A 72089-nucleotide genomic window follows, 5' to 3' on the forward strand; every position below is an offset into this window, starting at 1 on the left:
GAGGAGAACTCCCTGGGTGGTGAACCGGAGAAAACCTTGAGATCATATGGCTTGATCCTTGTTACCACATGTAAGGTATTATTTTGAGGAAGAGTTTTCCTCCATATTTTCAAAATCATACTTCTAGAATACGCATGAATATATTATTTGTACGAAAATCCAACCTATTGCACATGGGTTTGGGGGGCATTTTCTGCTTAGGATATTCATGAGCAGGTAGCGGTTAAGTTATAGGCGAGAACATGGGTACAAAAATTGGATCCATCTGTGGATACCCATCTTACATGTGGGTCCTACATGGTTTTATTGAAGTCTTCCATGAAGCCAAAATAATAGAAAATTTTGGTTAAACCTTAAAATAAAATTACTACCATCTGTTTTCCATTTCTGGATCCGCTAACTATGTAGCTTTATGCGAGTGTGGGGCAGTGAACGATGACCACAAGCACAAGACTATATACAACACAATGTCAAGATGCTCCTTTTTTGAGGGTTACATGCACACCCAACTGTCATGCGATTAGATGGAGAGAAATGCTATTACATGAGGACCTCCGCGGAGGTCAAAAGAAAACGATAAAAAGAAAAAAAGAAAAACCCACTCCTCATCCATGATCAAATCGCTCAGTCTCCATGGTCATCTATGAAGGCAAAAGCCCTCATCTATATCTCAGTGCGCACCAAGTGTACAACGTTCAACAAAGGCAAGACCACGTTGGTGAAGACTCTCCGGTTTCTCTTCTTCACACTCCCCAAATGATGTAGGTGATGAGTCCGCTCACGACCCACCTCTTCTTTTTTGGGATAGTGGTGATGTAATCAAGCCACCAACCATCAAACTACCTTCCCGCCACTAGCGTAACTATTCACAACTCAGGGGGCCACCCCCTAACTCTTGGAGAATTGTTGAAAGATTTTGTTTTTACAAGGCTTAGAAGAATTTTTTAGAGCATTTTGCCCCCCTAGACACTGATGTTTTGTGTTTTGCTCCCCATAAGTTCTTGGCGACCTCCACCACTGCTTCCCGCCATCGTGGTGGTTGTTGGCACGGGGATGTTGCTAGCTGCGAGAATGGAGTCTCATATGCCATTAGTGAAGGTGCAGTCATGGCATAGGTGTTGCACCGTCTCTGGGTGAATGTGGCATAGCTTGCAAACAGGGTCCTGAGGCCACTAACATAATTAAAGCTAATACATCCGCCGTGCGGATCTTTCTATGTGCCACAGGTCAAGCAAAGAACTTGCACTTTGGCTAAGCATGTGCCCCATCAAATCTTCTATGTGTCAAAAGGCGCATGCGAGCCCATGAATTGGCACCTATAGGCCGATATTGTTGAGTAAATTCCGGAGGCTTTCCACTTCCAAGAGATGGTGCGTAGGCAAGGTATGAGTTGCACCTCCCAAATAAGCTCTCGAAGCTCGACAAAACACTCAAGATCAGGCGTCGTTGCAATGTTCTGAAGTGTGTGGATCCAGTTTGCGTTTTGGAATTCTTTTTTCACCGTCCTAATTTTGCATGTGGTGATGTAGAAGAGGTTGGGGAATCGAAGCTTGAGAGGCCCAATCTGCAGCTAAGAGTCATGCCAAAACAACGCTTTATCGCCATCAATCTCCCAAGTTGATCATCTCCGATGCCCTAAAAAGGTCCATGTCCACATCATTGCATGGAAGGTGAGCCCCTAGGCATGGCCTCGTAGTGTCAGTCCATGTCAACCAAGGCCATCGCAGTCACAAATTAGCGCTGCCAAACCTCTCCAAATCCGACACCCCAAGACCGACAAGGGTCAGTGGGTGATTGGTCGTTCTAGGATCCGCATAACCCTTCAAGATGCTTCTGTGTAATTTCTTACGGAGATAGTGTTTACTGTCATCGGTAACATAAGAGATATCATCTTCTACAAGATAAGATGACACACGGAGCTTCAACCTCACTCTATTATCAACTGTGAGACGGGCGGCAACAGATCTTGGTTGTGTACGGATCTTTGTCTTCAGAATTTTCAAAGGTTCTCTTGATTGTCTTAATCTTGGCTATAGTGAATGCCAGTTAGGCCATAGTTAGATCGTAATCCTAGAGCTTCAATCGTAGTATGATTGGCGTTGAAGTACACCAAAAGTGGCCACCATGACACGAGTTAGGGTTTCCCTAGGTGATGCTTTGGAATTCAGTGCTACCGGATGTGAGGCCAGTTCTTCCATGAATCACACTTGTTGTTATTCTACATGGTGCTAGTTTATTGTGTTTGGTGGTACCATGTTCTTCTATGGTATTGCATGTATCTTGAGCATGAGTGTTTCTCAATTGTTTTCAATGTGACTAGGAGGTCTATTTCCGGTGTAACCAAGCATGGGTTATGATAATCCACTTATGTCATGTTGTTGGAATTTCTATGGCACTATGTCTCGGTTCAGAATCCCCGGGAGAGGTTCTAGATTAGCTTTATGGAGCATATATTAAATCCCCATATGATTGTGTTCCTTTCATGGCTAATAACATTGAATGAAGAATCTTTTTGTTGTGCCGCTTATGGCTTCGGAGATTTGACCATTGAATATATCTTCTCTATGGGAGGATCCAGATCCCCTTGAGGCTCGGGTTTACTTTTAGCTATTGCATATACACTCTTACACTTCATGTGAAATAGTGAAAATATCCTCTTGTTCATGAGTCCAATGTTACAGTTGAAATTTTGCTGGGTTGCATTTAGGAGGCACTAAGCAAAACTTATTGAAGTTTGTATGTTTCTGAACCCCAAGAAAATCTCCGGACATCAAGAGTGAGCATGTCTAGCATACCTTCATCAATGCGCGATCTCAGTTGAGTAGCATGGGCTTCAATTATCATGGGAAGATGGAAGTGGTTTTATGGTTCTTGGTTTTCCACAAAGTCCTTCACCGAGACGTCTTCGTCGCACGCAAAGGAGAACATGGTAGTTGCAGTGTCATGCATTAGAGCATTGGTCTAGTTATCTTTCCACAACAAAACTGTGTCTCTCTCTTTGATCTCACATTCATTGACCCTTCTGATGATGTTTCATAAGCCCCATCGCATCTCGCCACTAGAAGGATCCGCACGGTGGGCGAGCATGGGGCACCTTGTATTGTAGTACTTTGACCAAAATATATGAGCCCAAGGAATATCACTTTTCCTACAGAGTTTGTCCAAGTATTAGAGGATGGTCACTTGATTGTCATGACTCCGCATAGATCATTTGTGTGCCACCGCCATTACCCCTGCTGATGAATTGAAGGTGTTTTAGTCGAACAAGATGGATTCAGAAGGTTGCCCCTGTGATTTTCTTTTTCCCGATAAAGGACGATTTCATTACTTAAAAGGTTTAAGTATTACACCCGGCCTCTGCATAGCTAAGATACACACAGCCGCAACACAAAACAAACCAATCCAAGTATTAACGATACAATGGAAAAAAACACAGAGCGCAACTTGAAACACTACGGAATCGAAGGAGCAATCCTGAGAATATGCCGCCACCCAAGTAGGGTAATAACATTCTTCGTGTACACACCTCCGTAAAAAGGTTGCGATCCGCCATACGCTGCAGCGACGACCATAACCTCCAAAAGATTGGTATTTTTATTATTAAAAACCTTGTCATTTCTACATAACCAAATGAACCTGCTTGCTCGAGAAATGCCAAGGTGTCTAGGATTACATATAGATGCACTCCCTTTATTCAATTACAAAGACTATACAAATCCAAGACTGTGTGGAAGTTCATTATTACGCACTCAAGTTAGACGTATTGCATCTTAATGATTGGTGTGGCCACAACACTCATGCCTTATGCAATGATCAAGGAGCGAAAATCTTTGGCGCATGCCTCATGTAATTTTCGCTTTCAGACAATTTCCATCACACAAAAGATGAAAATTGAATAAATTGAACACAAGTACAATCACTACGGGAGACAGGGATTTCGCCGACGGCCAAATGTCAGGGCCGTCGGCACAGAGGCCCCCAGCGACCGGCGACGGAGCTAGCCATCGACATAGTTGGTCATACACCGACGGCCACCTTCGGCACAATACCGGCCATCGGCACAGGAGCCTGATAAGTAGACCGCGCCGTTCCTCCGTTACGACGCCTTCAAGTTGTGTTGATGGCTACCCACAGCACATTTGCGGCCGTCGGCACATCATGCTGACTGTTGGGCCCCACTTCCCCCTCCGGTACGGCGTTTGTAGTTATGCCGACGGATACCCACGACATAAATATGGCCGTCGGCACAACATATAGACTTTTTTTTATTTTTACACTTTTTTATTACAAAGATAATTGTTACCCATCTAATTGTTAATCCCAATCATTTTAATTTTTTTATTTCTTCCTCACTACTTTTTGGCAAACCCTTTTGTGGGAAAGCTATAAGGGCTGTATAGATTCCCCGGGACCCCGGTCTAGGGTTTCCCCAGAAATCGAGCATCGGAGGGTGGGAATGGCCCCGAAATTTGTGTGTGTCCACATGGCATGCACACAAGTGATTTCATATGGTTATAGATCCAAGGCTAACCGTCCAGGTGTATCCGGCTTCACGGACATGGGTGTTGAGACACTTAGGCAGATTCTAGACGTGTAGGAGGAGAACTTCCTGGATGGTGAACCGGAGAGAACCTTGAGATCATATGGGCTGATTCTTGTTACCACATGTAAGGTATTATTTTGAGGAAGAGTTTTCTTCCATATTTTCAAAATCATACTTTTAGAATACGCATGAATATATTATTTGTACGAAAATCCAACCTATTGCACATGGGTTTGGAGGGCATTTTCTGCTTAGGATATTCATGAGCACGTAGCGGTTAAGTTATAGGCGGGAACATGGGTACAAAAATTGGATCCATCTGTGGATACCCATCTTACATGTGGGTCCTACATGGTTTTATTGAAGTCTTCCATGAAGCCAAAATAATAGAAAATTTTGGTTAAACCTTAAAATAAAATTACTACCATCTGTTTTCCATTTCTGGATCCGCTAACTATATAGCTTTATGCGAGTGTGGGGCAGTGAACGATGACCACAAGCACAAGACTATATACAACACAATGTCAAGATGCTCCTTTTTTGAGGGTTACATGCACACCCAACTGTCATGCAATTAGATGGAGAGCAATGCTATTTACATGAGGACCTCCGCGGAGGTCAAAAGAAAACGATAAAAGGAAAAAAGAAAAACCCACTCCTCATCCATGCTCAAACCGCTCAGTCTCCATGGTCATCTATGAAGGCAAAAGCCCTCATCTATATCTCAGTGCGCACCAAGTGTACAACATTCAACAAAGGCAAGACCACGTTGGTGAAGACTCTCCGGTTTCTATCCTTCACACTCCCCAAATGATGTAGGTGATGAGTCCGCTCACGACCCACCTCTTCTTTTTGGGATAGTGGTGCTGTAATCAAGCCACCAACCATCAAAATACCTTCCTGCCACTAGCGTAACTATTCACAACTCAGGGGGCCACCCCCTAACTCTTGGAGAATTGTTGAAAGATTTTGTTTTTACAAGGCTTAGAAGAATTTTTTAGAGCAGTTTGCCCCCCTAGACACTGATGTTTTGTGTTTTGCCCCCCATAAGTTCTTGGCGACCTCCACCACTGCTTCCCGCCATCGTAGTGGTTGTTGGCACGGGGATGTTGCTAGCTGCGAGAATGGAGTCTCGCATGCCATTAGTGAAGGTGCAGTCATGGCATAGGTGTTGCACCGTCTCTGGGTGAATGTGGCATAGCTTGCAAACAGGGTCCTGAGGCCACTGACATAATTAAAGCTAATACATCCGCCGTGTGGATCTTTCTATGTGCCACAAGTCAAGCAAAGAACTTGCACTTTGGCTAAGCATGTGCCCCATCAAATCTTCTATGTGTCAAAAGGCGCATGCGAGCCCATGAATTGGCACCTTGCTGGCGTGTAGTTGACGTGGGAGTCAGAGATCTTTGTGATGTAACTTTTCTTCAGATCCCCGGCAACGGCGCCAGAAAAAGTGCTTGATACGCGTACAGCACGCGTCCGTTGGGAACCCCAAGAGGAAGGTGTGATGCGTACAGCGGCAAGTTTTCCCTCAGTATGAAACCAAGGTTTATCGAACCAGTAGGAGCCAAGAAGCACATTGAAGGTTGATGGCGGCGAGATGTAGTGCGGCGCAACACCAGGGATTCCGGCGCCAACGTGAAACCTGCACAACACAAACCAAGTACTCTGCCCCAACGAAACAGCGAGGTTGTCAATCTCACCGGCTTGCTGTAATAAAGGATTAGACGTATAGTGTGGATGATGATTGTTTGCAGAAAATAGTAGAACAGTATTGCAGTAGATTGTATTTCAGTATAGAGAATTGGACCGGGGTCCACAGTTCACTAGAGGTGTCTCTCCCATAAGATAAACAGCATGTTGGGTGAACAAATTACAGTTGGGCAATTGACAAATAAAGAGGACATGACCATGCACATACATATTATGATGAGTATAGTGAGATTTAATTGGGCATTACGACAAAGTACATAGACCGCTATCCAGCATGCATCTATGCCTAAAAAGTCCACCTTCAGGTTATCATCCGAACCCCTTCCAGTATTAAGTTGCTAACAACAGACAATTGCATTAAGTATTGCGCGTAATATAATCAGTAACTACATCCTCGAACATAGCACCAATGTTTTATCCCTAGTGGCAACAGCACATCCATAATCTTAGAGATTTCTGTCACTTCCCTAGATTCACGGAGACATGAACCCACTATCGAGCATAAATACTCCCTCTTGGAGTTACAAGCATCTACTTGGCCAGAGCATCTACTAGTAACGGAGAGCATGCAAGATCGTAAACAACACATAGATATAAATTGATAATCAACATAACAAGTATTCTCTATTCATCGGATCCCAACAAACGCAACATATAGAATTACAGATAGATGATCTTGATCATGTTCGGCAGCTCACAAGACCCGACAATTAAGCACAATGGGGAGAAGACAACCATCTAGCTACTGCTATGGACCCATAGTCCAGGGGTAGACTACTCACACATCACTCCGGAGGCGACCATGGCGGCGTAGAGTCCTCCGGGTGATGATTCCCCTCTCCGGCAGGGTGCCGGAGGCGATCTCCTGAATCCCCCGAGATGGGATTGGCGGCGGCGGCATCTCTGGAAGGTTTTCCGTATCGTGGCTCTCGGTACTGGGGGTTTCGCGACGAAGGCTATTTGTAGGCGGAAGGGCAGGTCAAGGGGCGTCACGAGGGGCCCACACCCTAGGTCGGCGCGGCCAGGGCTTGGGCCGCGCCGCCCTATGGTGTCGCCACCTCGTGGCCCCACTTCGTCTCCTCTTCGGTCTTCTGGAAGCTTCGTGGCAAAATAGGACCCTGGGCGTTGATTTCGTCCAATTCCGAGAATATTTCCTTACTAGGATTTCTGAAACCAAAAACAGCAGAAAACAGCAACTGGCACTTCGGCATCTTGTTAATAGGTTAGTTCCAAAAAATGCACGAATATGACATAAAGTGTGCATAAAACATGTAGGTAGCATCAATAATGTGGCATGGAACATAAGAAATTATCGATACGTCGGAGACGTATCAGCATCCCCAAGCTTAGTTCCTGCTCGTCCCGAGCAGGTAAACGATAAACAAAAATAATTTCTGGAGTGACATGCCATCATAACCTTGATCATACTATTTGTAAAGCATATGTAGTGAATGCAGCGATCAAAACAATGTAAATGACATGAGTAAACAAATGAATCATATAGCAAAGACTTTTCATGAATAGTACTTCAAGACAAGCATCAATAAGTCTTGCATAAGAGTTAACTCATAAAGCAATAATTCATAGTAGAAGCATTGAAGCAACACAAAGGAAGATGAAGTTTCAGCGGTTGCTTTCAACTTGTAACATGTATATCTCATGGATATTGTCAACATAGAGTAATATAACAAGTGCAATATGCAAGTATGTAGGAATCAATGCACAGTTCACACAAGTGTTTGCTTCTTGAGGTGGAGAGAGATAGGTGAACTGACTCAACAATAAAAGTAAAAGAATGGTCCTTCAAAGAGGAAAAGCATCGATTGCTATATTTGTGCTAGAGCTTTGATTTTGAAAACATATAGAGAGCATAAAAGTAAAATTTTGAGAGGTGTTTGTTGTTGTCAACGAATGGTAGTGGGCACTCTAACCCCCTTGCCAGACAAACCTTCAAAGAGCGGCTCCCATTTTATTTTATTTTTGTGTGGCACTCCTTCCAACCTTTCTTTCACAAACCATGGCTAACCGAATCCTTCGGGTGCCTGCCAACAATCTCATACCATGAAGGAGTGCCTTTTTATTTTAGTTTTATTATGATGACACTCCTCCCCACCTTTGCTTTCTCAAGCCATGGCTAACCGAATCCTTCGGGTGCCGTCCAACAATCACATACCATGGAGGAGTGTCTATTTTTGTTAATTAATTTGGGACTGGGAATCTCATTGCCAGCTCTTTTTGCAAAATTATTGGATAAGCGGATGAAGCCACTAGTCCATTGGTGAAAGTTGCCCAACAAGATTGAAAGATAAACACCACATACTTCCTCATGAGCTATAAAACATTGACACAAATCAGAGGTAATAAATTTTGAATTGTTTAAAGGTAGCACTCAAGCAATTTACTTTGTAATGGCGGAGAAATACCATGTATTAGGTAGGTATGGTGGACACAAATGGCATAGTGGTTGGCTCAAGTATTTGGATGCATGAGAAGTATTCCCTCTCGATACAAGGCTTAGGCTAGCAAGGTTATTTGAAACAAACACAAGGATGAAGCGGTGCAGCAAAACTCACATAAAAGACACATTGTAAACATTATAAGACTCTACACCGTCTTCCTTGTTGTTCAAACTCAATACTAGAAATTATCTAGACCTTAGAGAGACCAAATATGCAAACCAAATTTTAGCATGCTCTATGTATTTCTTCATTAATGGGTGCAAAGTATATGATGCAAGAGCTTAAACATGAGCACAACAATTGCCAAGTATCACATTATCCAAGATATTTTAGCAATTACTACATGTATCATTTTCCAATTCCAACCATATAACAATTTAACGAAGAAGAAACTTCGCCATGAATATTATGAGTAAAGCCTAAGGACATACTTGTCCATATGCTACAGCGGAGCGTGTCTCTCTCCCACAAAGTGAATGCTAGGATCCATTTTATTCAAACAAAACAAAAACAAAAACAAACCGACGCTCCAAGCAAAGCACATAAGCTGTGATGGAATAAAAATATAGTTTCAGGGGAGGAACCTGATAATGTTGTCGATGAAGAAGGGGATGCCTTGGGCATCCCCAAGCTTAGACGCTTGAGTCTTCTTGATATATGCAGGGGTGAACCACCTGGGCATCCCCAAGCTTAGAGCTTTCACTCTCCTTGATCATGTTGTATCATCTCCCTCTCTTGATCCTTGAAAACTTCCTCCACACCAAACTTAGAACAACTCATTAGAGGGTTAGTGCACAATCAAAATATACATGTTCAGAGGTGACATAATCTTTCTTAACACTTCTGGACATTGCACAAAGCTACTGAAAGTCAATGGAATCAAAATATCCATCGAACATAACAAAACTGGCAATGCGAAATAAAAGGCAGAATCTGTCAAAATAGAACAGTTCGTATTGACGAATTTTATCGAGGCACCAGACTTCCTCAAATTGAATGAAAGTTGCGTACATATCTGAGGATCACTCACGTAAATTGGCATAATTTTCTGAGTTACCTACAGAGAATTTTTCCCAGATTCGTGACAGCAAAGAAATCTGTTTCTGTGCAGTAATCCAAATCTAGTATGAACTTTACTATCAACGACTTTACTTGGCACAACAAAACACTAAACTAAGATAAGGAGAGGTTGCTACAGTAGTAAACAACTTCCAAGACACAAAATAAAAACAAAGTACTGTAGTAAAAACCATGGGTTGTCTCCCATAAGCGCTTTTCTTTAACGCCTTTCAGCTAGGCGCAGAAAGTGTGTATCAAGTATTATCAAGAGACGAAGTGTCAACATCATAATTTGTTCTAATAATAGAATCAAAAGGTAACTTCATTCTCTTTCTAGGGAAGTGTTCCATACCTTTCTTGAGAGGAAATTGATATTTAATATTACCTTCCTTCATATCAATGATAGCACCAACAGTTCGAAGAAAAGGTCTTCCCAATATAATGGGACAAGATGCATTGCATTCAATATCCAAGACAACAAAATCAACGGGGACAAGGTTATTGTTAACGGTAATGCGAACATTATCAACTTTCCCCAAAGGTTTCTTTGTAGAATGATCAGCAAGATTAACATCCAAATAACAATTTTTCAGCGGTGGCAAGTCAAGCATATTATAGATTTTCTTAGGCATAACGGAAATACTTGCACCAAGATCACATAAAGCATTACAATCAAAATCTTTAACCTTCATCTTAATGATGGGCTCCCAATCATCCTCTAGCTTTCTAGGAATAGAGGCTTCGCGCTCTAATTTCTCTTCTCTAGCTTTTATGAGAGCATTTGTAATATGTTGCGTGAAAGCCAAATTTATAGCACTAGCATTAGGACTCTTAGCAAGTTTTTGTAAGAACTTTATAACTTCAGAGATGTGGCAATCATCAAAATTCAAACCATTATAATCTAAAGCAATGGGATCATCATCCCCAATGTTGGAAAAAATTTCAGCAGTTTTATCACGAGTGTTTCAATAGCTTTTAGCAGTTTCTCGCGCTTTGCATTAAAAGTGGAAACATTGCTAACACCAATTCTTTTGTTATTAATAGTAGGAGGTGCAGAAACATGTGTAGCATTAGCATTAATAGTGGTGGTAATAGTCCAAACTTTAGCTATATTATCTTCTTTTTCATTTTCTTCTCTTTCCCACCTAGCACGCAATTCAGCCATCAATCATATATTCTCATTAATTCTAACTTGGATGGCATTTGCTATAGTAACAATTTTATTATTAAGATTTTCATTAGGCATAACTTTCGATTTCAAAAGATCAACATCAGCAGCAAGACTATCGACTTTAGAAGCAAGTATATCAATTTTCCCAAGCTTTTCTTCAACAGATTTGTTAAAAGCAGTTTGTGTACTAATAAATTCTTTAAGCATGGCTTCAAGTCCAGGGGGTGTGTTCCTATTATTGTTGTAAGAATTCCCATAAGAATTACCATAGCCGTTGCTATTATTATAAGGATATGGCCTATAGTTGTTACTAGAATTGTTCCGGTAAGCATTGTTGTTGAAATTATTATTTTTAATGAAGTTTACATCAACATGTTCTTCTTGTGCAACCAATGAAGCTAACGGAACATTATTAGGATCAACATTTGTCCTATCATTCACAAGCATAGACATAATAGCATCAATCTTATCACTCAAGGAAGAGGTTTCTTCGACAGAATTTACCTTCTTACCTTGTGGAGCTCTTTCCGTGTGCCATTCAGAGTAATTGATCATCTATTATCAAGAAGCTTTGTTGCTTCACCAAGAGTGATGGACATAAAGGTACCTCCAGCAGCTGAATCCAATAGGTTCTGCGAAGAAAAATTCAGTCCAGCATAAAAGGTTTGGATGATCATCCAAGTAGTCAGTCCATGGGTTGGGCAATTTTTAACCAAAGATTTCATTCTTTCCCATGCTTGTGCAACATGCTCAGTATCTAATTGTTTAAAATTCATTATGCTACTCCTCAAAGATATAATTTTAGCAGGGGGATAATATCTACCAATAAAAGTATCCTTGCATTTAGTCCATGAATCAATACTATTCTTAGGCAGAGATAGCAACCAATCTTTAGCTCTTCCTCTTAATGAGAAAGGGAACAATTTTAATTTTATAATGTCACCATCTACATCTTTATACTTTTGCATTTCACAAAGTTCAATAAAATTATTGAGATGGGCAGCAGCATCATCAGAACTAACACCAGAAAATTGCTCTCGCATAACAAGATTCAGTAAAGCAGGTTTAATTTCAAAGAATTCTGCTGTAGTAGCAGGTGGAGCAATAGGTGTGCATAAGAAATCATTATTATTTGTGGTTGTGAAGTCACACAACTTAGTATTTTCAGGAGTACCCATTTTAGCAACAGTAAATAAAGCAAACTAGATAAAGTAAATGCAAGTAACTAATTTTTTTGTGTTTTTGATATAGAAAACAAGATAGCAAATAAAGTAAAACTAGCAACTAATTTTTTTGTATTTTGATTTAGTGCAGCAAACAAAGTAGTAAATAAAACTAAGCAAGACAAAAACAAAGTAAAGAGATTGGGATGTGGAGACTCCCCTTGCAGCGTGTCTTGATCTCCCCAGCAACGGCGCCAGAAAAAGTGCTGCTGGCGTGTAGTTGACGTGGGAGTCAGAGATCTTTGTGATGTAACTTTTCTTCAGATCCCCGGCAACGGCGCCAGAAAAAGTGCTTGATACGCGTACAGCACGCGTCCGTTGGGAACCCCAAGAGGAAGGTGTGATGCGTACAGCGGCAAGTTTTCCCTCAGTATGAAACCAAGGTTTATCGAACCAGTAGGAGCCAAGAAGCACGTTGAAGGTTGATGGCGGCGAGATGTAGTGCGGCGCAACACCAGGGATTCCGGCGCCAACGTGGAACCTGCACAACACAAACCAAGTACTTTGCCCCAACGAAACAGCGAGGTTGTCAATCTCACCGGCTTGCTGTAACAAAGGATTAGACGTATAGTGTGGATGATGATTGTTTGCAGAAAACAGTAGAACAGTATTGCAGTAGATTGTATTTTAGTATAGAGAATTGGACCGGGGTCCACAGTTCACTAGAGGTGTCTCTCCAATAAGATAAACAACATGTTGGGTGAACAAATTACAGTTGAGCAATTGACAAATAAAGAGGGCATGACCATGCACATACATATTATGATGAGTATAGTGAGATTTAATTGGGCATTACGACAAAGTACATAGACCGCTATCCAGCATGCATCTATGCCTAAAAAGTCCACCTTCAGGTTATCATCCGAACCCCTTCCAGTATTAAGTTGCTAACAACAGACAATTGCATTAAGTATTGCGCGTAATGTAATCAGTAACTACATCCTCGAACATAGCACCAATGTTTTATCCCTAGTGGCAACATCACATCCATAATCTTAGAGATTTCTGTCACTTCCCCAGATTCACGGAGACATGAACCCACTATCGAGCATAAATACTCCCTCCTGGAGTTACAAGCATCTACTTGGCCAGAGCATCTACTAGTAACGGAGAGCATGCAAGATCATAAACAACACATAGATATAAATTGATAATCAACATAACAAGTATTCTTTATTCATCGGATCCCAACAAACGCAACATATAGAATTACAGATAGATGATCTTGATCATGTTCGGCAGCTCACAAGACCCGACAATTAAGCACAATGGGGAGAAGACAACCATCTAGCTACTGCTATGGACCCATAGTCCAGGGGTAGACTACTCACACATCACTCCGGAGGCGACCATGGCGGCGTAGAGTCCTCCGGAAGATGATTCCCCTCTCCGGCAGGGTGCCGGAGGCGATCTCCTGAATCCCCCGAGATGGGATTGGCGGCGGCGGCGTCTCTGGAAGGTTTTCCGTATCATGGCTCTCGGTACTGGGGGTTTCGCGACGAAGGCTATTTGTAGGCGGAAAGGCAGGTCAAGGGGCGTCACGAGGGGCCCACACCCTAGGTCGGCGCGGCCAGGGCTTGGGCCGCGCCGCCCTATGGTGTCGCCACCTCGTGGCCCCACTTCGTCTCCTCTTCGGTCTTCTGGAAGCTTCGTGGCAAAATAGGACCCTGGGCGTTGATTTCGTCCAATTCCGAGAATATTTCCTTACTAGGATTTCTGAAACCAAAAACAGCAGAAAATAGCAACTGGCACTTCGGCATCTTGTTAATAGGTTAGTTCCAAAAAATGCATGAATATGACATAAAGTGTGCATAAAACATGTAGATAGCATCAATAATGTGGCATGGAACATAAGAAATTATCGATACGTCGGAGACGTATCACACCTATAGGCCGATATTGTTGAGTAAATTCCGGAGGCTTTCCACTTCCAAGAGATGGTGTGTAGGCAAGGTATGAGTTGCACCTCCCAAATAAGCTCGACAAAACACTCAAGATCAGGCGTCGTTGCAATGTTCTGAAGTGTGTGGATCCAGTTTGCGTTTTGGAATTCTTTTTTCACCGTCCTAATTTTGCATGTGGTGATGTAGAAGAGCTTGGGGAATCGAAGCTTGAGAGGCCCAATCTGCAGCTAAGAGTCATGCCAAAACAACGCTTTATCGCCATCAATCTCCCAAGTTGATCATCTCCGATGCCCTAAAAAGGTCCATGTCCACATCATTGCATGGAACGTGAGCCCCCAGGCATGGCCCCGTAGTGTCAGTCCATGTCAACCAAGGCCATCGCAGTCACAAATTAGCGCTGCCAAACCTCTCCAAATCCGACACCCCAAGACCGACAAGGGTCAGTGGTGATTGGTCGTTCTAGGATCCGCATAACCCTTCAAGATGCTTATGTGTAATTTCTTACGGAGATAGTGTTTACTGTCATCGGTAACATAAGAGATATCATCTTCTACAAGATAAGATGACACACGGAGCTTCAACCTCACTCTGTTATCAACTGTGAGACGGGCGGCAACAGATCTTGGTTGTGTACGGATCTTTGTCTTCAGAATTTTCAAAGGTTCTCTTGATTGTCTTAATCTTGGCTATAGTGAATGCCAGTTAGGCCATAGTTAGATCGTAATCCTAGAGCTTCAATCGTAGTATGATTGGCGTTGAAGTACACCAAAAGTGGCCACCATGACACGAGTTAGGGTTTCCCTAGGTGATGCTTTGGAATTCAGTGCTACCGGATGTGAGGCCAGTTCTTCCATGAATCATACTTGTTGTTATTCTACATGGTGCTAGTTTATTGTGTTTGGTGGTACCATGTTCTTCTATGGTATTGCATGTATCTTGAGCATGAGTGTTTCTCAATTGTTTTCAATGTGACTAGGAGGTCTATTTCCGGTGTAACCAAGCATGGGTTATGATAATCCACTTATGTCATGTTGTTGAAATTTCTGTGGCACTATGTCTCGGTTCAGAATCCCCCGGAGAGGTTCTAGATTAGCTTTATGGAGCATATATTAAATCCCCATATGATTGTGTTCCTTTCATGGCTAATAACATTGAATGAAGAATCTTTTTGTTGTGCCGCTTATGGCTTCGGAGATTTGACCATTGAATATATCTTCTCTATGGGAGGATCCAGATCCCCTTGAGGCTCGGGTTTACTTTCAGCTATGGCATATACACTCTTACACTGCATGCGAAATAGTGAAAGTATCCTCTTGTTCATGAGTCCAATGTTATGGTTGAAATTTTGCTGGGTGTGAATTGATTATAGATTAAGCATGAAGCAAGCGCACATCAATTCTGGAGATCTTAATCTATTGCTTTTGGTTGTTAGCATCTTATAATCACCTAGGGGTCGTTTCATAACTTCCTTCTAGTAGATCCATCTCAAGAAGATGGTGAAGGTCCTACGACCACTTGAAGACAATTATGAGTGATCGGGTGAGATTTTCGTGAACTTAGCTCAAAGATCAAAAGGTTAAGTAATTTCGGGGCCACTTTCCTAATTCTTAAAAAAAATGTTATAAAAACGACAAGCAAATGACGAAAAACGATAAAGGAATACGCAGCGGAGACACGAGATTTAACGTGGAAAACCCCTTCCAACACAGAAGGGGAAAAAACCACGGGCGCCAGCCAGCAAAACTTCACTATATCGGAGAGTGTTTGCAAACGCCGTGGGTTATCTTATAATCTGATAAACCCTAGCCGGCAGCTTACAAGCCGTATATATAGGCGGTGCCTCGCTCCGCTCGTCAGAAGTTAGCCTCCCTTTAGTATATGAATTTGGATCACAATACAACAAAAAATTTAGAGGAGCCCAGCAATAACTTGAACTTTCCTAACTCTTTATTACTTACATTATAGATCTAATTTTCGTAAATTTTGATAATGTTCTATTCACCCTAGTCTAGTCCTTGATCTTTCAACCCTTCTTAAAGTGTATCTTCCCAAGAATATGGTTATTCAAAATTTTACTTATTAAGCCTTTAGGCCAGCCCTCGTAAACGTTTTAACTAGACCTCGGCTATTGTTCTCTTTCTATGTCCGGCATGGAGCTCAAGGTGATTTCCTGGTTCAAACATCAGCTCGCTACTATGCATGAGATGAACCAAACAGTAGCCTAAATAGATGTGCAAACGAATTAAAAAAACGGTTTTGCTATGTCTCAGTCAACTGAGATTTTCTTAAGTCTAAGTCACTTACAAAAATATGCTTTGAGTTGCACTTTTCTTTAGACTGCAGTTGCATTTTTCTAAAGTGAGATTTAAGAAATTCCCAGTCAACTGAGACATACGCACACCCTTAAAAAAAATCTTGAAATGTTTTTTTTTGACATCAACACAATGTGCATGCACCACATCGTAGAACATCGAATAAAAATTCGACCCGGTGGAGAAAGAAATAAGATAAACTCTACTATAAACGCTACCTCCTCAAGTCTTTTAAAAAACGTCTTGAACACACCTTTAATCTATATTTTAAAACTTTCAATGACCCCACACTTTCACTATTTATATTAGAACTTCGAAAATCATATGCAAACATTTTTCTTGACAAGTATTTTGAGAATATTATAACGTTTTAGGTTTTATACCTAGTACTAGTAGTATACTAAAACTTAGTGGTAAATGTTGCCTCTTGAATACACTTATCAATGTCTGAAACCTCACTGATTAACATACTTGTAAAGTGGATATATGAGAACCTATCATAAGCAATGCATGAACAATTACATGGTTTAATATTTTTGAACAAGAAATCGTGGCTTGATTGAAAATCCGCTATTCCCTAACATTGTGTGTTCCTATTGCCGTATGGCTCAAATAAGGATTTTTTTTGCAACTCATTTCGATGCTATAAAATGTGTGCAGGCTTAAATCGTTCCCCGTTCAAACAGGGTTGGAAGATTTATTTTCCAATCATCTTCTTTTATTCTTGCACGCTAAATTCGTGCAATGTTCAGTAATGTACACAACGCCAGTACAAGGGGTATCATAATCATATCATACGCTTCGGAGCCTTATTGTTGTCTCAACAAACCGTATTCCAGATCGTATATATGAACAGCTACACAGGCGCGCCTGCATCTGCATGCACTGCGATGCAGGGTTCAGTTAGTAGGTCTCCCCCTCGTCTCCCTGATCTTCATCGTCGTCGCTCTGCAGTTCGGCAAGCTCGGCGAGCAGTGCAGCATCTGCGGAGGACTTGGACATGTCGCCAGGGGCCTTGGCCTCCTGGATGATCCGCATGATCTCCTCCACGGCCTGCGCCGCTACTGTCGCCTCCGGCTCAGGCTCCTTGAAGTTGGCCCTGTCCCTCTCCGAGATCTCCTTCGGCAGGCTCTTCAGGAACCACGGGAGCTTCTTGATTTCTTGGATCGTGATTCTCTTCAAAGTTTGGGGGATAGAAGAGTCATTTTTGTTAGTCACGATTCAGGGAATTGCGGTGTCAGATTACAAGATGCAGAAAATGTAGGCAGAGTCTCGACATCAAAGACTTGCCTTTTGGAGAAATCTGAAGTTTACTTGCAAGTTACTGAACTGAAAGAGAAAAGAAGATAAGCAGTGGTACCTTTGAAGGATCGGCAGTGAATATTTGGGACAGGAGGTTTCTGCAGTCTGAGGATACCCTGACGTAGTCCGGAATGGAGTATTGCACGCCAAGGATTCTCTGTCAAGTGTCACAAGCATAGTCACAAGACGTGCATTCGCATTAAGTTCGGAGTTTCGGGCATGCTAAACAAGGAAGGTGCTGAACAGGGCAAGGATGATAATTAAGGAGGATGGACTGAGCCTTTACGCTGATCGTTTTTCGGAAGTTCCTTGGATCATCAGGATCCTCAAATGGGTACGACCCGATGAGCATCACGTACAATGTCACGCCGCAGGACCATACGTCTGCTACCTGGGGAAGGAAACCCGTTCCGTGATAAGATGCAGAGTTGGAAGCTGATAATATAACGTCTCAGAATCATGAAAAGATTGAAAGTACATGAACTTGGATAGCATTGCCCTGTTGATATACAAAATTAAATAGTGATGACTGTAGCATTTTTAGTGGCAGTGGATCATTGGTAAGCTAAATCCTTCTGCTGCGTTGGAAAAGAAAGCCTGATAGTAGTGCTACATGAACGGCAAAAATCAAATTTTCAATAGTCAGTGTCCTTACTCGCATCCTTCAACTTGATTGGCTCTCGCACTATTTCAACAGCACAATATATGAATATATGATGATGTTCTATTAAAAGAGTATGTGGTAAGCAGGCTAGATACCTATATCTGAATTGAGGTAGGTTAAACTGATAATCTCAGTCTAAACTCTCTTTCAATTTTCAGTAACTTCTCTAAGTAACTAACTGATATTCCTGCAAATTATTTACCTTGTTTCTCTGGGTGGAGGGGTGGGGGGGAGAGAGAGAAGGTTGATGTTACCTTGCCGTCATATTCTTTTCTCGAAAGAACTTCCGGTGCTATGTATGCCGGAGTGCCAACTGTTGATTTTGGCTTGGAATGCAGCAAAGCAGACTGGAAAGCACAATAGCCAACGTGGTCAGTACGGAAAGAGCCCCATTTTATAGAAAGACTGGGAAACATATCAGTAAGTATTAGCACCTTTGAGTAACCAAAGTCGCAAATCTTTACTCGAGGTGTTGGGCTCCCATCCAGGAGTGTGTTTTCCAGTTTAAGATCACGGTGGCAGATTTCCTGCATTCGCAATATCAGTCCATGGGCATTTCAGTTCTGCTAATAGTTTCCATTGAAGACTTCCAGCAAGGAGGCATACCATGGAATGGCAGTAGCTGACCCCCGAAAGTAGCTGCTGAAAGAAATACCTTGCCTATCGACACACATAGCAAACAGATTACTTGTGTTAGCAGACGTGGTTCAGAATTAAGGGAGGTAGCCAGACGTGGTTCAGAGCAAACCTCATCTTCGCTGAATCTCCCTGCGGTGCATATTCTTTCAAAGAGTTCTCCACCAGCAGCATATTCCATGACAATCGCGAGGTGCGTAGGGGTTAAACAAACCTGTTGATCCCAATTGATTCAGGAAATAAGATTTTTTTTAGAAAATAAGCAAGGCCATACTGTAGCAAGTCCATTAAATTTTATCTACATATGATAAGTTTCTAAGCTGAAGACCATACAGAGTCAATCTAAAAGCCAGAGCCATGGTCTAGGATAAGCTTCCATGCTTTTGAAACCACTCTGTCAATAATTATCAGTTCATAGTGACCCTGGACTGTGGGGTTCAGTGCTGCCCAGATAAACATTACTACTAGCTACAGCATTACTAATAATAACTGGAAGATGCAGTCATATTGCAAACGCTCGAAAATCTAATCACCATTTGTTTCCAAACGAAAGTACCATTTCTGCTGTCTAGACGATACACGGATTAGTTCAGACTTCAGAACCATCCAATTTCAACCGTACAAATTCGTCGACAATCACCGAATTTACCATAGATCAATGAGCCAGGATTTCCTAATTACCTCCTTGAATCGTATGATGTTAGGGTGCCGGAGCGCCCGGTGGTTGATGATCTCCCTCTGCACATTCTCATCAATCTGCACGCACACAAACAAACCCCATCAGGCAACACAAACTGGCCTGCAGTCATATTCACCGCGCTTCTACCTGGCTACCGAGGATTCAATTCCTCGCCAAGAAGAACACCAGATCCACCAGCCCGATGAACCCTCGACGACCAAACCTCAAAGCTAAGCGCAGAGGAAAAGTGACAGAAGAAACAGACACGATAATACCTTCTTTCCCCTCTCGATGTACTTGACGGCGACGAGCTCCTTGGTGCGCTTGTCCCTGACCAGCCTCGCGACCCCGAAGTTGCCGGACCCCAGCTCCTTCATCGCCTCGTACCTCTCCTCCATCGCCGCCGCCCGCCCGCCTCAAGACCTTCCAAATTTCGAAGGGGAGCGGCTCCAACCCGAACGAATCCGACTGCGGGAAAAGCACCGGGCGGAGCAAGCCTGCTGCTGCGCGCTGAGTGCTGACCCAGCCAGCCGCGGAGGAGAATATAGGGAGTTTGGTCGCCGTCACCGGAAAGCGAAGCGAGGCGTCGGTCTCGGGTCGGAGTTGGAGCAGAAGCGACGGAAGGAGGGCGGCGATGGGCGACGCGTGTAGCCCAGGAGACAGTGGCGGTTTTTTGAATTGCGAGTGGGGCCGGGCCGGAGATACGTCGCGGTTGCGTGGGGGCCCGCGACGACTCACCTAATCCGCGGGCGGCAGGTGGCGGGCCCTGGGTTAGATGAGATGGCACGTCCGACGCGGTGATGGCGGATTAGGGTGACGTGGCCTCTCTAGATGCATATGGGCCTCACGCCCTCACCCGCTATTTCCTTACGTGTCCTCTATCTTTGCAGGGTCCTAGGCCTCGTTTGGCCTAAAAACAAACATACTCCATAGGGCGTGCACTGCATGTATTCCTAGGTTGTATATTTAATAACAATAATAATACAGGATATATATTATAAAATATATATTATGGATTATTAGAAAGCTCACGTGTTTTACTTTTTAATGATATAATTTTTATGTTGTACAATTGATATTATGTTGGGTAAATTGAAAATTCAGGGATATGTGCAAGCCCTATGAATTGGGCGGAGGTAGTACGTATTTATTTACATACAAATTACAGTGGTATTTCACTGAGCACAAATGTACAACGCGAGTATTTTCCAGGTTTGCAAAATCATATTTCATGTTTTGCGAGAAGTTTGTCAATCTATTTATAATCACCAACAAGAAATCTAGAAACAAAAATTGCAAATATTAACCTTCTCGATTACATAGCAGAGAAAATAACAGGGGGAAACCTATATATCGACTAGGTCGGTACCTACCATGCACCGCACACCCCCGCGTGGGTGTGGACCTAGGTAGGGTTTTTTCTTTCTTTCTTTTGTTTTCTTTTTTCTTTTTTGTTTCCTATTTTCTTTTCCTATTTTATTATTATTTATTTAGATTTTATTTTCAGATTCGTAAAATATTAAAATTCAAAAATGCTCAAATTTGAAGACTTTTTTTTGAAAAAGTTCAATTTTGAGAAATGTTTACATTTGACAAATATTCAAATTTGAAAAATGTTCATACTTAAAATATTAATATTTGAAAAAAAACCAAATTATAAAATGTTCAAATTTAAAATACGTTTTTATTCGAAAATTGTTCAAATCTCGATATTTTTTTCAAAATATGAACATTTAGAGGCTGGAGTAGAGATGTGCTAGGATATCTAGACAAAAGAATAATAAGTTAAAGAAGGAGTTGGAGAGGTGGAGAAGAGACAATATCTCTAAAAAGTAGATGTGAAAGGAAGAGGTGATGCATTTCAAGTTAAGTAGGTTAAAAGACCAGAGGGGGTTGTATTGGAAGCAAAGGGCCCATGTGACCTGGCTGAAAGAGGGCGATAGAAACACAAAGTTTTTTCACTCGGTGGCATCGGGGAGGAAGAAGAAAAATAGGATTAAGGTGGTAAGAAGGGAGGACGGAGTAGAAATGAAGGAATAAGAGGAAATGAAGGAAGTAGCTACTAATTATCCTATAAACCTATTTTCCTCTACTAGTCGTACAACAAAGGACGAAATCATGGATCACATCGATCTGCATGTGACGCCAGAGATGAATGACCCACTCATGGAGGTGTTTACAGAGGAGAGAGTGAGAAGTGCTTTGGAAAGTATCAGGGACCTAAAAGCACCCGGACTCGACGGTATGCCCGCTCTCTTCTACAAGAAGTATTAGGAGGTGGTTGAAAAGAGTGTTACCGCAAAATTTCTCCAGTCTCTCAATGGAGGTGAGATGTCCGAGGGTTGGAATGAGACATGTGTAGTGTTGATCCCAAAGGTGCCCAATCCTATGAGTATGAATGATCTCATGCCAATTAGTTTGTGTAGTGTGGTTTATAAACTGATTTTGAAGTTCCTAGAAAATAGACTAAAGATGGTTTTACCAGATATTATTGCATCAAATTAGAACGCCTTCGTTCCCAGTAGGCTATTCACGAAGAACATGTTGCTAGCGTATGAGGTTGGGGTTCTACCATCAGAGACAGGCATACAGCGAGGATAATGTGGCAAGGTCAGGAGCTGGACGAATCGAGTTCACAAGAGTGCAATCCATACCGAAGCCAAGGCATGTCTCCAAGGAGGCAGCGATGAATTGGGGTATGACTTGTATCATAGTTGAGTCTGCAGACTGCCAGGTGCTGGTAAATGCTCTTAATAATAAAGCAGACTATGACCGACCAATCGGCGTGTTAGTGTGCGATGACGGAATGCTAGCTAGGTTGAACTTTTCATCTATTTCTTTCGAGTTTTGTAATAAAGCAGCACAAGCGATGGAGGAGCTGGGTGCCTCGGGTGTTCATGGCGATGGCCTGATTTGGCTGGACGTTGTTCGGACTGGAAATTTTGTCAAACGAGATCACCTGCCCCAGTTCATTCTATCTATAAATGTTCCTAGACTACCCGGCCAACCAGGCCATCCTGAGGGGGCAAATGAATCTGGTTCGTGCATTTGCCCAGCAACAGTAAAATCTGCATCCCGCTTTTCACTACAGCCGTTCGATCGGTTAAACTTCTTCTCACTCACGACTTCTCTGGATGGGTCACTAACGGATGAGCCCGAGCGCGTGTGAGGCCACCCGCGAGAGGCAGCGATGGGTGCTCATTTGCGTGCCTTTCATCGTCGTCATTTTCCTATGCGCGTGAGGTGAAAACCTAGATCGGGAAACTACCCTCACCAATCCGCAGCCTCCTCTTCTCCCCAATCCCAACTCATCCTCTCCTCCTCGCGCCTCCTCCTTTCCTCCCCGAGCCGCCGCCGCCGTCGTCGTGCCTCGCCCCCTCGCGCCTCCTCGTCCGCGTCCCCAAGCCGCCGCTGTTGCGCCTCTCCCCTCGATCTACCAAGCGCCATAGGTGGAGGAGCAGCGAGGGGCGGCGCTGGGACGGAGATGGAGGAGCACGGATTCAGCGCCGACCTACTTCTCGACGAGTAAGTCCCCCCTCTTCCTCTCAACGCATCTTCCCTCTCCCTCTCTCAGTTTATCTCTCTGTCCACAGATTGGGCCATTCGTGAGATGGGGCGGGCGCGGTCTGTGTGATGGCGCTGCTCCGTGAGATCCATGGACGGCGGCTCGGTGGCAGAAAGCAGGTGGTGCAGGCCCGACGACAGAGGAGGGAAGCCTCGGCCACGGCCAAGGTAGGCGATGTACGACACCTTCTTATCTATATGACAATCCCGTGCGTATGTTCTGAGAAAGAGGAGCCCCATGAGAAATCGAGCGTGTCTACGGCGGTAAGCAACGAGCAGCGACGGCGGGCACAGTTCATACGCCAAAGGGAGCTCCTCCCATTCTCCCTCTCTCTCAGCCCGTGCTCTCTCTACCCTCAATCTCGTCTCTGCTCTTTCCCCCTGTTCCCCTCGACCTAGAACACTGGTTGGCTGGATGAGGAATAGAAAACTGGGAGTCTCTGTGACGATGTTTCTCATGCTTGGACCTGAATCTGCATATTTATTTTTGGATGTGTATTGGCTTATTTTTTCTGGCCACATTCTCCATATATGCATATCTAGAGTTATGAATCGATTTGGCCAGTCTATTATTCAGCTCATTAAAACTCTTGATGTTGATGATGATTTGCTACTGTTTTTGCAGGTTTGTCATGGATTTGAGCAAACGAAGAGTCATAGGAAGGTGATTTGGAGGAAGGAGGTGACCATTACTTGCTAGAACTCTTGTGTTGGAGCCTTGGAGGAGGGTGAATTTGCCATCTATAATTTTGTATTTAGTTTAGGCACAGAAATATGGTACACCAATTGTTGGTTACATTAGCATTATATAAGTCTTTATAATCTTTCATTTCTTATCTTTACACAGTACTATTTCTGAGTGTGCCATTCTAGGCCTGCTTGAGGCATATATAAATTTGCTTATGTTGAAGGCAACACTTGTCGCTATTGCTACCTATGGCTGGAAGGGATAGGAAGTAAAAAAGGGATAGATAGTATCAGCCTCTTGGATGAGAAATTCTCATGATGCTCACTCAGACTGACAATTTCTTATAATGTGGGACAGAAGTCACAAACCTACCACGATAATTTGTTCTGGCCATTTATACAGAAAAAATATCTAACAGTTCCATTCTTGTGTTCTGGACAAGATGAACAACTTCATTCCTTTCTTTTTCTTGCATCCTCCATCACTCTGATTTGTTGATAGTCCCAATACTCTGATTCGTAATTACTAATTGTTGTTTTTTCAAAACATATGTGTGCAGGTACGAGTAAGAAGTAGATCCAGTTGCTTTTTTCCTAAATATTCGGGGAGGACAAGAATATGGGGGAACTAGAGGAGAATCATGGTGAATAGTTGTCTTTCATTTCTTCAGGCGACTCGCTTATTTGGTTCTGCTCTGTATCTTACCTGGTTTTGTTTGTGTCTCCTATTTGCACTCATCTTCTCCTCAATATCCACCTATCTTCAGGTGGAAAAAAGTGTACATATCAAGGAGGTTGATGGTGAATGGGGCGATTTTGGCAGGCGGGGGTGTCATGTACAACAGGAGGAAGAAAGTGTGAGATGGTTTTTTTTTGGCAATGTCTCAGTTCGTTCTTGGTGAGTGTTATGTAAAATTCTTAATTTCAGTTGTTATCATTTTTACTATTGAGGATTCTTTTTGTGATCAGATAGGTAGTCTTTTATTGGCATGTGTATAAATAAGTCTGTTATGAGCAGCTATTTTTGCCTGTTTTCTTCTTGGGTTTATGGGAGCTAAATAGTATGTGTGCTCAATGCCAGATTTTCAGTGTCAGTAAGAAAAATGACAATGGTTTGTGTTATTCATAGAGCAGGATTCGGGGCAGGACAGGCGAATCTTGTCGTGTCGGTCCTCCGCTGGGCAACGGCGCTGTGGTGGGTCAAAAATCGGGGTCGGACGGATGGGATCTGGGGTAGGGCAGGCAGGATCTCGTTGTGCCGGTCCTCCTCCGTGTTGCTGCTGCGCTGCTCCCTCCTCCTCGTGGCTGCCTCGTCTCCCCTATGTCGTATCTGTCCCCAGCCTCCTCTACACGGTCGAGTCCTGGCGTCATGCTGCTTCTGCCCCGCCTCCTCTGCACAGCATGACGCTCAGATCCTTTTCCTCGTGCTCCTCCTCTCCCAGCGATCCTTGTGATTCCTTTTTGCTAAGATGAGTTGGTAGCACTTTCAGGGACTTTCTCCTTTTAATAAATCGACTACGAGCTAGAGAGACTTACAGAATGGTTGTTTTCTTGTTGTGTAGTCTTTTATCAGTATACTCATTCAAGAACTAATAGCTGAGCCTGCACTTGATAAAAGTTTGCTTCTGAAGATATTTTTCCTTCCTGGCGGATATGTCACTGTCTTTATTTATTGTAGGACGAGGAAGAGGGTGGCAACGGGTCGAGATGGAAAGGTGAGTTACTGCAGTCAACTCCCAGCGTGACTTCTTGGCCATTTAGATGGGAATTGTCTGCATTCATCATTTTGCAAGTGCACACTGATAAGCGCATGTCCACAATTTCCCACTGATGATAATAGTCACTGTCAGTCTGGTTTTGTTTACAGCTAAAATAGGTGATACCCCTGTCTACTTAAAATTAGCTTCAGAATACCAGGGTCCTATCTGAGTAGAAAATTAGCTTACAATGGTATGGAGAACTTTAATGTCTGTACCATTTACCGGGGGAGTGCAGGTTACTGCCATACCGGAGGATGGGCTGAAATTTGAAGGTGATCTTTTGGTTGGTGCAGATGGCGTATAGTCAAAGGTAACGAGTTACTTGCCTTGTGAAAACAGGAGCAAAGTTGAAATGATTGTGGTTTTTTTAGGAGCCTGAATTGAGATTTTCTTAAACTTATAGGTGAGGAAGTCGCTTTTTGGGCAAGCATAAGTATCTTATTTATAATACACTTGCTACACCAGAATTGCATATTTTGTGCTTCCTGATATTTACATGATTGGGCATGTAGGTAGGTCCAACATGAATACTGTTGTTTCCTTTGTTACAATATAATAATACACTCATCTTCTATTGAAGGTACCATGTGTTACTTGATCGCAAAACTATTCCCCATATATTGCTTACGAGTAAAACAATATTTGTCCAGTCAGATAACTGCATGATCTACTCTAAAACCCCCTTCTTCTGTCAAGAAGGATGCTGCTGAGGTACTATTCTTCAGAATGCAAAACTTCTTTTTGTGAAACAAGTAGCTTTCTCTAAAATTGTCAGACTTTATATCTCTAAAAGGATACCCATTTGGTGCAGGTTTACCCCCAAGTAATTAGGTTGCCCCTTTGAACTTTAACTTTGCAGAGGTGCACCCTAAGTGAAACTTGAGTACATGGGCTTTTGCTTTCAGTGTGCATTTTTTCGTACCGGGGGTGTGGAGCTGGTGGTTGATGAAATGCCTTACTGGGATCTTTACTCATCAAAAAACAAGTACTTAAATTTATTTTAGACTTGATCAGTTTGTCCCCAAATTAAAATTTAACCGTTCAAATGTAGTCAAGCCGGATTAAATTTTGGAGTGATCAAACTATATGTTCACTTTTGTTGTATGATTAAAAGTGCTTGGTGAATTCTTACATTTAAGTACGGTACTTTTTAGTGTTGTTACCAGGGGCTGATTGCTGGGATGTTCTTTTATTTTCAAAGTAACTTCTATCTGGCTGTTTTCTATACATTTCCTGGTTGACATGGTTTTGTACTTTATTTGTTGCCCCGGGGAAGATGGGTACCACAGAGTAGTGTTGTTCATTCAAAATAACTCAAGCACTGGCTGCAGGCCTGGATCATGTGTGAAATCGAGCGCTAAGCCAGCTCGAGTGATGCCGGATGACGATGAGAAAAGCGTGCGGTGCAGCAGCTTGACAGGCAGCAGAAGTGCTGTTAAGACCACAAGCATGGCTTCGGAGACAATGCTCATTGAACGACGACAAAAGAAGTTTTTCTCAGATTTTGTTCCTGAATGTAAGTTTTCTCTGGTAGTAATGTTGCGGGATATACGGTTATTGGGGGAAATTGCATATGTTGCTCTGCTATAATCCCATCATATTGAGGATGTTGCCCGGAATTCTTCAGTTATTTAGTCGGTGAATGATCATCAGCACCTGCGAGCTCGCTTCAATCGGAGGCGAGGCCTTGCTTATTCCACAATTTTCTTCTCTTCTTTTGTGTGAATTTGCAACTATGGGTCGGTTGGAGGCTTCATATTTAACAATTTTTTGTGTGTGGTTCATCAGCGATGTTTTGGGGTTCTTATTTTATTAAACCCATCATTGCCCTTTGAAAATACTGTCAGCATGGGCAGTTGCTAATTACAGATGGTTACCACTGGTTACCGCTACATGCTTGCTTGGTTTTGGGTTTGATTTGAGCTCCGTTTATTATCTCCACACATATGCTTGGGGTTTAGTTTACCATATTATTGCTAGAGGACAAAAATATAAGGAAGCCAACACCTGATTAACCTGTTTATTATCTTCAGCTGAATTGCATTTTTTTGGTTTCTACAGTACTGTTGTTGTTCCAGATGTTTATGTTGATTTAACATATTTCTGATTCACTTGTAGAATATATACTCTCATTTACTGCAGATCCTAAAACTGGGTTTAAGGAAATGATTGGCAAATGTGGAAGAGCTGATGAAGACTATACAGAATTCTCACTGTCTTAATCAAGTAACCGGTACAAAATTCTCACGTAGGTCCGCAAGGCGAGGTAATCTCTATCTGAAGTTCAGAATTCAAGTTTGAGCTCATGAGAGTGCACACCAATATGCACGTTTGCTTGTCTGCTTGAGTCATGAGAGTGTGCACCAATTTGCTACAGCTCTTAATAAAAATGCTTTTGGCCTCATGATAGATTGCTTTTAGAATGTGAAGACCAGAAAATCAAGTGCTTATACAAGCCTGTAACAATTTGCTTCTCTCTTTGTTGCCCCTGTTGCTGGTTTAGAGTCTTTCCAGGTGACATATAGTTTTCTTAGGGACAACCTTTAAGGTTCATAGTATGTTACTGCTCTCTTTATTAACAATCAGCTATAACTCTTAGTTCGTTGGTGTTCAATGTTTTTGCAGAGTTACGGATTTTCTTAACCGATTTAAAATCTTATCATGTATAGTTTACTCCCCTACCTTTTTTATAGCTTAATAATGGATCTGATAGTCACGTGAATAGGGCAACCTCATTTAAAATCAAATAATGACAATTATCTCTAATTTCATTGGTCCTTGTTTCCTTTCTATTTACTGCATACCTCATATTACATTTTATCTTCGTTTTTTCTGTTTCTACGTTTTGTTGTTGCTGAACTTGGAGTGAGGCGGACTATAAATTTCTAGGAGGTCTTGGTAGGTATACAAATTTACATACTCAAATAACCGAGTCGAGTGAACTTAGAAAGGAAGTTTATATAGTTTCTACGTTTTGTTGTTGCTGAACTTGGAGTGAGGAAACATGTAGGCTCTAGCTTTTTTGTTGAGCTGGGCATGTCTTTTCAAGTGCACAAATATCATACTCCCTCCAATCCTAAAAAAAGTGTCGGAAAAAAGTGTCGGACGGTTAACAGAATTGCTTTTTACAATTACACCCTTAGAAAATCAGAAAAATCGCAGTGGGGTGCTTTGTTCGTTGCTCAGCACACGGGATCTTGCTCTGGCAACCGCGCTCCAGCAACCAGGAAGATAGGACTAGGGCAACCCGCCCTCGCCTCGCGCTGCCGGAACCAGTGACGCTCCGCAGGGCCATGGCCCCTCCCGCAGCGGGTGTGGCCTACGAATTCGGCCAGGCCCGGATCGAGGCAGAGGCGGTGGCCCAACGCCATTGCTGCGCGTGGCCGTGCTGTCGCCTCCATCGCCCTCGTCGGAGATCCGGCGACCCTTTCGCCGATTCGCGTCGACGGTGGCGGGATTGGGGATTTCTCATCCTCTCGGCCTCTGCAGGCTCTGCGTGCGGTTCTGGTTGAAGATGAAGACTCTAGGGTAGGGGTGGAGAGGAGTGCGGGTTGACAGGCAAATAAACGCGATGGCTTTTTTGGAAAATGTATCATCCGACATTTATTTCGGATCGGAGGGAGTATATGTTTTCAAAGGGAACTGTATAGAAGTGTATATTGTCATGGTGTAGTGAATGATGATTACATTTTACTTTTTTGTTTTATTAAGTTATGTTTTCATGGAATTAAAAACTGTAGGAGTTTCGTACATAATGGGCAAATTTTCATTTAGTTGTGATCTCATGTCAATTCTTTCTGTTCAAACTACTGATAACAATTACATTCACCTTTGATCTCTAGAATCCTGCCAGTACGCCATATAAAGGGTTGTCCCATGGACAATTCACTAGAGCACTTGCCTTTACACAAATGGCTTTATGCATCAACCTTTCTTTGACATGTAGTTTTGATGTTTTATCAATATGACACCAATTTGTAACGAAACTAAAGACTTTAATATTGACAGTTCAGAAAGCATATCCCTGAGAGAACTAACAAGAAAAGGGATTGAGCTTGAGAGGGAAACACCACCATCTCGAAAGGTGCCGAAGACCACAGGTTTTGGGAACCACAAGTCAAACAAGCGGGGGAAGCTCCACTATAACCTTCTCAGACAAGGGAAATCGAAATAAGCTGCAAGTAGCGTAAGCTAGACCTAGCTCCTATACTTCATATGTATGCATCTGATCAGATCTGTTCGTTGTTCCCTAGATTATTTTTATAGTAGCATGTAGCCAGGTTGAACCTGCAGTGCTATATCTTTTGTTTAACTTAGTGAGAGGCCTATTTCTGCATTCCATATCTTGCTCGGGGAAGTTTTCCTTTTTGTACTTTTTTCCTTCTGTTTGGTGGTGCTTTTTCTACCTTATTATTACTACCCTGAGCATTACACATTTGTTAATCTGTTTTAATATGCCGTGCATTATCGGTGGTGCAACTGTGTTTTGTCTGAATTATCAATGAATCTCGAGATCTTTGTGAGAATGAAAGCACCAGTCTCAAAAACTGCCGAAGACCACTTGTTGGTGGTAGTCGTGTTCATAGAGCAATTATTATGGTTCTTGGAAGTTGAACAAGACAACGAAAATAGAAGTGAGGTTCAATTTATTATCTAGAGTAGCTCATATGTGCTCGATTTACCCACTAACCGATTTGCTATATCTTACTTACCTTTCAGCTTCAATACCTTTGTTGTATTCTTACACTTCCATAGATTAAGATACCATGCAGAGATAATTCTACCATCGATTTATAGAGGTCTTAATTGTTGTACAATTAACATAAATTCAACTGAGGATGGCTGCAGCGTCAGATGCCAAGTGAGTCTAAGGAGTCGGAAGAGGAAAAGGAGGACGTGTGAGGGGTAGAAGGAGCGGTTGCATGGGATCAAAGGGGGCATCCAAAGGAAGGTGGAGGGACCGGCAAGGACATTTTCTCGCCATCGGATATTGCTATAGCTCCCTTGGATGGCCACCCAACCTGAATGCCCTCTCTTCACCACTACGATGACGGCGGCGGCAAGAAAAACAGAGCTGCACTCCGAACCTTTGGTATCAAAATAAGCCAAACTTCTGGTTCAAATTTTGATTAAATTTTGCCATTTACACGATAGCGCAACGGGACATATGACGGGCAGAAGGAGCCGTGGCATGGGAGCAAAGGGAGTAGCCAAAGGAAGGTGGAGGGACCATCGAGGACATTTTCTCGAACTCACTCCAACGGATGATGTTATAGCTCGCCTGGATGGCCACCCAGCCCGAATGCCCTCCCTTTACCGCTATGGTGATGGCGGCGGCAAGAAGAGCAGAGCTCCACTCCTACCCTCTGAGGATCCGGTATCAAAATAAGCCAAAATTTATGGTTCAAATTCTGATTAAATTCCGCCATTTGCGCGATAGCGCAACAGGTCATCTAGTTGATAAAAAGGACCACCTGTGAGATAAATTGACAAAAAAGATCACCTTGTGTGTGGCGGCAGAGCCCCCAAGCGACACGTGGAGGATGCCGCCGGGGTGTGTGGCGGCAGGGGCCCGCCGCCGAACTGGCTGGCGGCACGTTAGCCGCTGCTCCGCGCCGTGAGCCGCCGTCGATCGTCGCGGGCCATGCCCCCAGAGCATGCGGCGGCAGGTTGACGTGGCGACGCCTCCAGGGCAGGTGGCGGCAGGGCCCGGCCTAGCTCCAACCGGCACTGACTTTGAGGCAGGTCTGAGCGGGAAATCAGGCCGACAGGTGATGCGTGCAAGACACACGTCCGTTGGGAACCCCAAGAGGAAGGTGTGATGCGTACAGTAGCAAGTTTTCCCTCACTAAGAAACCAAGGTTATCGAACCAGTAGGAGTCAAGGAACACGTGAAGGTTGTTGGTGACGGAGTGTAGTGCGGCGCAACACCAGGGATTCCGGCGCCAACGTGGACCTGCACAACACAATCAAAGTACTTTGCCCCAACGTAACAGTGAGGTTGTCAATCTCACCGGCTTGCTGTAAACAAATGATTAATTGTATACTGTGGATGATGATGTTTGTTTGCGAAGAACAGTAAAGAACAATTGCAGTAGATTGTATTTCAGATGTAAAGAATGGACCGGGGTCCATAGTTCACTAGTGGTGTCTCTCCCATAAGATAAATAGCATGTTGGGTGAACGAATTACAGTTGGGCAATTGATAAATAAAGAAGGCATAACAATGCAAATACATATATCATGATGAGTACTATGAGATTTAATCAGGGCATTACGATAAAGTACATAGACCGCTATCCAGCATGCATCTATGCCTAAAAAGTCCACTTTTAGGTTATCATCCGAACCCCTTCCAGTATTAAGTTGCAAACAACAGACAATTGCATTAAGTATGGTGCGTAATGTAATGAACACAGATATCCTTAGACAAAGCATTGATGTTTTATCCCTAGTGGCAACAGCACATCCACAACCTTAGAACTTTCTCTCACTGTCCCAGATTCAATGGAGGCATGAACCCACTATCGAGCATAAATACTCCCTCTTAGAGTTACAAGTATCAACTTGGCCAGAGCCTCTACTAGCAACGGAGAGCATGCAAGAACATAAACAACATATATGATAGATTGATAATCAACTTGACATAGTATTCAATATTCATCGGATCCCAACAAACACAACATGTAGCATTACAAATAGATGATCTTGATCATGATAGGCAGCTCACAAGATCTAACATATAGCACAATGAGGAGAAGACAACCATCTAGCTACTGCTATGGACCCATAGTCCAGGGGTGAACTACTCACACATCGATCCGGAGGCGATCATGGCGATGCAGAGCCCTTCGAGAGATGATTCCCCTCTCCGGCAGGGTGCCAGAGGCGATCTCTTGAATCCCCCGAGATGGGATTGGTGGCGGCTGCGTCTCTGGAAGGTTTTCCGTATCGTGGCTCTCTGTACAGGGGTTTCGCGACGAAGGATTTAAGTAGGCGGAAGGGTAGGTTTAGGGGCGACACGAGGGGCCCACACGCTAGGGCGGCGCGGGCGCCCCTTAGGCCGCGCGGCCCTAGTGTGGCGGCGCCTCGTCGCCCCACTTCGTGATCCTTTCGGTCTTCTGGAAGCTTCGTGGAAAAATAAGACCCTGGGCGTTGATTTCGTTCAATTCCGAGAATATTTCCTTTGTAGGATTTCTGAAACTAAAAACAGCAGAAAATAACAACTGGCTCTTCAGCATCTCGTCAATAGGTTAGTGCCGGAAAATGCATAATAATGACATATAATGTGTATAAAACATATGAGTATCATCATAAAAGTAGCATGGAACATAAGAAATTATAGATACGTTTGAGACGTATCAACAGGACCCATCCATGACACTGATTTTGATAATTCGCTGCACTGATTTAGAAGCGGGAGACCTGAAACTATCGGAGATTCCCGCTCGATACAGAAAATTAACCACCGAAAGCGGCCAATATGCGTAGGAATTTTGTGCTGATACAGCAATTAGAGCACCGACAGCCGATACCAATAATTATGCACTAATTGAAGGCTATATAAGTCGGCTTCCCCGCATAAAAATCGAAACAGCAGGATCAAGTTTGCCTTCTCCGCGTCTCTGTTTCGTGCGCAAAATATTGGAGTGAGTATGAGTATGCCTTGCTCGGACCAGGATTTTAGGCCGATGAAGGGGAAGAATGCAAGCTTGCCACCGGGGGTGAGAGCAGAGAGGTGTTGGTGCGGCCGCCTTGCGAAGGTGAAGGAGGTGGTTGATTTTTCTGATAAGTTCGGCATGAAATATTTCATGTGCGCGAGCTATGATCATGATCCACCCAGGCAAACAAGTTCATCGTCCTCGAGGCATGCGGTATGTTCTAACAGCATGATTAAAAAATTAATTGTATGTCATTAATTTTCGTTTATTAACCGTATTATTTGTGTTGTAGTCTCCCCCGCCCCTTTGCATGTGGTTTCATTGGATAGACTAGGAGCAGCCGGATTGGGCACGCCGTGAGGTGGAGGAAAAACAGCGGCGTGCATGGGCAATGTTCCATGAGGAAGAGCGTTTCGAAAAGGCTATTGCTAATGATAAAGCAGAAAGAGAGAGACAGATATTAATTGATTCTATATGGATGTATCTAGACACATTTTAGTTGTAGATATATCCATATTGAAGTCAATTAATATGGATCGGAGGGAGTACAAAAATTAAGGGCGGATCAAGCTCGAAATCGTGAGGTGAATCAGAAGAGGATGGATGATGAGGCTGCACGTAGGTATGCAGAGAAAGAGGTGCACAGAGAGGCCCGTGAAGCGGAGAGGAAGAGATTAAGGGAAAGAGCTACCGAGGCGCAAGCGGCAAAAGAACACGGCGACAAGTACGGAAAATGGCCACGGTGGACACAGGGCAAATAGAGTGATATGTTGTACTAGCTATGTATGTTAATTTCAATTTTACTTTCGTGTTGTATCTTAAAATTCGTTGCAGTTATTATGTTTTATCTTAAACGTTTTTACTTATGTTGTATCTTCATTATTGGAGTTAATTTAGAAATCAAACTTATTGGAACTAATATTAATATGTCTCTGAGATACATAGAAAAATGTCTCATACATAGATTAAATGTTTGTCGCGCGCATAGATAAATACATGATCGGAAGGTCCATTTGTATCATTCCTGTCGACGACGACGACGTTGCTGCCGTGACCTTGGACCGGAAGGCGACAACCGGGGACGAGGGGGATGAGGTGGACGCAAACCTCGGCCGTACTGATTTTCCTCATCCTCTGTACGTGTCTCATCTGCTGGCGATGGAGTCTGAAATATGTATGGAGATTCCTGATTTGGGGGAATCAAACTGGCATCTGTGCCGAAAATAGCACCTCCAAAGAATTCTTCAACTATCCCGGTAACATCATCGCGAGGTTGTTGGGAAGTGCTGCCGTAGTATTGTGGTTGCTGCGTCATATCGGGCCATGTCGGGACTAAAGATTCCAGCGTATTGAATGGCTCCGTCAGAAACATGCACGCAATAATCATGTATGTAATTAACATGAATTAACCTGAGTTGGGTATTGCAATTGCATGTGGTCACGACCACGCAGTGGAGACATATTGTGGCCTAAACCAGCTCGCATGTTGGACCACGTAGGGTCAACAGATTCCTACGAACGTGAACGACATGTTATTAGTAGGCATGTAAATAATCACGTGTTGGTAGGTAATTATTAAATATGAGCATACCTGAGTGTTGAATCTTTGCGAGTACTCGCCTTCTGTGTAGGAGTATCGTTGTTCAGATGGATATGACGGAAAATGATCGTTCTCCTAATAGTGTTCGTCGAGTCCCCAGCTCCAGAACTCACCGTTCCAAGTTCCGAGTAGGTTCTGGATGTTGAAGTACGGAGATATGTAGTTCTCCACGCTGATGTTCTGCGCTGCTGCCGCCCTCAGGACATGACTACATGGGTATCCTAAAAGCTTGGGCTTGTTGCAAGTGCATTCACACGTGTTGGGGCCGAGTTGAACAACTTGCTTTCTCGATCCTCTATGGTGGCCTCTCACAAACTTGGCTCGTACGTGGATTTCCCACGTATTATTAAGTGCATCAATTTGACGAAACCCATGACTTTTGGATTTTTCAGCTTTCTCATCCAAATACCGTTGCATCTTTTCAGACCATTGCTTGTTCATCACGTAACGTGTGTTTGTGACCTGCACTCTGTCTGCAAAGTATGACAGAGTCTGGTTCCAAGTTTCAGTAATCAGGGCTATGATAGGGAGGGCTCGCACACCTTTCAGCACGCCATTGTAAACCTCTGACATGTTGCTAGTCATTATGCCGTACCGAGCCCCTGAGTCGTGAGCTTGCTCCCACTTACTTAAATCCGGGCAGTTCTGATTAATCCATGTACTCAAATTTATTTCAGTCCTCCGGCCCCTCCGGTCTTCTCTCGGCGGCAAGGCAGCTTTCTCGATTTCTTTGTTGATTCCAGCCCAAATAGCATTCATATTCGCTTCTGTCTTCTGCATGCACATCCTCTTAAATAGCTTGAACCAGTCCTTGTTCTTGAACTTTGAGTAAAAATTGGCTGCCAAGTGCCTCATGCACCACCTTGTCTCTAGGTCGGGCCACCCCCAGTCAGGGTCCGATGAATTCTTGATTAATTCGAGAGCGCTCAAAAGGCATGTGTTGCGATCTGATATGATGCAAACATCGGGCCGATCTCTCACGACTCCCATCTTCAAGCAGCTGAGGAACCATAACTAGCTATCTTTGTTTTCACTCTCGACAAGTGCATAGGCAATAGGCAAGAGCTGATTATTTGTGTCAGCTGCGATCGCCGCCAAGAGTGTGCCCTTGTACTTTCCTGTGAGAAAGGTACCATCTATTGACAGCACCGGACGGCAGTAATGGAATGCCCGTATAGTCTGGGGAATGCCCAGAATAAATGATCAAGGATTTCTTGGTTTTCCTCCAGAAAGTGTTGACGAGCTCTCCTGACCACTTGAGTCCCCTGGTTAGTTGTTGCTATCTGATGGAGTAGTCTCGGGGCAAGGTCATATGCCTCCTCATAGGTGCCATACAATCTCTGGAAAATCTCCTCCTTCGCCCGCCTTGCCTTACTAAAGCTGACCGTGAAGCCAATCAGATCTTCCGCGGTTTTTTGCAGCTTCTTTGTACCAAGGGTTATATCTTCTTCCACCGCCACTTGCATGATATGTGATACATATTTTGCAGTGATGTTGCGGTGTTTGTCAAGAGCCCCCAATTGCTCGCAGCTATGGGGTTCTATTTTTGAGATATGCCATGGCTGACATACCCTCACCCGAGCGATAACTCTCCCCCTGCAACCCTCATTCAATTTTACGCATATGACTTTCAGCTGCCTTCGATCAGACTGCTTCACTCTGTGTTGCCGAGATATGGCCAACACATACCTCTTCATTGCTTGGTCAGCCGAGTCTTTGTCTGGGAAAGTTTGCCCAACCTGCAGACTCGCCTCCCCTAGGCCTGAAACAGAGTGGAATTCATTGCTGATGGTCATTGTTTTTAAGAACTCAGGGTCCATTGGTGCCGCAACCGCCTTCCGGGAAGGACCGACACCTTCTTCGTTCGAGGAGGATTCAGACGAAGAAGAACGAGCCTCATCGTCCAATGCCTCTGGCAGTCCCTCCACACGCTCGCTAATATCAACGAACGCGGACCAGTATCCTGGCTCGGCAGCAAACTGGGCGACCATCTGCTCCGATAGGCCGGTGCTATGGCCTGCAGTCAGTGCCGCTTGCTCTGATTGGCCTATCATGCCTGCTGCAGTCAGGGCCAAATGCTCCGATTGAACGGTGCTCGGTCCTGTGATGATGGCCATCTCCTCTTCACCAGCGCCGGTACTGCTTCCGGCACCATCATCACCTGATATAAACTGAACATACACCATGGGCTCTCCGTACATAGCAGCACCAGGTGTGCTTGCAAACCTCATGTACGTACCCCAATTTCTATCACTCTTTACCTCCCGCAAACCCCAACGGGCAGGTGTCCCATCATTCCCTCCTACGACGATGAGAGCATCAACGGCCATCTTCTTCCCACGCATCTCACGCCCAAACTGTGCTCGGATGCATCTTCTAACATCCAAAAATTCTCTATTGACCATGTCTGTCACTGTAACTTTCATCGAGTCGCAGCGCGACACATCGACACCAGAAAATTCGTCGCGTACGACGTCTCCATAAAACACTAACACAGTTTCCATCGTACCTACCGCACAACCATATTTTTAAAATAATATTAGATTACAACACAACCATATTTAACATGTGATTAACAATTTTAAATAATCGTAACGCAACACCATCTTTAATATTTTTAACAGCATTCCATAATAATTCTATTAGACGCGTACCGCTCACTCATTCCATAATAAATTTAACACCAAACATAAGACGACACTATTTTTAAATACGCGACAAATTTTAATACTACCAACTACAGACTAAAATTAAAATAAGTACAGACGGATTTTAATACCTCAACTTCAGCCTGTGCGCTACACTTCTAATTATATCTTAACATACTTCCACCTTATTTTAATACTATCTGTACATTCATATTGTCAGCATCGTACTATTATATGTCTACTTTAACATGGATCTTGAACAGATCATTATTTACTACTAATTTTCACCATTACTTAGTCCACTTAGTCCTAATATGCATCATTACTTAGTTTAATTAGAAGAGATTATTATTTACTACTAATGTTCACCGTTACTTACTGTACTTACTCCGAATATGCACCATTACTTAATCTAATTAGAAATTGATCATTTCTACGTCAAATATTTCTCCGCACATAAAATCATAGCCTATATATTTCGCATGTTGCATACATCAAACATTAATTCTAAGCGGAACATTCATTTAGCTATTTACGCCCTAATTACATGTATTAATCAAACTAATTGTACTACACAACTAATCAGGTTCTACCTACATAAATAAAATAGGTCATGCTTACTGCTTCAAATTCTTACCTTGATATCGCAGACTGAGCAAACACTGAATCGGCTGACAATTCTTGAGCAGCGACCAAGCGACATCAACTACATGAGCTAAAACTATGTGCGTGAAGAAAAATGAGTATGATACTGAGAGTGCCTGGAGAGTGACATTGCAGAGCGAGGCAAGCCTTTTATATAGAATCAGCTCAGCTCGACGGAATCAACGAGGCTGCACCGAATCAATCATCCATGCTTTATTTATTGTATTTTTAAACAGATGAACTTTTTTCAGTGCAATCACTCACCGAAAGCAACACAATTAGCAACGGTTTAAATTAAAGCAGTCCAATTTGCAATAGTATCAGCTGTCTCTTTTGCAGCATCAAAATCAGTGCCACCGCAAAATTTGTGCCATGAGATGCTGTCGGAAGATGCTTCGTCGAGAGAGCCATGCGCGCGCGGTCGGTCGGCGGAATCTCCAGCTCGGCCTGATTTCCCGCTCAGCCTACCTCAAAGTCAGTGCTGCATGGGGCCTGCCGCCACCTGCGTTGGAGGCATCGCCACGTCGGCTTGCTGCCGCGCGCTCCGGCGGCATGGCCCGCGACGGTCGACGGCGGCTCACGGCGCGGAGCAGCGGCTAACGTGCCGCTGATACGCGTGAAGCACACGTCCGTTGGGAACCCCAAGAGGAAGGTGTGATGCGTACAGCAGCAAGTTTTCCCTCAGTAAAAAACCAAGGTTTATCGAACCAGTAGGAGTCAAGGACCACGTGAAGGTCGTTGGTGACGGAGTGTAGTGCGGCGCAACACCAGGGATTCCGGCACCAACGTGGAACCTGCACAACACAATCAAAGTACTTTGCTCCAACGTGACAGTGAGGTTGTCAATCTCACCGGCTTGCTGTAAACAAATGATTAAATGTATAGTGTGGAAGATGATGTTTGTTTGCGAAGAACAGTAGAGAACAATGATTGCAGTAGATTGTATTCAGATGTAAAGTTCACTAGTGGTGTCTCTCCCATAAGATAAAAAGCATGTTGGGTGAACAAATTACAGTTGGGCAATTGACAAATAGAGATGCATACATATCATGATGATTACTATGAGATTTAATCAGGGCATTACGACAAAGTACATAGACCGCCATCCAGCATGCATCTATGCCTAAAAAGTCCACCTTCGGGTTAGCATCCGCACCCCTTCCAGTATTAAGTTGCAAACAACAGACAATTGCATTAAGTATGGTGCGTAATGTAATCAACACAAATATCCTTAGACAAAGCATTGATGTTTTATCCCTAGTGGCAACAACACACCCACAACCTTAGAACTTTCTATCATTGTCCCAGATTCAATGGAGGCATGAACCCACTATCGAGCATAAATACTCCCTCTTGGAGTCACAAGTATCAACTTGGCCAGAGCCTCTACTAGCAACGGAGAGCATGCAAGAACATAAACAACATATATATGATAGATTGATAATCAACTTGACATAGTATTCAATATTCATCGGATCCCAACAAACACAACATGTAGCATTACAAATAGATGATCTTGATCATGATAGACAGTTCACAAGATCTAACATGATAGCACAATGAGGAGAAGACAACCATCTAGCTACTGCTATGGACCCATAGTCCAAGGATGAACTACTCACGCATCAATCCGGAGGCGGGCATGGTGATGTAGAGCCCTCCGGTGATGATTCCCCTCTCCGGCAGGGTGCCGGAGGCGATCTCCTGAATCCCCCGAGATGGGATTGGCGGCGGCGGCGTCTCTGGAAGTATTTCTGTATCGTGGTTCTCGGTAATAGGGTTTTCGCGATGGAGAGTTTAAGTAGGCGGAAGGGAAGAGTTGGAGGCGGCGCAGGGGCCCCACACCATAGGCCGGCGTGGGCCCCATGCTGGCCGCGCCGCCCTATGGTTACGGCCCCTCGTGGCCCCACTTCGTATGCTCTTCGATCTTCTGGAAGCCCCGTGGAAAAATAAGACCCTAGGCGTTAATTTCGTCCAATTCTGAGAATATTTCCTTTGTAGGATTTCTGAAACCAAAAACAGCAGAAAACAGCAACTGGCTCTTCGGCATCTCGTCAATAGGTTAGTGCCGGAAAATGCATAATAATGATGTAAAGTATGTATAAAACATGTGAGTATTGTCATAAAAGTAGCATGGAACATAAGAAATTATAAATACGTTTGAGACGTATCAAGCATCCCCAAGCTTAGTTCCTACTCGCCCTCGAGTAGGTAAACGATAACAATGATAATTTCTGAAGTGACATGCTATCATAATCTTGATCAATACTATTGTAAAGCTGTTGCCGGCCAAAACCCACCGGCGAGCAGCGACGGGCAACACGGAGAGCCGGGAGGCTCCCAGAACTGCTGGTGGGTCCTGGTCCCTCGGGCGACGGCCCGCAATGCTCCGGCACGCGTCCTGGCTGTTGCGAGGGCGTGCCACCTGACCTATACCTGGTCAGGAAGGTGATGGATTGCTTCGATTAATTTCCTGCGTGGCAGACACGTAAACATTAAATCCGAGCCTCGATCGGCTCTCAGGTTATCCTGTGAATCAGCTCAAAGAGTCGATTCCTCCATGGTTCGTATTGGATCTACGACAACTGTTGGAGATATTCCCAAGAGGCAATAATAAAATGGTTATTATAATATATCTTTGTGTTTATGATAATTTTTACATACCATGCTATAATTGTATTAACCGAAAACATTGATACATGTGTGTTATGTGAATAACAAGGAGTCCCTAGTAAGCCTCTTGTATAACTAGCTTGTTGATTAATAGATGATCATAGTTTCATGATCATGAACATTGGATGTTATTAATAACAAGGTTATGTCATTATGTGAATGATGTAATGGGCACACCCAATTAAGCATAGCATAAGATCACGTCATTAAGTTATTTGCTATAAGCTTTTCGATACATAGTTACCTAGTCCTTTCGACCATGAGATCATGTAAATCACTTATACCGGAAAGGTACTTTGATTACATCAAACGCCACTGCGTAAATGGGTGGTTATAAAGATGGGATTAAGTATCCGGAAAGTATGAGTTGAGGCATATGGATCAACAGTGGGATTTGTCCATCCCGATGACGGATAGATATACTCTGGGCCCTCTCGGAGGAATGTCATCTAATGTCTTGCAAGCATATGAATAAGTTCATAAGAGACCGCATACCACGGTACGAGTAAAGAGTACTTGTCAGGAGACGAGGTTGAACAAGGTATAGAGTGATACCGATGATCAAACCTCGGACAAGTAAAATATCGCGTGACAAAGGGAATTGGTATCGTATGTGAATGGTTCATTCGATCACTAAGTCATCGTTGAATATGTGGGAGCCATTATGGATCTCCATATCCCGCTATTGGTTATTGGTCGGAGTGAGTACTCAACCATGTCCGCATAGTTCGCGAACCGTAGGGTGACACACTTAAAGTTGGATGTTGAAATGGTAGAACTTGAATATGGAATGGAGTTCGAATATTTGTTCGGAGTCCCGGATGAGATCCCGGACATCACGAGGAGTTCCGGAATGGTCCGGAGAATAAGATTCATATATAGGAAGTCATTTTATGTGATTTAAAATGATCCGGAAGGTTCTATGGAAGGTTCTAGAAGGTTCTAGAAAAGTCCGGAAGAAACCACTGAGGAAGGAGGAGTCCCGGAGGGACTCCACCTCCCATGGTCGGCCAACCCTAAGGGGGAGGAGTCCCAAGTGGACTCCCCTAAGGGGGCCGGCCACCCCCTGATGTCTACGGGAGCTTCTATTCTTGTAGACAGTGTTGGGCCTCCAAGAGCAGAGGTTTGTAGAACAGCAGCAAGTTTCCCTTAAGTGGATCACCCAAGGTTTATCGATCTCAGGGAGGAAGAGGTCAAAGATATCCCTCTTAAGCAACCCTGCAACCACCAAGCAAGAAGTCTCTTGTGTCCCAACACACCTAATACAATAGGTGCACTAGTTCGGCGAAGAGATAGTGAGGTACAAGTAATATGGATGAGTATGAGTGATAATAGCAATCTGAGTAAAATATGGCAGCGAGTAAACATTCAACAAAACAGTAAACAAACGGTGATTCGATGCTTGGAAACAAGGCCCAGGGATCCTGCTTTCGCTAGTGGACACTCTCAACAATGATCACATAATAGGACTACTCTACACCCTCTTGTTGGATGATGAACACCATTGTGTAGGGTTACATGAACCCTCAATGCCGGAGTTAACAAGCTCCACAATATTCAATGTTCATATTTAAATAACCTTAGAGTGCAAGATAGATCAACATGACTAAACCAAGTACTAACATAGTATGCACACTACTACCATCACACTATGAAAGGAGGAATAGATCGCATCAATACCATCATAGTAATAGTTAACTTCATAATCTACAAGAGATCATAATCATAGCATAAACCAAGTACTTCATGATGCACACACTGCCAACATTACATCATGGAGGAGGAATAGACTACTTTAATAACATCACTAGAGTAGCACATAGATGATATTCAACTAGATCACATAGAGAGAGAGATGAACCACATAGCTACAGCGGAGCCCTCAGCCCCGGGGGTGAATTACTCCCTCCTCATCATGGAGGCAGCGATGGCGGTGAAGATGGCGGTGGAGACAGCGGTGGAGATGGCTCCGGGGGCAATTCCCCGTCCCGGCGAGTCTTGCCGGAACAGTTCTGTCCCCCGAATTGGACTTTCGCGATGGCGGCGGCTCTGGATGGTTTTCTCTGTTTTCGTCGAACTCCCCGATGTTTTTAGGTCAGGGACGAATATATAGGCGGAGAGGCGGTGCAAGGAGGCGGCTGGGGCCCCCACACCATAGGCTGGCGCGGCCAGGGGGCCACCCGCGCCGCCTTATGGTGTGGGCCCCCTGCTGCCCGCCTCCGACTCTCCTTCGGTGTTCCGGAAGCTTCCGGGAATTCTAAGACTTTCGGTGTTGATTTCGTCCGATTCCGAAAATATTTCCTTACTAGGATTTCTGAAACCAAAAACAGCAGAAAACTTGACAAGCGGCCTTTCGGCATCTCGTCAATAGGTTAGTTCCGGAAAACGCATAAATATGACATAAAATGTGAACAAAACATGTCGGTATTGTCATAAAACAAGTATGGAACATCAGAAATTATAGATACGTTGGAGACGTATCAGCATCCCCAAGCTTAGTTTCTGCTCGTCCCGAGCAGGTAAACGATAACAAAGATAATTTCTGGAGTGACATGCCATCATAACCTTGATCATACTATTTGTAAACATATGTAATGAATGCAGCAATCAAAACAATGGTAATGACATAAGTAAACAAGTGAATCATAAAGCAAAGACTTTTCATGAATAGTACTTCAAGACAAGCATCAATAAGTCTTGCATAAGAGTTAACTCATAAAGCAATAAATCAAAGTAAAGGTGTTGAAGCAACACAAAGGAAGATTGAGTTTCAGCGGTTGCTTTCAACTTATAACATGTATATCTCATGGATATTGTCAACATAGAGTAGTATAATAAGTGCAATATGCAAGTATGTAGGAATCAATGCACAGTTCACACAAGTGTTTGCTTCTCGAGGTGGAGAGAGATAGGTGAACTGACTCAACAATAAAAGTAAAAGAATGGTCCTTCAAAGAGGAAAGCATCGATTGCTATATTTGTGCTAGAGCTTTGGTTTTGAAAACAAGAAACAATTTTGTCAACGGTAGTAATAAAGCATATGTGTTATGTAAATTATATCTTACAAGTTCCAAGCCTCATGCATAGTATACTAATAGTGCCCGCACCTTGTCCTAATTAGCTTGGACTACCGGGATTATCGCAATGCACATGTTTTAACCAAGTGTCACAAAGGGGTACCTCTATGCCGCCTGTACAAAGGTCTAAGGAGAAAGCTCGCATTGGATTTCTCGCTATTGATTATTCTCAACTTAGACATCCATACCGGGACAACATAGACAACAGATAATGGACTCCTCTTTTATGCATAAGCATGTAGCAACAATTAATTTTCTCATATGAGATTGAGGATATATGTCCAAAACTGAAACTTCCACCATGGATCATGGCTTTAGTTAGCGGCCCAATGTTCTTCTCTAACAATATGCATGCTCCAACCATAAGGTGGTAGATCGCTCTTACTTCAGACAAGACGAACATGCATAGCAACTCACATGATATTCAACAAAGAGTAGTTGATGGCGTCCCCAGGAACATGGTTATCGCACAACGAGCAACTTAATAAGAGATAAAGTGCATAAGTACATATTCAATACCACAATAGTTTTTAAGCTATTTGTCCCATGAGCTATATATTGTAAAGGTGAAGAATGGAAATTTAAAGGTAGCACTCAAGCAATTTACTTTGGAATGGCGGAGAAATACCATGTAGTAGGTAGGTATGGTGGACACAATTGGCATAGTGGTTGGCTCAAGTATTTTGGATGCATGAGAAGTATTCCCTCTCGATACAAGGTTTAGGCTAGCAAGGCTATTTAAAACAAACACAAGGATGAAGCGGTGCAGCAAAACTCACATAAAAGACATATTGTAAACATTATAAGAATCTACACCGTCTTCCTTGTTGTTCAAAACTCAGTACTAGAAATTATCTAGACTTTAGAGAAACCAAATATGCAAACCAAATTAGCAAGCTCTAGGTGTTTCTTCATTAATGGGTGCAAAGTATATGATGCAAGAGCTTAATCATGAGCACAACAATTGCCAAGTATCAAATTATTCAAGACATTTTAGAATTACTACATGTAGCATTTTCCAATTCCAACCATATAACAATTTAACGAAGAAGAAACTTCGCCATGACTACTATGAGTAAAGCCTAAGGACATATTTGTCCATATGCAATAGCGGAGCGTGTCTCTCTCCCACACAAGTATTTATTCAAACAAAAACAAAAACAAGAAACATACAGACGCTCCAAGTAAAGTACATAAGATGTGACCGAATAAAAATATAGTTTCAGGGGAGGAACCTGATAATGTTGTCGATGAAGAAGGGGATGCCTTGGGCATCCCCAAGCTTAGATGCTTGAGTCTTCTTGAAATATGTAGGGATGAACCACCGGGGCATCCCCAAGCTTAGAGCTTTCACTCCTCTTGATCATAGTATATCATACTCCTCTCTTGATCCTTGAAAACTTCCTCCACACCAAACTCAAAACAACTCATTAGAGGGTTAGTGCATAATCAAAAACTCACATGTTCAGAGGTGACACAATCATTCTTAACACTTCTGGACATTGCACAAAGCTACTGGAGGTCAATGGAACAAAGAAATCCATCCAACACAGCAAAAGAGGCAATGCAAAATAAAAGGCAGAATCTGTCAAAACAGAACAGTCCGTAAAGACGAATTTTAAAGTGGCACCATACTTGCTCAGATGAAAATGCTCAAATTGAATGAAAGTTGCGTACATATCTGAGGATCACTCACGTAAATTGGCATAATTTTCTGAGTTACCTACAGATAATTAGGCCCAGATTCGTGACAGCAAGAAATCTGTTTCTGCGCAGTAATCCAAATCTAGTATGAACTTTTCTATCAACGACTTTACTTGGCACAACAAAAATACTAAACTAAGATAAGGAGAGGTTGCTACAGTAGTAAACAACTTCCAAGACACAAAAATAAAACAAGGTACTGTAGCACAATAACACATGGGTTATCTCCCAAGAAGTTCTTTTCTTTATAGCCATTAAGATGGGCTCAGCAGTTTTAATGATGCACTCGCAAGAAATAGTATTTGAAGCAAAAGAGAGCATCAAGAGGCAAATTCAAAACACATTTAAGTCTAACATGCTTCCTATGCATAGGAATCTTGTAAATAAACAAGTTCATGAAGAGCAAAGTAACAAGCATAGGAAGATAAAACAAGTGTAGCTTCAAAAATTTCAGCACATAGAGAGGTATTTTAGTAACATGAAAATTTCTACAACCATATTTTCCTCTCTCATAATAACTTTCAGTAGCAACATGAGCAAACTCAACAATATAACTATCAAATGAAACATTCTTATCATCAGTCTCATGCATAAAATTATTACTCTCCACATAAGCATAATCAATTTTATTAGTTGTAGTGGGTGCAAATTCAACAAAGTAGCTATCATTATTATTCTCATCATCAAATATAGGAGGCATATTGTATTCATAATCAAATTCATCCTCCATAACAGGTGGTAACAAAAGACTACTATCATTATAATCATCATAAATAGGAGGCAAAGTATCATCAAAGTAAATTTCCTCCTCATTGCCCGGGGGACTAAAAAGATCATGCTCATCAAAACCAGCTTCCCCAAGCTTAGAATTTTCCATAGCATTAGCAACAATAGTGTTCAAAGCATTTATATCAATAACATTCCCATTAGCATGCATATAAAGTTCCATGGGTTTTTTAATTTTCTCTTCAAACACATCATGTCCTAATTCAAGATAAAGTTCATAAAGATCTCTCATATTTTTGTTGTTTTCCATTATGCCTTACTAGTATAAACAAAAAACAAAAAGTTGCAATTGCAGGATCTAAAGGAAATAGCTTCGAGCACAAACACAATGGCGCCAGAAGAGTACTTACCTGGAACCGAAGTATGAGTGCCTTTTACCTTTCCTCCCCGGCAACGACGCCAGAAAAGTGCTTGATGTCTACGGGAGCTTCTATTCTTGTAGACAGTGTTGGGCCTCCAAGAGCAGAGGTTTGTAGAACAGCAGCAAGTTTCCCTTAAGTGGATCACCCAAGGTTTATCGATCTCAGGGAGGAAGAGGTCAAAGATATCCCTCTCAAGCAACCCTGCAACCACAAAGCAAGAAGTCTCTTGTGTCCCCAACACACCTAATACAATAGGTGCACTAGTTCGGCGAAGAGATAGTGAGGTACAAGTAATATGGATGAGTATGAGTGATAATAGCAATCTGAGTAAAATATGGCAGCGAGTAAACATTCAACAAAACAGTAAACAAACGGTGATTCGATGCTTGGAAACAAGGCCCAGGGATCCTGCTTTCGCTAGTGGACACTCTCAACAATGATCACATAATAGGACTACTCTACACCCTCTTGTTGGATGATGAACACCATTGTGTAGGGTTACACGAACCCTCAATGCCGGAGTTAACAAGCTCCACAATATTCAATGTTCATATTTAAATAACCTTAGAGTGCAAGATAGATCAACATGACTAAACCAAGTACTAACATAGTATGCACACTACTAACATCACACTATGAAAGGAGGAATAGATCGCATCAATACCATCATAGTAATAGTTAACTTCATAATCTACAAGAGATCATAATCATAGCATAAACCAAGTACTTCATGATGCACACACTGCCAACATTACATCATGGAGGAGGAATAGACTACTTTAATAACATCACTAGAGTAGCACATAGATGATATTCAACTAGATCACATAGAGAGAGCGATGAACCACATAGCTACAGCGGAGCCCTCAGCCCCGGGGGTGAATTACTCCCTCCTCATCATGGAGGCAGCGATGGCGGTGAAGATGGCGGTGGAGACGGCGGTGGAGATGGCTCCGGGGGCAATTCCCCATCCCGGCAGGGTGCCGGAACAGAGAGTTCTGTCCCCCGAATTGGACTTTCGCGATGGCGGCGGCTCTGGATGGTTTTCTCTGTTTTCGTCGAACTCCCCGATGTTTTTAGGTCAGGGACGAATATATAGGCGGAGAGGCGGCGCAAGGAGGCGGCTGGGGCCCCCACACCATAGGCTGGCACGGCCAGGGGGCCACCCACGCCGCCTTATGGTGTGGGCCCCCTGCTGCCCGCCTCCGACTCTCCTTCGGTGCTCCGGAAGCTTCCGGGAATTCTAAGACTTTCGGTGTTGATTTCGTCCGATTCCGAAAATATTTCCTTACTAGGATTTCTGAAACCAAAAACAGCAGAAAACAGCAACTGGCCTTTCGGCATCTCGTCAATAGGTTAGTTCCGGAAAACGCATAAATATGACATAAAATGTGAACAAAACATGTCGGTATTGTCATAAAACAAGCATGGAACATCAGAAATTATAGATACGTTGGAGATGTATCACCCCCCCCCCCCCCACATGGAAGGAGGGAATCCCACCCCAAGTGGGATTCCCACCTTGGGTAGGTTTCCCTATCACATGGAAGGTTTTGGGTTCGGGTCTTATTCGGAGACTTGTAGTCCAACACTTGGGGCTTCCACCTATATAATGAGGGGCCAAGGGGAGGGGGCCGGCCACCCAAACACCACAAGGTGGCCGCACTCCTAGATGGCCGGCGCCCCCCTCTCCCCAAACCCTAGCCGCCCCACTCCTCCTTCTTCCCCGCACGCTTAGTGAAGCTCCGCCGGGATTCTCCACCGCCACCGACACCACGCCATCGTGCTGTCGGATTCAAGAGGAGCTACTACTTCTGCTGCCCGCTGGAACGGGGAGGTGGACGTCGTCTTCATCAACAACCGAACGTGTGACCGAGTACGGAGGTGCTGCCCGTTCGTGGCGCCGTGATCAAGATCTTCTACGCGCTTTTGCAAGCGGCAAGTGAACGTCTACCGCAGCAACAAGAGCCTCATCTTGTAGGCTTTGTAATCTCTTCAAGGGTGAGACTCGATAATCCCCTCGTTGCTACCGTCTTCTAGATTGCATCTTGGCTTGGATTTCGTGTTTGCGGTAGGAAATTTTTTGTTTTCTATGCTACGTTATCCTACAGTGGTATCAGAGCCGTGTCTATGCATAGATGGTTGCACGAGTAGAACACAATTGTTTTGTGGGCGTTGATGCTTATGTTGTCTTTAGTTTGAGTACTTTGCATCTTTGTGGCATAGTGGGATGAAGCGGCTCGGGCTAACTTTACATGACCGCGTTCATGAGATTTGCTCCACGCTCGACATGCAACTTGTATTGCATAAGTGGCTTTGCGGGTGTCTGTCTCTCCTACTATAGTGAAGATTCAATTTACTCTTCTATTGACAAAACTAGTATCACCATTGTGGTTCATGTTCGTAGGTAGATTAGATCTCACTCGAAAACCCTAAACCACGTAAAATATGCAAACCAAATTAGAGACGTCTAACTTGTTTTTGCAGGGTTTGGTGATGTGATATGGCCATGATGTGATGATGAATATGTATGAGATGATCATTATTGTATTGTGGCAACCGGCGGGAGCCTTATGGTTGTCTTTAAAATTTCATGTTGAGTAGTATTTCAAAGTAGTTGTAATAGTTGCTACATGAAGTGAACAACCATGAAGACGGTGCCATGGACCTTGACGCTATGCCGACGATGATGGAGATCATGCTCGTTGATGATGGAGATCATGTCCGTGCTTTGGAGATGAAGATCGAAGGCGCAAAGACTAAAGGGTCATATCATATCACATATGAATTGCATGTGATGTTAATCCTTTATGCATCTTATTTTGCTTAGAATGCGACGGTAGCATTATAAGATGGTCCCTCACATTAATATCAAGATAATAAAGTGTTCTCCCCTCGTATGCACCGTTGCACAGTTCGTCGTTTCGAAGCATCTCGTGATGATCGGATGTGATAGACTCAACGTTCACATACAACGGGTGTAAGCCATGTTGCACACGCGGAATACTAGGGTTTGCTTGATGAGCCTAGCATGTACAGACATGGCCTCGGGACAACGGAAACCGAAAGGTTGAACATGAGTCATATAGATGATATGATCAACATGTTGATGTTCACCATTGAAGCTACATCATCTCACGTGATGATCGGTTTTGATGTAGTGGATTTGGATCGTGTACCACTTAACAACTATGAGGGATGTTGTATTAAGTGGGAGTTCATTAGTAATTAGATTAAAACATGAACTAATTATCATAAACATAGTCTGAGTAGTATTTTGAATTAATTTGTAGTATTGGCATCCGTTTTTCTACCATGCGCTAGTCTTGTAATTGAGATAGAAATACTGTTAAAATCTGACAAGAACTTTACGGACTGGTACCGTATTGTTAAAGAATCAAGAAATGTTTAAGTCCTATTGCAAACTTTTAGTAAACCTCACATTGTTGATTCAAAGAGCTATGATTTCAATTAGTACCTAAAGTTATCTTGTCTCCATGAAACTTGAAGTTCAAATTTTTTTGAAAAAGTAAGGAGCTGAAAATTTAGTTTTCAGAAATAAGCAAGGTATGAGATATATGTGATATCTAAGACCTTATTGCAAGATGATAGAATATAATCTAGTGAGACTACGTAAACTCATAAGTTTTATGGGAATGTACGAAGGTTGAAGACGCAGGGCGTCCCAATCCTCCAACTATTGGGGCACTAACGATATTCGCATATCCATGAAGTGATCGTCCTTAGAGCATCCCCACTCGTTGGCGCTCCCCACGCCCAAATCCGGCGAAATTTTCGTCCGGATTGGATGAAGATTTGGCGTGGGGAGCGCCGAAGTTCCAGCCGTCCCCCCGGCAGGAAACCCCCAACCTCGACCATTTGACATATTTCAAACAAATTCAACATAAAATTTAACAAGTTCGGCAAACAAGAGTACGAAAATTGCTGAAACAAATTCGGCGATAATCAGTACAATGTTTAACAAGCGCTGAAACAAATGAAGCACACAATTTCACAATTTTTCAAACAAATTAAGATAGACTAGTTGGCGTCGGCGTTGGCGTTGCCTCGGAGCCTCCATATGTCGGCGAAGTAGTCGGCGTACAACATGCAGTAGCCCTCCATTCGCTGTCTCGGCTTGCACTTCCGGCGACCTCGTGCCGACCCACCACGTCGACCAGTTGCCAGTCCGGCGTACATGCTTGCCAAGCAACCAAGGATCATCATGTGCTCGTCGTCTTGGGCGGCTGCTGCCATCTCTTCTTGCATAAGCTCGACGAACATCTGCTCCTCCTCTTCGTCCGAGTCCATGGCCGGCGAGGCAAATGGACGAACACCTGACGGGCGTGGTCGAGGCAACCCGAGCCGCGAGCGACGAGGAGCAAGCAGGCTGGAAAACAGGCCGGCGGAAGAGCAGCCAGATAGGCCGTCGTCCAAAGACGGCGGAATATAGGCAGGTGGGGAAGGAGGGGCGGCGGAATCTGGGCAACAAGCCGGCGGGGTGGTGCCGGCGGAGAGAGAGATACGAGGGGTGGGGGAGATTTTGAGCGACGTGGCGGTGGGGTTCGTGCGTCGAGTCACCGACAGATCGGGCCCTTCCCCGCTTTTCACTCGTCCGGAGTCCCCGAGCGCTCCCCGGGGGGCCGGGGGTGGCGTGGGCTCGCCGGATGGATGAAGGGCCAAATCCGGACGAAAACGAGGAACCGGGGGCGCGACTGGGCCGAATTACGCCGTCCGGATGGAAAAAACGCTCGCCGGGGGCCTCGACGGGGGCACGAGTGGAGATGCTCTTAGTATGCACCGTTGCTAAAGACTCGTCGTTTCGAATACTAAGGTATAGATTCTACGTGTGCATACAACGGGTGCAAGCCAGATTTGCACATGCGAATACTGAGGTTAAACTTTACAAGCCTAGCATGTACAGACATGGTCTCGGAAAAGTCGTCATGATATGATGGATAATATTATGAGTGAAATTGTTCATCACATTACAAAGTTACTAATAGTGAAATCTGAAACACTTGTCATATGATGATCAACTTCAAAGTAAGAACCTCAAGGTTATTGGTATTTGACCAACAAACCTAGAAGTTAATGATGTTAAAGTGTTTTTTCTGAATAATGAGAAAAGCTAAAAGAGAAACTACAAAAGATATTTTGGCAGAAAGAAAAGAAAAGACTAGAAAGTCTAGCTCAGGTGTATATAAATGATATACATGTTATGGATGTATTCCTTGTTTGGTCACACAATGAAATTCTTGGGTATTTGTACCATATTGGTTGGTATGAAGTGTCATACAAAACAACGCAATACAAGAATACAATGGCCTAAGTGACTGACAAGGAATATGATAGGAATGCACGTCTGGAACAAAAATAAAGTGTTATTATGTTCGTCGTTGGCATTCTATCTAGCCCTTAGAATTTATAATAAATGACTTAATAATTGTTATTATGCTCTGGTCAAATAAAAACAATGAGTTGTTCAAATTATGACATTACTCCATGTACGATGGATAAGTTATTATAAATCTTAATGGTGAAACACACATACATAACACATTGACGCTAAAATGCCATAAGGCAAATGATTTGAATTCCACTTATTTGTGGAACCGCCATTTAGGTCATGTTAGAAAGGAATGCATGAAGGAACTCCATGCAAATGGAATTTTGGAGTCATTTGATTTTTGAATCATTTGGCGCTTGCAAATCTTTTCTAAAGAGAATGATTAAAATACCGTTCATAGGCCGAGAGTTGAACGGACAACTAACTTAGTGGAAACATACATGATGATGTATGAGGTTCACTGGGCATAGTTGTGTGCGGGAGATTCTTCTACTTTATGAAAACTTCCAACAATGAATTGAGTATATATGTGGATATATTCGATAAGGAAGAAGTTTGAAAAATTTGAATGGATTCAAATAAATTTCAGCATGAAGTGGAAATCATCGTAATAGAAAAGTCAAATATCTATGATTGGATCATGGGGGGAATATTTGAATTACAAGTTTTAGCGAACATCTAAGAGAGTTATGAAATTGTTCTACAACTCACGTTTCTTGGAGTATCATAATGATGATGGAGTATCCGAGAGATGTATCCAAACCTTGTTGGATCAATGATGAAATAAAATATTGATGCCATTATATTTTTGTGGATTATGCTTTAGAGACTACCGCTTTTACACTGAATAGAGCATCATCATGATCCGTTGAAATGACACCATACGAGTTATGGCATGGGTAAGAACCCTAATAGTCCTTTCTTAAATTTTGGAATGCATAGCATAAAGTAAATAAGTTTACAACCAAAATCGGATGAATGTCTTTGTTGGTTATCCCACAGAATTGATTGGGAATTCTTTCCACTATGGAGACAAAGACAAAAGTGTTTGTCGATGTTTCTTACTTATTTCCAAGAAATTGTTTTTTTAGCGAAGTATTTAAGTGGGAGGACAATAAAACTTGATAAGGTTTATGAACCTAAGCATAATGATCAGAGTAGCGCAGCATCGGAATTGGTTCTGGAAGCGGCCACGACGATCATGGCTCCCATATCTACAAAATGTTATAGTCATGGAGATCGAAGTAATTATTGAACCTTGTAGGTATGGTTTACTTTGTGATCAAATAAATGATTTGTGAACAAAGGATTGTTTTTGAACAATGATAAACCAACTACATACAAAGAAGTTATGATGGGCCCTGACTCCGTTAAAATGGCTATACGCCATGAAATCCAAGATAGATGAACACTTTTTGAAAGTAAACGGATCTATAAAATTGATGGACTTGGATGGAATATCCTTGAATAAGCTCGACTTGTCGAAAAGTTGTTTACGACAAAGTTCAAAGAGTTGACTACGATAAGATTAGATCTTCCGTAGCAATGCTTATAGTCTATGTGGATTATTCTAGTAATCGCTACATATTTCTTTCATGAGATATGATAGTAGGATGGCAAAATACATTACTTAACAGAAGTGTGTATTAAAGGTGTATACAAGATACAACCAATTGTTTTGCTAGTCCGTGGAATACTAGATAGGTAAACGAACTTCAATTGGATGAAATGAGTATCACGGAGTTGGAATCTTCACCGGATGAAATAGTCAAAGAGTTTTTGATTTCATCAGAAACGATGAAGAGGCTTGCATTTACAAGAAATTAAGTGGGAGCACTGAGACATATTTATAATACTTTATGTAAATACATATAGTTGGTTATAAATGATGTAATTATATACTTGATTATAAAAGGTTTCATTGAGAATTAACTTCAATGAAAGGATATGGACTGAAACATATTTAGTGTCAAGATCTATGAAGATAGATTGAAACACATAATAAGTTTAAGTCAAAGTACATAGAAAGGATATTGAAGTAGTTCAATATAGAAATATTAAGAAAATGTTCTTGTCATGTGAAGTTTTAACAAAACTTGAGTGTATCTGACACTCAATGAGTAAAAACACATGAGTGATTTAGATCACAATTAATATGTACACAATCAGATGTCCTGTGCTCTAAAATGTTAGGAGCATATACCAGAATGATTCATGTGATGATCATTGGACAAACAGTAAGAATATCCCTGTGTACTTTAGAAGAACCAAGGATATATAAATAGTTTTGTATGGAGAAATGACAAACAAATCGCTGTAAGATGTTGCACCGATATTGGTTTTGTCACATATAAAAATAAAATTTCAATCTCAAAATTAGGCTAAGTATTGTTTGAAAGGTAGCACAATACTAGATTTAGAAGAGTTCTAAATGTTGTGACGGATTCTACAAACGAAGGCAGAATATGTCATTGTTTTGACAATGACTGAGGATGTTAAGTCAAGAGGTTCTTTGAGAACTTGGTGTAGTTCCGATAGTGTCAGAACTTTGAAGCTATATTGTGTATGAAAATATTAGTGACATATTTCAGACCGCGGAATTAAGGTTCCACCAGAAGACCAAACATATTTAATGCCGACTCATTTAGAAAATGAGTGATGCGTTGAGACGCAAATGAATTGCAAAATACATACGTTTCTGAGCATGTCAGATCCGTTGACTAAAACTTCTCCCGTGAGCAAAACATGATAAAGCACCGGAAGGCCAAGGTGTTATATCTTTACAAATGTAAACTAGATTATTGACTCTAGTGCAAGTGGGAGACTGTTGGAGATATGCCCAAGAGGCAATAATAAAATGGTTATTGTAATATATCTTTGTGTTTATGATAATGTTTACATACCATGCTATAATTGTATTAACCGAAAACATTGATACATGTGTGTTATGTGAACAACAAGGAGTCCCTAGTAAGCCTCTTGTATAACTAGCTTGTTGATTAATAGATGATCATAGTTTCATGATCATGAACATTGGATGTTATTAATAACAAGGTTATGTCATTATGTGAATGATGTAATGGGCACACCCAATTAAGCATAGCATAAGATCACGTCATTAAGTTATTTGTTATAAGCTTTTCGATACATAGTTACCTAGTCCTTTCGACCATGAGATCATGTAAATCACTTATACCGGAAAGGTACTTTGATTACATCAAACGCCACTGCGTAAATGGGTGGTTATAAAGATGGGATTAAGTATCCGGAAAGTATGAGTTGAGGCATATGGATCAACAGTGGGATTTGTCCATCCCGATGACGGATAGATATACTTTGGGCCCTCTCGGTGGAATGTCGTCTAATGTCTTGCAAGCATATGAATAAGTTCATAAGAGACCGCATACCACGGTACGAGTAAAGAGTACTTGTCAGGAGACGAGGTTGAACAAGGTATAGAGTGATACCGATGATCAAACCTCGGACAAGTAAAATATCGCGTGACAAAGGGAATTGGTATCGTATGTGAATGGTTCATTCGATCACTAAGTCATCGTTGAATATGTGGGAGCCATTATGGATCTCCAGATCCCGCTATTGGTTATTGGTCGGAGTGAGTACTCAACCATGTCCGCATAGTTCGCGAACTGTAGGGTGACACACTTAAAGTTGGATGTTGAAATGGTAGAACTTGAATATGGAATGGAGTTTGAATATTTGTTCGGAGTCCCGGATGAGATCCCGGACATCACGAGGAGTTCCGGAATGGTCCGAAGAATAAGATTCATATATAGGAAGTCTTTTTATGTGATTTAAAATGATCCGGAAGGTTCTATGGAAGGTTCTAGAAGGTTCTAGAAAAGTCCGGAAGAAACCACTAAGGAAGGCGGAGTCCCGGAGGGACTCCACCTCCCATGGCCGGCCAACCCTAAGGGGGAGGAGTCCCAAGTGGACTCCCCTAAGGGGGCCGGCCACCCCCCCACATGGAAGGGGGGAATCCCACCCCAAGTGGGATTCCCACCTTGGGTAGGTTTCCCTATCACATGGAAGGTTTTGGGTTCGGGTCTTATTCGGAGACTTGTAGTCCAACACTTGGGGCTTCCACCTATATAATGAGGGGCCAAGGGGAGGGGGCCGGCCACCCAAACACCACAAGGTGGCTGCACCCCTAGATGGCCGGCGCCCCCCTCTCCCCAAACCCTAGCCGCCCCACTCCTCCTTCTTCCCCGCACGCTTAGTGAAGCTCCACCGGGATTCTCCATCGCCACCGACACCACGCCGTCGTGCTGTCGGATTCAAGAGGAGCTACTACTTCCGCTGCCCGCTGGAACGGGGAGGTGGACGTCGTCTTCATCAACAACCGAACGTGTGACCGAGTACGGAGGTGCTGCCCGTTCGTGGCGCCGTGATCAAGATCTTCTACGCGCTTTTGCAAGCGGCAAGTGAACGTCTACCGCAGCAACAAGAGCCTCATCTTGTAGGCTTTGGAATCTCTTCAAGGGTGAGACTCGATAATCCCCTTGTTGCTACCGTCTTCTAGATTGCATCTTGGCTTGGATTTCGTGTTTGCGGTAGGAAATTTTTTGTTTTCTATGCTACGTTATCCTACAACAACATGGGGTTCCTGCTTGATCAATACCAAGTCAAATCGATCTACGACAGTCTAAGGCTTTCACCGCATAATTGGAACATCCTACACATAGTTGAGCCTGGCAGATACGAAAGATAACAGAAAACTAATCCAAGAAGAGGCCTAAAAACCAACATAGAGTCAATTCCCGGAACATCTCCTCTTGGATCAGCAAACCATACCTTACGCACTACTGGATCGTTCAACCCGTTTGCAAGGCCTGACCATGCGGATATCAAGCTAATCCTTGAAGAACAAGGAACAACTATAACAGATCAGATCTACTAAATAAAGACTAAGCAAGATGCTGCCCTTACACCTCAGATAGGTGCAAGGGCAGCTAAATATTTAGGGGCCGCATAACTAAGCAAACGTATCAGAAAAGTATCGATGCTAGCCCAAAAATATCTATGATAACAGTGTTACTCGCCATCAACAAGGCTTCAGTACGAGCGACACAAGATAACGAATAAGCTGATACTGCCTAGATCGCAAGATGCGATCTAGGCAGCATGATGCTTACCCGGAAGAAACCCTCGAAACAAGGGGTGGCGATGCGCCTAGATTGTGTTTGTTGTGAACGTGATCGTCCTCCTTTCTCAATAACCCTAGGTACATATTTATAGTCCGTGGACTTTCTATCTTTGGAATAAACCTAACTGTGTACGAACCAAACTCTATCTCTTAATTCTAAACTAAAAAGCGATCTACCATAATGTATAGATACACGGGCAATCTAGCCCAAACTCTCGCACGAGGCCGCTTCATAAACACTTCATGTGCATATCTTCCAAGCCCATCTCAATCACGGCCCATCTTCTGATTTGGCTAAAATCTGGTGATAACACATGCCCCCCTGGTTTTGGCAATAATAATTCCAAAACCACTCTGTTTTCCTTCATCGGGTCACGCGTTGCAGAGCAGAACCGCTACAGTGCCCTTCCATCATGATGCCTTGCCTTCTCAACTTCTCCGTATTGCACGATTTGACAGTTTTGGCACCGCATCCTCGAAACTGCCACAGCATTGAATCATATTTCACTGTATCCCCTTTATTTAACCGCATCCGAGCAGTTCGCCTCCTCATCCTCCGCATTAGCAATCGAAAACCCCCTTCCTCTGCAACCATGGACTCCCCCTCTGCCTCCCACTCTTCGGGCCTTTCCTTCCAGTCTTCCTCCTCCAGCGAGCCGGTGCCGGAGTACGACCCAATAGCGGCGTACAATGCCCGCGCCCCCCAATGGTGGGACGAGAGGGGTTGGGACTTCTCCGTCGAGTCAGAGGATGACGGATCCTTGACCGACGGGGAGGATAACTTCCAGTTCCTTGTGGACGGGGAGTTGGAGGAGGAGAGCGACGACGACCTCTTCTCCTGGGACGGGGACCTCTCCTCCGACGAGGAGGATGAGGCGGAGGACGACACCTCCTCCGACGAATACCCGCCGGCGAAGCGCTTCCGCGCCGGGTTGGAGGACGACGGTGACGATGACGACGAAGAAGAAGAAGCCCCTGCCGAGGGCTTCAGCAGCGATGACGACATCGCCGGCAGCGGCGAGGACGGCGACGACGAGGGCAGCGACGGCCCCTAGATTAGGGACTACTAGAGTAGGGCTAGTAGTAGTAATGCATTAGGCAGCAGATCATCCTTTTGAGAGCAATCGGCTCTTATTGTAAAAAAAACCCCCTTTTAATCAATGAAGAAGGCTTCCATGTTTGATTTTGCCGATTGCCCAAGTAAGTCAACGCACAAAGAGCCGATGGCAATGCATCGGTCTGTTACCAAAAAACGCCAATAAGGCCAGATTCAGTTACCAATTTAGACAGATCCAAGCAGACATTCCCCAAATTCAAATGGTAACCTGTGACCCTCGCCTGCAAAAGCTTGCCATCCTTGAAAAAGGCCGTGATGCAGAGCCAGGCGATTTCACCAAAATCGGCTTCCAAGAGCAAAGTATCTTCCGAGCCAGCTGCCCCCCGAGCCCCAACCAAGGCGAGAACGACGGTGAGGAAGGTAGCCGCCAGGAAAACTTTGAAGCACCGGAGTCCTTCTCCAGATCAAGAAAGCTTGCACATACGTTGATCCATATCTTGACTGATTTCACCTATCCTCATGGGCTTCTGCAAACATGCTTGTACTTACTAACTCCTTTCTTTATAGGCACAGAACCAGCCAAACTTGTCACCATCGGCTTCCAGGAAAAAGCCAGTTCCTGCACCTGTTGCAGAAATACGTGCCTTTGAACAAACAGCAAGCGACGGGCGAAGATGAAGATGACGAGGCCGAAATCGCCAGAGTAGATCGTGTCCGTGCTGACGCCCTCCGTGCCTACGAGGCATTCCTTCAATAGAGCTCGAGATAGTTTGTACCTCTAGAGTCGATGGCTGCGCATCGGCTTTTTAATCTAAAGTCGATGTCTGTGCATCGGCTGTGCTTTGCGTCTTGTTGCTTTATATATATATATTTTTTTTTTTACTGGCCGATCTCATGCATCGGCCCCCATATTTCACTATCCATCATCCCACATACCTGTGAATTTTTTTTTCTCTGGCCGATTTCATGTATCGGCCCCCATATTTCACTGTCCATCATCCCACATACTTGGGAAATATTTCTTGAGATGCTGACCATTGACAGCCACTGGGAACTTCACGCCGCTCAGCTCCTCGAGCATGTATGTGTTACCCTTTAAAACTTGGTCGACCCTGTACGGCCCGTGCCAATTTGGAGACCATTTACCATACGCTGGATCCTTAGTCCCCAATGGCAATACAACTTCCCATACCAGATCACCAACGTGGAACTCCTTTGGTCTCACCTTCTTATTATATGCGCGAGCTACCTTGGCTTTGTTCTCTTTAATTCTCTCAAGCGACCATAGTCTAAGTTCCGTTACATCCTCAATGCTATCACTCATCAGGGCTGCATATTCTTCAGTTGTTAAATCATTCTGAAACGTAATCCGTCTCGACCCAGCCGTGATTTCCCAGGGCAATACAGCTTCTTGTCCATAGACCAGATGGTATGACGAGGTTTTTATCGCTCCATGACATGACATGCGATAAGCCCACAACGCCTCTGACAATACCTCGTGCCACCGTCTAGGGTACTCGTCGATTTTCCTCTTAATCAGCTTGATAAGGCTCTTATTGGACGCTTCAGCTTGCCCATTTGCTTGCGCATAGTATGGAGACGATCGGATCAACTTGATTCCCATGCCCTCGCAGAACTTTCGCATCTCGTGAGACACGAAGACTGAACCTCCATCAGTCGTGATAGTCTGGGGAATCCCGAATCTATGAATGACATGTTCTTTCACGAAATTGATAACATCTTTCGATGCCACTGACTTCATAGGGAAAGCCTCCACCCATTTAGTGAAATAATCTGTAATGGCCAGAACCCACACATGGCCTTTGCTCGATGGAGGATTGATTTTGCCGATCATATCCATGGCCCAACCTCAAAATGGCCAAGGCTTGATGATGGGGTTCATTGCTGATGCGGGTACCATCTGAATGCTCCCAAACTTCTGACATGCTTGACACCATTTATAGTACTTAAAACAATCCTCAAGCATGGTGGGCCAATAAAACCCCGATCGCCTGATCAACCATTTCATCTTATGAGCCGATTGGTGAGTTCCACAGGCGCCTTCGTGTACCTCGTGTAAGAGCCGATTTGACTCGGCTGGTCCCAGACATCTGAGAAGTAACTGATACGTCCCAAATGTATCTATAATTTCTTATGTTCCATGCTACTTTTATGATGATACTCACATGTTTTATACACATTATATGTCGTTATTATGCATTTTCCGGCACTAACCTATTGACGAGATGCCGAAGAGCCGATTCTTTGTTTCTGCTGTTTTTGATTTCAGAAATCCTAGTAAGGAAATATTCTCGGAATTGGACGAAATCAACGCCCAGGGTCCTATTTTTGCACGAAGCTTCCAGAAGACCGGAGGGGAGACGAAGTGGGGCCACGGGGCGCCGCCACACTAGGGCGGCGCGGCCTAGACGGGAGCCCGCGCGGCCCTAGCATGTGGGGCCCCCTTGTCTCTCCCGACTCCGCCCTTCCGCCTACTTAAAGCCTCCGTCGCGAAACCCCCCAGTACCGAGAGCCACGATATGGAAAACCTTCCAGAGACGCAGCCGCCGCCAATCCCATCTCGGGGGATTCAGGAGATCGCCTCCGGCACCCTGCCGGAGAGGGGAATCATCTCCCGGAGGACTCTTCATCGCCATGATCGCCTCCAGATTGATGTGTGAGTAGTTCACCCCTGGACCATGGGTCCATAGCAGTAGCTAGATGGTCGTCTTATCCTAATTGTGCTATCATGCTCGATCTTGTGAGCTGCCTATCATGATCAAGATCGTTTCTTTGTAATCCTACATGTTGTGTTTGTTGGGATCCGATGGATATTGAATACTATGTCAAGTTGATTATCAATCTATCATATATGAGTTGTTTATGTTCTTGCATGCTCTCCGTTGCTAGTAGAGGCTCTGGCCAAGTTGATACTTGTGACTCCAAGAGGGAGTATTTATGCTCCATAGTGGGTTCATGCCTCCATTAAATCTGGGACAGTGACAGAAAGTTCTAAGGTTGTGGATGTGCCGTTGCCACTAGGGATAAAACATCGATGCTTTGTCTAAGGATATTTGTGTTGATTACATTACGCACCATACTTAATGCAATTGTCTGTTGCTTGCAACTTAATACCGGAAGGGGTTCGGATGATAACCTGAAAGTGGACTTTTTAGGCATAGATGCATGCTGGATGGCGGTCTATGTACTTTGTCGTAATGCCCTGATTAAATCTCATAGTACTCATCATGATATATGTATGTGCATTGTTATGCCTTCTTTATTTGTCAATTGCCCAACTGTAATTTGTTCACCCAACATGCTATTTATCTTATGGGAGAGACACCGCTAGTGAACTGTGGACCCCGGTCCTATTCTTTACATCTGAAATACAATCTACTGCAATTGTTCTTTACTGTTCTTCGCAAACAATCATCTTCCACACAATACGGTTAATCCTTTGTTCACAGCAAGCCGGTGAGATTGACAACCTCACTGTTTCGTTGGGGCAAAGTACTTTGCTTGTGTTGTGCAGGTTCCACGTTGGCGCCGGAATCCCTGGTGTTGCGCCGCACTACACTTCGCCGCCATCAACCTTCAACGTGCTTCTTGGCTCCTCCTGGTTCGATAAACCTTGGTTTCTTTCTGAGGGAAGACTTGCTACTGTCTGCATCACACCTTCCTCTTGGGGTTCCCAACGGACGTGTGTTAATTGCACGCATCAAGCACTTTTTCTGGCGCCGTTGCCGGGGAGATCAAGACACGCTGCAAGGGGAGTCTCCACTTCCAATCTCTTTACTTTGTTTTTGTCTTGCTTTATTTTATTTACTACTTTGTTTGCTGCACTTAAACAAAACACAAAAAAATTAGTTGCTAGTTTTACTTTATTTACTGTCTTGCTCTCTATATTAAAAACACAAAAAAATTAGTTACTTGCATTTACTTTATCTAGTTTGCTTTATTTACTACTGCTAAAAAAATGAATACCCCTGAAAACACTAAGTTGTGTGACTTCACAAACACTAATAATAATGATTTTCTATGCACAGCTATTGCTCCACCTGCTACTACAGCAGAATTCTTTGAAATTAAACCTGCTTTATGATGGCGTGTAACTCACACGTTCGTTGGGAACCCCAAGAGGAAGGTATGATGCGCACAGCAGCAAGTTTTCCCTCAGAAAGAAACCAAGGTTTATCGAACCAGGAGGAGCCAAGAAGCACGTTGAAGGTTGATGGCGGCGGGATGTAGTGCGGCGCAACACCAGGGATTCCAGCGCCAACGTGGAACCTGCACAACACAACCAAAGTACTTTGCCCCAACGAAACAGTGAGGTTATCAATCTCACCGGCTTGCTGTAACAAAGGATTAACCGTATTGTGTGGAAGATGATTGTTTGCAGAAAATAGTAGAACAGCATTGCAGTAGATTGTATTTCAGTATAGAGAATTGGACCGGGGTCCACAGTTCACTAGAGGTGTCTCTCCCATAAGATAAACAGCATGTTGGGTGAACAAATTACAGTTGGGCAATTGACAAATAAAGAGGGCATGACCATGCACATACATATTATGATGAGTATAGTGAGATTTAATTGGGCATTACGACAAAGTACATACCGCCATCCAACTGCATCTATGCCTAAAAAGTCCACCTTCAGGTTATCATCCGAACCCCCTCCAGTATTAAGTTGCAAAGCAACAGACAATTGCATTAAGTATGGTGCGTAATGTAATCAACAACTACATCCTTAGACATAGCATCAATGTTTTATCCCTAGTGGCAACAGCACAACACAACCTTAGAACTTTCTGTCACTGTCCCAGGTGTCAATGTAGGCATGAACCCACTATCGAGCATAAATACTCCCTCTTGGAGTTACAAGCATCTACTTGGCCAGAGCATCTACTAGTAACGGAGAGCATGCAAGATCATAAACAACACATAGACATAACTTTGATAATCAACATAACAAGTATTCTCTATTCATCGGATCCCAACAAACGCAACATATAGAATTACAGATAGATGATCTTGATCATGTTAGGCAGCTCACAACTTCAGACAAAGAAGAAAAAAGGGGAGAAGACAACCATCTAGGTACTGCTATGGACCCATAGTCCAGGGTAGACTACTCACTCATCACTCCGGAGGCGACCATGGCGGCGTAGAGTCCTCCGGGAGATGATTCCCCTCTCTCCGGCAGGGTGCCGGAGGCGGTCTCTGGATCCCGAGATGGGATCGGCGGCGGCGGCGTCTGCGGAAGGTTTTCCGTATCGTGGCTCTCGGTCTTGGGGGTTTCGCAACGGAGGCTTTAAGTAGGCGGAAGGGTAGGTCGGGGAGGCGGCACGAGGGCCCCACACCACAGGGCCGCGCGGCCAAGGGGGGGGGCCGCGCCGCCCTAGGGTGTGGCCCCCTCGTGGCCCCACTTCGTCTCCTCTTCGGACTTCTGGAAGCTTCGTGGCAAAATAGGACCCTGGGCGTTGATTTCGTCCAATTCCGAGAATATTTCGTTACTAGGATTTCTGAAACCAAAAAGCAATGACGACAAAACAGCAACTGGCACTTCGGCATCTTGTTAATAGGTTAGTTCCAGAAAATGCACGAATATGACATAAAGTGTGCATAAAACATGTAGATAACATCAATAATGTGGCATGGAGCATAAGAAATTATCGATACGTCGGAGACGTATCAGCATCCCCAAGCTTAGTTCTGCTCGTTCCGAGCAGGTAAAACGATAACACAGATAATTTCTGGAGTGACATGCCATCATAACCTTGATCATACTATTTGTAAAGCATATGTAGTGAATGCAGCGATCAAAACAATGTATATGACATGAGTAAACAAGTGAATCATATAGCAAAGACTTTTCATGAATAGCACTTCAAGACAAGCATCAATAAGTCTTGCATAAGAGTTAACTCATAAAGCAATAATTCAAAGTAAAGGCATTGAAGCAACACAAAGGAAGATTAAGTTTCAGCGGTTGCTTTCAACTCATAACATGTATATCTCATGGATATTGTCAACATAGAGTAAATAATAAGTGCAATATGCAAGTATGTAGGAATCAATGCACAGTTCACACAAGTGTTTGCTTCTTGAGGTGGAGAGAAATAGGTGAACTGACTCAACAATGAAAGTAAAAGAATGGTCCTCCGTAGAGGAAAAGCATCGATTGCTATATTTGTGCTAGAGCTTTGATTTTGAAAACATGAAACAATTTTGTCAACGGTAGTAATAAAGCATATGTATCATGTAAATTATATCTTACAAGTTGCAAGCCTCATGCATAGTATACTAATAGTGCCCGCACCTTGTCCTAATTGGCTTGGACTACCGGATCATCACAATGCACATGTTTTAACCAAGTGTCACAAAGGGGTACCTCTATGCACTTTGTACAAAGGTCTAAGGAGAAAGCTCGCATTGGATTTCTCGCTATTGATTATTCTCAACTTAGACATCCATACCGGGACAACATAGACAACAGATAATGGACTCCTCTTTTATGCATAAGCATGTAACAACAATTAATAATTTTCTCATATGAGATTGAGGATATTTGTCCAAAACTGAAACTTCCACCATGGATCATGGCTTTAGTTAGCGGCCCAATGTTCTTCTCTAACAATATGCATGCTTAACCATAAGGTGGTAGATCGCTCTTACTTCAGACAAGACGAACATGCATAGCAACTCACATGAAATTCAACAAAGAGTGGTTGATGGCGTCCCCAGTAAACATGGTTATCGCACAACAAGCAACTTAATAAGAGATAAAGTGCATAATTACATATTCAATACCACAATAGTTTTTAAGCTATTTGTCCCATGAGCTATATATTGCAAAGGTGAATGATGGAATTTTAAAGGTAGCACTCAAGCAATTTACTTTGGAATGGCGGAAAATACCATGTAGTAGGTAGGTATGGTGGACACAAATGGCATAGTGGTTGGCTCAAGTATTTTGGATGCATGAGAAGTATTCCCTCTCGATACAAGGTTTAGGCTAGCAAGGCTTATTTGAAACAAACACAAGGATGAACCGGTGCAGCAAAACTCACATAAAAGACATATTGAAAACATTATAAGACTCTACACCGTCTTCCTTGTTGTTCAAACTCAATACTAGGAATTATCTAGACCTTAGAGAAACCAAATATGCAAACCAAATTTTAGCATGCTCTATGTATTTCTTCATTAATGGGTGCAAAGCATATGATGCAAGAGCTTAAACATGAGCACAACAATTGCCAAGTATCACATTACCCAAGACATTATAGCAAATTACTACATGTATCATTTTCCAATTCCAACCATATAACAATTTAACGAAGAAGAAACTTCGCCATGAATACTATGAGTAGAAACTAAGGACATACTTGTCCATATGCTACAGCGGAGCGTGTCTCTCTCCCATAAAGTGAATGCTAGGATCCATTTTATTCAAACAAAACAAAAAACAAAAACAAACCGACGCTCCAAGAAAAGCACATAAGATGTGATGGAATAAAAATATAGTTTCGGGGAGGAACCTGATAATGTTGTCGATGAAGAAGGGGATGCCTTGGGCATCCCCAAGCTTAAACAGCTTGAGTCTTCTTGATATATGCAGGGGTGAACCACCGGGGCATCCCCAAGCTTAGAGCTTTCACTCTCCTTGATCATGTTGCATCATACTCCTCTCTTGATCCTTGAAAACTTCCTCCACACCAAACTTAGAACAACTCATTAGAGGGTTAGCGACAATAAAAATTGACATATTCAGAGGTGACACAATCATTCTTAACACTTCTGGACATTGCATAAAGCTACTGGACATTAATGGATCAAAGAAATTCATCCAACATAGCAAAAGAGGCAATGCGAAATAAAAGGCAGAATCTGTCAAAACAGAACAGTTCGTATTGACGAATTTTATCGAGGCACCAGACTTGCTCAAATGAAAATTCTCAAATTGAATGAAAGTTGCGTACATATCTGAGGATCACTCACGTAAATTGGCATAATTTTCTGAGTTACCTACAGGGAAAACAGCCCAGATTCGTGACAGCAAAGAAATCTGTTTCTGTGCAGTAATCCAAATCTAGTATGAACTTTTCTATCAACGGCTTTACTTGGCACAACAAAACACTAAACTAAGATAAGGAGAGGTTGCTACAGTAGTAAACAACTTCCAAGACACAAAATAAAAACAAAGTGCTGTAGGTAAAAACATGGGTTGTCTCCCATAAGCGCTTTTCTTTAACGCCTTTCAGCTAGGCGCAGAAAGTGTGTATCAAGTATTATCAAGAGACGAAGTGTCAACATCATAATTTGTTCTCATAATAGAATCAAAAGGTAACTTCATTCTCTTTCTAGGGAAGTGTTCCATACCTTTCTTGAGAGGAAATTGATATTTTATATTACCTTCCTTCATATCAATGATAGCACCAACAGTTCGAAGAAAAGGTCTTCCCAATATAATGGGACAAGATGCATTGCATTCAATATCCAAGACAACAAAATCAACGGGGACAAGGTTATTGTTAACGGTAATGCGAACATTATCAACTTTCCCCAAAGGTTTCTTTGTAGAATGATCAGCAAGATTAACATCCAAATAACAATTTTTCAGCGGTGGCAAGTCAAGCATATTATAAATTTTCTTAGGCATAACGGAAATACTTGCACCAAGATCACATAAAGCATTACAATCAAAATCTTTAACCTTCATCTTAATGATGGGCTCCCAACCATCCTCTAGCTTTCTAGGAATAGAGGCTTCGCGCTCTAGTTTCTCTTCTCTAGCTTTTATGAGAGCATTTGTAATATGTTGCGTGAAAGCCAAATTTATAGCACTAGCATTAGGACTCTTAGCAAGTTTTTGCAAGAACTTTATAACTTCAGAGATGTGGCAATCATCAAAATTCAAGCCGTTATAATCTAAAGCAATGGGATCATCATCCCCAATGTTGGAAAAAATTTCAGCAGTTTTATCACAGCGATTTAATGATTTTAGCGATTTCGAGCAGTTTCTCGCTTTGCATTAGAAGTGAAAACATTGCTAACACCAATTCTTTTATTATTAATAGTAGGAGGTGCAGCAACATGTGTAGCATTAGCATTACAAGTGGTGGTAATAGTCCAAACTTTAGCTACATTCTTCTCTTTAGCTAGTTTTTCATTTTCTTCTCTATCCCACCTAGCACGCAGTTCAGCCATTAATCTTATATTCTCATTAATTGTAACTTGGATGGCATTTGCTGTAGTAGTAATTTTGTTATGATGATTTTCATTAGGCAAAACTTTCGATTTCAAAAGATCAACATCAGCAGCAAGACTATCGACTTTAGAAGCAAGTATATCAATTTTCCCAAGCTTTTCTTCAACAGATTTGTTAAAAGCAGTTTGTGTACTAATAAATTCTTTAAGCATGGCTTCAAGTCCAGGGGGTGTATTCCTATTATTGTTGTAAGAATTCCCATAAGAATTACCATAACCGTTGCCATTATTATAAGGATATGGCCTATAGTTGTTACTAGAATTGTTCCGGTAAGCATTGTTGTTGAAATTATTATTTTTAATGAAGTTTACATCAACATGTTCTTCTTGTGCAACCAATGAAGCTAACGGAACATTGTTAGGATCAATACTAGTCCTATCATTCACAAGCATAGACATAATAGCATCAATCTTATCACTCAAGGAAGAGGTTTCTTCGACAGAATTTACCTTCTTACCTTGTGGAGCTCTTTCCGTGTGCCATTCAGAGTAGTTGATCATCATATTATCAAGAAGCTTTGTTGCTTCACCAAGAGTGATGGACATAAAGGTACCTCCAGCAGCTGAATCCAATAAATTCCGCGAAGAAAAATTTAGTCCTGCATAGAAGGTTTGGATGATCATCCAAGTAGTCAGTCCATGGGTTGGGCAATTTTAGCAACAGTAAATAAAGCAAACTAGATAAAGTAAATGCAAGTAACTAATTTTTTTTGTGTTTTTGATATAGCAAACAAGATAGCAAATAAAGTAAAACTAGCAACTAAATTTTTTTTTTGTATTTTGATTTAGTGCATCAAACAAAGTAGTAAATAAAACTAAGCAAGACAAAAACAAAGTAAAGAGATTGAGAAGTGGAGACTCCCCTTGCAGCGTGTCTTGATCTCCCCGGCAAACAGCGCCAGAAAAAGAGCTTGATGGCGTGTAACTCACACGTTCGTTGGGAACCCCAAGAGGAAGGTATGATGCGCACAGCAGCAAGTTTTCCCTCAGAAAGAAACCAAGGTTTATCGAACCAGGAGGAGCCAAGAAGCACGTTGAAGGTTGATGGCGGCGGGATGTAGTGCGGCGCAACACCAGGGATTCCGGCGCCAACGTGGAACCTGCACAACACAACCAAAGTACTTTGCCCCAACGAATAAGTGAGGTTGTCAATCTCACCGGCTTGCTGTAACAAAGGATTAACCGTATTGTGTGGAAGATGATTGTTTGCAGAAAACAGTAGACAGTATTGCAGTAGATTGTATTTCAGTATAGAGAATTGGACCGGGGTCCACAGTTCACTAGAGGTGTCTCTCCCATAAGATAAACAGCATGTTGGGTGAACAAATTACAGTTGGGCAATTGACAAATAAAGAGGGCATGACCATGCACATACATATTATGATGAGTATAGTGAGATTTAATTGGGCATTACGACAAAGTACATAGACCGCCATCCAACTGCATCTATGCCTAAAAAGTCCACCTTCAGGTTATCATCCGAACCCCCTCCAGTATTAAGTTGCAAAGCAACAGACAATTGCATTAAGTATGGTGCGTAATGTAATCAACAACTACATCCTTAGACATAGCATCAATGTTTTATCCCTAGTGGCAACAGCACAACACAACCTTAGAACTTTCATCCTTTGTCCCGGTGTCAATGTAGGCATGAACCCACTATCGAGCATAAATACTCCCTCTTGGAGTTACAAGCATCTACTTGGCCAGAGCATCTACTAGTAACGGAGAGCATGCAAGATCATAAACAACACATAGACATAACTTTGATAATCAACATAACAAGTATTCTCTATTCATCGGATCCCAACAAACGCAACATATAGAATTACAGATAGATGATCTTGATCATGTTAGGCAGCTCACAAGATCCGACAATGAAGCACAATGGGGAGAAGACAACCATCTAGCTACTGCTATGGACCCATAGTCCAGGGGTAGACTACTCACTCATCACTCCAGAGGCGACCATGGCGGCGTAGAGTCCTCCGGGAGATGATTCCCCTCTCCGGCAGGGTGCCGGAGGCGGTCTCTGGATCCCCGAGATGGGATCGGCGGCGGCGGCGTCTCTGGAAGGTTTTCCGTATCGTGGCTCTCGGTCTGGGGGTTTCGCAACGGAGGCTTTAAGTAGGCGGAAGGGCAGGTCGGGGAGGCGGCACGAGGGCCCCACACCACGGGGCCGCGCGGCCAAGGGGGCGCGCGCCGCCTAGGGTGTGGCCCCCTCGTGGCCCCACTTCGTCTCCTCTTCGGACTTACGGAAGCTTCGTGGCAAAATAGGACCCTGGGCGTTGATTTCGTCCAATTCCGAGAATATTTCGTTACTAGGATTTCTGAAACCAAAAACAGCAACTTGACAAGCGGCACTTCGGCATCTTGTTAATAGGTTAGTTCCAGAAAATGCACGAATATGACATAAAGTGTGCATAAAACATGTAGATAACATCAATAATGTGGCATGGAACATAAGAAATTATCGATACGTCGGAGACGTATCACTTTACTGAATCTTGTCATGAGAGAGCAATTTTCTGGTGTTAGTTCTGATGATGCTGCTGCCCATCTTAATAATTTTGTTGAACTATGTGAAATGCAAAAGTATAAGGATGTAGATGGTGATATTATAAAACTGAAATTGTTTCCTTTCTCATTAAGAGGAAGAGCTAAAGATTGGTTGCTATCTTTGCCTAAGAATAGTATTGATTCATGGACTGAATGTAAAGATGCTTTTATTGGTAGATATTATCCTCCTGCTAAAATTATATCTTTGAGAAGTAGCATAATGAATTTCAAGCAATTGGATAATGAACATGTTGCTCAAGCATGGGAAAGAATGAAATCTTTGGTAAAGAATTGCCCAACCCATGGACTGACTACTTGGATGATCATCCAAACTTTCTATGCAGGACTGAATTTTTCTTCACGGAACCTATTGGATTCAGCTGCTGGAGGTACCTTTATGTCCATTACTTTGGGGGCGGCGACAAAGCTTCTTGATGATATGATGATAAATTACTCTGAATGGCACACGGAAAGAGCTCCACAAGGTAAGAAGGTAAATTCTGTTGAAGAAACCTCCCCCCTGAGTGATAAGATTGATGTGATTATGTCTATGCTTGTGAATGGTAGATCTAATGTTGATCCAAATAATGTTCCTTTAGCTTCATTGGTTGCCCAAGAAGAACAAGTTGATGTGAATTTCATTAAAAATAATAATTTCAATAACAATGCTTATAGGAATAATTCTGGTAACAACTATAGGCCATATCCTTCTGCTAGTGGTAATGGTTATGGTAGTTCTTATGGTAATTCTTACAACAATAATAGGATTGTACCCCCTGGTCTTGAAGCCATGCTTAAAGAATTTATTAGTACACAAACTGCTTTTAACAAATTTGTTGAGGAAAAGCTTGATAAAATTGATATTCTTGCTTCTAAGGTTGATAGACTTGCCTCTGATGTTGATCTTTTAAAATTGAAAGTTATGCCTAATAAGGATATTGATAATAAGATTGTTACTACAGCAAATGCCATCCAAGTTAGAATTAATGAGAATATAAGATTGATGGCTGAATTGCGAGCTAGGTGGGATAGAGAAGAAAATGAAAAACTAGCTAAAGAGAATAATGTAACTAAAGTTTGGACTATTACCACCACTAGTAATGATAATGATTCACATGTTGCTACACCTCCTACCATCAATGGTGAAATAATTGGTGTTGGCAATGTTTCTACTCCTAGTGCAAAGCGTGCAAAATTACCTGAAATTGCTAAAGCTACTTGAAAGCTGCTCAAGTGATAAAACTGCTGAAATTTTTTCCAACATTGGGGACAATGATCCCATTGCTGTAGCTCATAATGGTTTAGATTTTGATGATTGTAACATCTCTGAAGTTATAAAGTTCTTACAAAAACTTGCTAGAAGTCCTAATGCTAGTGCTATATATTTGGCCTTTACAAAACATATTACAAATGCTCTCATAAAAGCTAGAGAAGATAAACTAAAACTTGAAACTTCTATTCCTAGGAAGTTAGAAGATGGTTGGGAGCCCATCATTAAGATGAGGGTCAATGATTTTGATTGTAATGCTTTATGTGATCTTGGTGCAAGTATTTCCGTTATGCCTAAGAAACTCTATGATATGCTTGACTTGCCACCATTGAAAAAGTGTTATTTGGATGTTAATCTTGCTGATAATGCTACGAAGAAACCTTTGGGGAGGATTGATAATGTTCGTATTATGGTGAACAATAACCTTGTCCCCGTTGATTTTGTTGTCTTGGATATTGAATGCAATGCATCTTGTCCCATTATATTGGGAAGACCTTTTCTTCGAACTGTTGGTGCTACCATTGATATGAAGGAAGGTAATATTAAATATCAATTTCCTCTCAAGAAAGGTATGGAAAACTTCC

The 72089-nt window shown here is 42.9% G+C and overlaps 2 protein-coding genes across 19 annotated transcripts; one reads left to right on the plus strand and one right to left on the minus strand.

Annotated features, from left to right (window-relative positions):
- Positions 1 to 17043: 17043 nt before the first annotated feature.
- LOC127310142 (serine/threonine-protein kinase SAPK3) lies at positions 17044 to 20306 on the minus strand. 2 transcript variants are annotated; one of them, XM_051340846.2, is made up of 9 exons: positions 19941 to 20301; positions 19668 to 19742; positions 19099 to 19200; positions 18957 to 19010; positions 18785 to 18877; positions 18605 to 18697; positions 17973 to 18077; positions 17745 to 17843; positions 17044 to 17560 (listed from the first exon to the last, which is right to left on the minus strand). In XM_051340846.2, the coding sequence occupies exons 1-9, from the start codon at positions 20061 to 20063 to the stop codon at positions 17288 to 17290; spliced, it is 1017 nt and encodes a 338-aa protein (XP_051196806.1). In that variant the 5' UTR covers positions 20064 to 20301; the 3' UTR covers positions 17044 to 17287. The 2 variants fall into 2 exon arrangements, with proteins under 2 accessions (XP_051196806.1, XP_051196802.1); XM_051340842.2 differs by having other exon boundaries at positions 18605 to 18877; positions 19941 to 20306.
- A 2587-nt stretch (positions 20307 to 22893) lies between these two features.
- LOC127310158 (uncharacterized) lies at positions 22894 to 30140 on the plus strand. Of its 17 annotated transcripts, none has more exons than XR_011744079.1 (12): positions 22894 to 23190; positions 23259 to 23397; positions 23855 to 23911; positions 24477 to 24560; positions 24684 to 24814; positions 25046 to 25631; positions 25912 to 26079; positions 26257 to 26387; positions 26488 to 26537; positions 27008 to 27192; positions 27795 to 27942; positions 29685 to 30140. XR_011744079.1 is itself a non-coding variant. In XM_071819487.1 (11 exons), the coding sequence occupies exons 8-10, from the start codon at positions 26377 to 26379 to the stop codon at positions 27896 to 27898; spliced, it is 276 nt and encodes a 91-aa protein (XP_071675588.1). In that variant the 5' UTR covers positions 22910 to 23190; positions 23259 to 23397; positions 23855 to 23911; positions 24477 to 24560; positions 24684 to 24814; positions 25046 to 25631; positions 25912 to 26079; positions 26257 to 26376; the 3' UTR covers positions 27899 to 27942; positions 29685 to 30140. The 17 variants fall into 17 exon arrangements, 11 of the variants coding, with proteins under 11 accessions (XP_071675580.1, XP_071675588.1, XP_071675590.1 ...); XR_011744078.1 differs by having other exon boundaries at positions 22896 to 23190; positions 23259 to 23406; positions 27819 to 27942; XR_011744072.1 differs by having other exon boundaries at positions 22897 to 23190; positions 23855 to 23980; positions 27819 to 27942.
- Positions 30141 to 72089: the final 41949 nt, after the last annotated feature.

Source organism: Lolium perenne, chromosome 1 (assembly GCF_019359855.2).
Source record: "Lolium perenne isolate Kyuss_39 chromosome 1, Kyuss_2.0, whole genome shotgun sequence".
Classification (NCBI taxonomy): Eukaryota; Viridiplantae; Streptophyta; class Magnoliopsida; order Poales; family Poaceae; genus Lolium; species Lolium perenne.

Coding starts and splice junctions, on each gene's coding strand:
- LOC127310142 (XM_051340842.2), bottom strand. CDS start 20,063: ATGGAGGAGAGGTACGAGGCGATGAAGGAGCTGGGGTCCGGCAACTTC. Junction 19,011..19,098: donor GGAGATTCAGCGAAGATGAG/GTTTGCTCTGAA, acceptor GTGTGTCGATAG/GCAAGGTATTTCTTTCAGCA. Junction 17,561..17,744: donor TCACTGCCGATCCTTCAAAG/GTACCACTGCTT, acceptor CAAACTTTGAAG/AGAATCACGATCCAAGAAAT.
- LOC127310158 (XM_071819479.1), top strand. Junction 25,632..27,007: donor CAACGGGTCGAGATGGAAAG/GTGAGTTACTGC, acceptor CACTGGCTGCAG/GCCTGGATCATGTGTGAAAT. Junction 27,193..27,818: donor CTCAGATTTTGTTCCTGAAT/GTAAGTTTTCTC, acceptor CATTTACTGCAG/ATCCTAAAACTGGGTTTAAG.